Source organism: Dama dama, chromosome 28, assembly GCF_033118175.1.
Source record: "Dama dama isolate Ldn47 chromosome 28, ASM3311817v1, whole genome shotgun sequence".
Classification (NCBI taxonomy): Eukaryota; Metazoa; Chordata; class Mammalia; order Artiodactyla; family Cervidae; genus Dama; species Dama dama.
This window is the reverse complement of record NC_083708.1, coordinates 14,681,894-14,753,982: the sequence shown is the minus strand read 5'-3', so window position 1 is coordinate 14,753,982 and position 72,089 is coordinate 14,681,894. Positions and strand designations below refer to the sequence as shown.

The following is a 72,089-nucleotide window of genomic DNA, read 5'->3' as shown; positions in this document are numbered from 1 at the left end:
AAACAGGGGCTCTGCAACAGGCTGAAGGATGGGATGGAGAGGAAGGTGGGAGGGAGGCTTGGGAGGGAGGGGACATGGGTGTACCTATGGCTGATATGTTGTTGATGTATGATAGCAAACCACAAAATTCTGTAAAGCAATTATCCTTCAATTAAAAAAATTTTTAAAAAATGTTCTCATTGTAAAGAAAGAATAACTTTTTGCCGTTAAGACTGAGACAAGCATTCCTTTCTCCAAAAGAAGTAGGGTAAGATACAGACAGAGTTTCACCCAGAAAGGAAGAGTGAACAGTTTCTCCCAGTGATTGTGGAAAGGGGCAAAAGTATATCAGATAAGTGACAAGATTTCTGACTCCAGTCCCAAATCTTAGGGAACAAATTGTGCTGTTTAGTTTAAGAGAAAAACCTAAAGCAGAAGAATGTCTATTGTTGTTTAGTTGCTAAATCATGTCTGACTCTTCTGTGACCCCCATGGACTATAGCCGGCTAGGCTCCTTTGTCCATGGGATTTCCTAGGTAAGAATACTGGAATGGGTTGCCATTTACTTCTCCTGGGAATCTTCCTGACCCAGGGATTGAACCCATGTCTCCTGCATTGGTAGGCGGATTCTTCACCATTGAGCCACGAGAGCACTATTAAGTTACTCCTATTTTGGGACCTTAGAAAGAATCTGCCTGAGTGTTTAGTCTCAAAAAAACATGTCAGAGGGATGGTATGGTTCCCATTAGAGTAGCAATAGCAGTAAAAAGGTCTAGATAAACAAGTCTGACTGGGAGTTCTCAAGCTGACCTTGCATTCCAGTGTCATGGAGGGGACCCAGTATTCTGACATGCTCTCTCGAGGAAGCAGAATATACTTAAAAGTTTGGTGAACTTGGCAGAAGGGCTTATCATAGGAGATTGGTTGTTTCCCCAGGACTGGAGAAAGGCAGATTTATAAAGGAAGGATATAATAGAATAGAAACCACAGGCAGATGTTATGGGAGACCGAACTGCAGGTGAAAGCTACAGTAAGCCTAGCCATCAAGATGTGCAAACGAGAGAATACAGCTGCCTGGAGGCCAGCAGTGAACCAATGCCAGGCTGTCAGGGGACAGCACCATGGAGGGAGGGATTCCACTGGATGGACGAGATAAGAATTGCTACCTTTCCTCCACAATGATGGCATGTGATCCTCCTATCCTTTTGCTTTAACCCAGATCCATCTTGAAGGGGAGTGTGGAGAGGGTGGGAAATTTGAATGGCTGAGACTTTATTCAAAAGAGACAGAGTCACAGGAAAGTGTCTCTTGTTAGTAGAAGATGTTGAGATGTCACTAGTCTGCAAGGTTAAGATCTCATTCTCTTCCTGGGATGAGGACTTATGAGGAAGGATAGCTGCTCATTTGTAAACCAGTGAAGTTCCATCATTCTGGTTGACAACTTTTTTGGGAATCTTTAAAAAATCAATTATTTTCCTACATTGCAACACCACTGAAGCAGGATGCTCATTAGAAGTAACACCACCCTGTCACACACTCTCTTCTGATGACTTTCAAGGGTCATGAACCCACTAAATTAATTATTCTAATAAAACCCACAATGGCCAATTCTAGGGTGGTAGTAATAATCTGTGGGTGGTAGTGCTTCCATCAGGCTCAGCCTTTGAGCTTTCCCTTCAGTCTTTAAGGAACATTGATACTGATTCTCTAAATATACATTTTAAAAGTAAAATGCCTTTATTTGACCAAGTACATTTCCTTGTCTTCGGTTGACTAATTAACTTATCCAACAAGTATTTGCAGCACATATTCCAGACATGGTAGATAAAGCTGAAGAGTCAGACATGGTCTCTGTCCTCATGGAATTCATGTTTAGTTTACTTGGTTTAAAGTCGCTGGACAGGCACAACCCAACTCTTGCATGCAGATTTTCTTCTTTATTCTTCATAAATATTTCCGTTGTTAAACAACACATCCTGTATGTCTGTACAATATTTTTGTCATTTTTCTCCACTTCAATTTTAATTTTTTCTGTTTTTATTTCTCTTGTAATTTTATGTATTATAAAATAACACTTTCAATATTATCACTCTGTATTTGCACTTCCAGGATCTTATAAAGTCCTTAATGTTTGGAAAACAGTTAAAAGTTAATCACATATAGGAAACAGATCTACTAATAAAACCCACAATGGCCAATTCTGTAACAGCTTGCTACAGACACTACCTGTTGGTGATAAGCTTTTGCTCCAAGATATAACTTTTTTCCTAACTACAAAAATCTCCAAGTTGAAAATTTTTAATAAAAAATTCTACTTTTCAGAAAGTGAAAGTGAAAGTCGCTCAGTCATCTCCGACTCTTTGTGACCCCATGGATTGGGAATTCTCCAGGCCAGAATACTGGAGCAGGTAGCCTTTTCCTTCTTCAGGGAATATTCCCAACCCAGGAATCAAACCCAGATTTCCTGCATTGCAAGTGGATTCTTTACCAGCTGAGCCACAAAGGAAGCCACTTTTTTAGAAAAGGGGTGATTTAATTATTTAACTGAAATGAAAAGAGATGATAGAGTAGCCACTAGAAAGAAAAATTTAAATAGAAATTCCTGCCTTTTAGAAACTTATTGCCTGGATGAAGAGACAATTATCTAAAAATAATCAACATTGCTACTCATCAGGCAAATGCAAATCAAAGCTGGAATGAGATAGAACCTCATACCTGTTGGAATTGTTGTTTAGTCGTTATGTCCAACTCTTCTGTGATCCCCACAGTCTGTAGCCCACCAGGCTCCACTGTCCATGGGGTTTCCCAGGCAAGAATACTGGAGTGGGTTGCCATTTTTTTCTCCAGGGGATCTTCCTGACCCAGGGATTGAACTCATGTCTCCTGCATTGATAAGTTCTTTACCACTGAGCCATCAGGGACATTCCACCTGTTGGAATGTCATCAAAAAGCCAAGCAGTATCAAGTATTGGGGAAGCTGTGGAAAAAAGGAAACCCTTGGCACAAATTGGTTGTTTTTCATTGTTGTTGTTCTTTTGTTGTTCAGTCACTAAGTTGTGTCCAGTTCTTTGAGACCCCATGGACTGCAGCACTTCAGGTTCCTTTGTCCTTCACTATCTCTTGAAGTTTGCTCAAATTCATGTCCATTGAGTCAGTGATGCCATCCAACCATCTCATCCTATGCTGTCCCTTTTCCTTTTGCCTCCAATTTTTCCCAGCATCAGGGTCTTTTCCAATAAGTCAGCTCTTTACATTAGGTGGCCAAAGTATTAGAGTTTCAGCTTTAGCATCAGTCCTACCTATGAATATTCAGAGTTGATTTCCTTTAAGATTGACTGGTCTGATTTCCTTGCAGTCCAAGGGACTCTCAAGCACTATTGGTAGGAATGTAAATTGGTGCAGCCACTATGGAAAAACAGTATGGTGATTCTTCAAAAAATTAGAAATAGAACTACCCTATAATCCCATAATTCTACTTCTGCATATATATCCAAATGGCAATAAAAGCAGGATATTAAAGAAATATTTTCACCTCTATGTTTATTGCAACCTTATTAACAATAAATAACTGATGGGTAAATGGATAAAGATGTGATATTTCATCCATGACAAAGAAGAAAATTCTTCCCTTTGCAATAATATAAATAAGGATATTATGCTAAGTGAAATAAGCCAAACAGAGAAAGACAAATAATGCATGGTACACTTACATGTGGAAACAAAAATAAAAGTCAAACTCATAGAAACAATAGAAGAGTGGTTGTCAAGGCTTGGGGAGTCAGGAAATAGAGAAAAGTTGGTAAAAAGGGTCCTCTAACTTTCAGCTATAAGATGAATAAGGTCTGAGCATCTCATATAAAATATGGTGAGTATATTTGATAATACCATATTGTATAATCAAAATTTGCTAAGGGAGTAAAGCTTAAATGTTCACAAACACAAAAAGATAAGTATGTGATGTGATGGACATGCTAATTAGCTAGATGAGGGGAGTCCTTCCACAATGTGTATGTATAGCAAGTTACCACAAGGTACACTTTAAGTATATTACAATCTCATATGTCAGTTATACACCTATAAAGTTGAAAAGAGATTTAATTGATAAATTATGTAAGTGTTTGGATTGGCAAAAAAAAAAACAACGAATGAGCTTTTTGGTCAATCCAATATTTTGAAATATCTTGATTCACAGGAAGAATCTTTTGGTGGAACTTCTATTTTAATTTGACAAATACTTACTATATATTGGAATTGAAGTGGAATGAGAGTGACTATATATACTTTTTTGCAGGGTCTCTGTTTGGAAAAGTATTTAAGAGATAATAAATCAACTTATTTCAAGCACTTTCCTTAAAAGGAAAATTATCTGAATAGACAGTTGTGACTGAAATTACTTGTGCTGAAAAATTGATCTGTTCCTAAACATAAAAGAAAAGAAAAATAAAATAAGGATAGGCTTTCTTAACAGATATTTTTCTGAGTACATCAAAACCTTTAGAAAGCATTTTTCTTAATAAAAAGTATGTTTCATGGAGAAAATTCCACTGAAAGTGTTACTATTTTAAGTCTACTTGTAAAATGCAATTTTGAAGATTTCAGGAAATGTTATGAAAAAATGTAAATGTAATTTACATGTAAAAATAATGTAAAATGTAAAAATGAAAAAATGTAAAAATAATATCATTATAAAAATAAAATTCCTCAAAAGATACTATAAAATAATTTTAGACATTGAAATATATAACAAATTATTACTTCATATTTAATGCTCAGTTAACCATGAATATTTTCAATTTTGCTTTATTTTTATTTTTAAAAGAATTATAAGTTTGAAAATTTTGAATACAACTATTTAGTAGATTTACCTATATAATAGGACTTCCTTGGTAGCTCAGCTGGTAAAGAATCTGCCTGCAATGCAGGAGACCCTGGTTCGATTCCTGGGTCAGGAAGATCTGCTGGAGAAGCAGATAGGTTACCCACTCCAATATTCTTGGGCTTCCCTGTGGCTCAGCTGGTAAAGAAAGTGCCTGCAATGTGGGAGACCTGGGTTTGATCCCTGGGTTGGTAAGATCCCCTTGAGAAGGGAAAGGCTATTCACTCCAGTATTCTGGCCTGGAGAATTCCATGGACTGTATAATCCATAGGGTCACAAAGAGTCGGACACGACAACCGGACTTTCACTTCACCTATATAATAAAACCAACTGTCAGCTAATAAATATTTCAAGAAGTCCTATAATTTTAATGACTTTTAGGGTTTTTTCTCATGCTCAGATATATCCTGGTTGACAATAGATTTATAGACATCTTAGTAGCTGCATAACCTTAAGAAAATCATTTGTATCAATCTTTAGTTTTCTTATGTATAAACGGGGATGATGTTACTTATGTCAAAGTTATATATCAGAGATAAAGAAAATAATATATGTCAGGTGCTAATTCCAGTCAAGCAATATTATTAATATTATAACTGCTGTTAAAATAAGACTACAATCAAATAGACAATCCCCAAATATTTAAGGAATACTTTCTACTTGCCTAACACTTTGCTTAGTATTACAACTTTCCACTCCATGGACTGTAGCCCACCAGGTTTCTCTGTCCACGGAATTCTCCAGGCAAGAACACTAAAGTGGATAGCCATTTCCTCCTCCAGGGGATCTTCCCAACCCAGGTATACAACCCGGCTCTCCCACATTGCAGGAATATTCTTTGCTGTCCTGAGCCACCAGGGAAGTCCAACTAACACTTCTACCTGCCTAACACTTTCCTTAGTATTATGACTGGCACGAATAAGTCTTTTAAAATCTACTGAAGAGAACAACCATGAAAACCCAAATGAATATTTTCAATTTTGCTTTACTTTTACTTTTAAAAGAATTATAATTTTGAAAATTTTGAATACAACTATTTAGTAGATTTACCTATGTAATAGGGCTTCCCTGGTAGCTCAGCTGGTAAAGAACAGCCATGAAAATTATGGGAAAACTGATTATATGTGACTGGTTATAGTTTTAAATGCTTATCTGCATGCTTGCAAAAGTAGAAAAGGCATCAGAGATTGGAGAGAACACAATGAGCTGGTGTTATCATTTGGACTTTACAACATGTCTAATATTATGTGAGGAGCTGGAAATAGAAGAGGACAGAGATTCTCAAGAAACTCAGAATCTCCTAAATCAAGGGTAGGTGTCACAAGCCAGGTGAGAGGCACTGTTTGCGGCAAAAGAACAGGGCATTATGCGAAGGTGAAAGAAGGAAGAGGAAGCATTTTAGGTGCAGTGAGCTTTGTTTATGTGGGACATTGACTTGGCTGGAAGGAGAGGGTACTGGAGAGTGGTGGGTGGTAGGGCTGGGTAGGCAAAGAGAGAAATTCCATTGTAAAAACACTTGGGATTGCTTTCTGAGCATGGCATCGGTGTGTTGCCTGGTAAAAGAATATTTCTCCTGAGCCCTGTTAGGTTGCTAAGTTTTCAATTATTAGCTTTATAATTCTTACATTCCTCCTGTATTATGCTGAGAACAAACAACATGGGCTTCAATCTTTTTAACACTTGTTTTTGTATCAACCAGTTCTCAACCATGTGGAAGGATGGAATTAAGAGCCATTCTGGTGTGAAGTAATCGTGTGGGTTGGTTTTTCCAGAAGTTGACACAGAAAGACATTCTGTACCACCCATAGCAATTTAGACACCTCTCCTGATTTAATAGGATAGAACCGAGGCTTGTAGCAGTTGCCTAAGGTCACACAGAGTACGTGGAGGGCTGATGACAGCTTTTCCACTGGATCAGCATCCCCGGAGTGGGCTACTGGGGACACTCATTCCAGAAGGTGTTAATTGAGGCCTCAGAACAAGTTCTAGGGAGGGAAAGAGTCTTGGAATACTGCATGTTAAATCCTTCTCTTGGGGATCCAAATTTCACAGGAGCATGTTAAAAAACTGAAAGGAATTCCAAAAGTAAAAACAAAACTAAACTGCTTCCCTCCCCACCAAAAAACCTTCTTTAACAATGTCAATAATTAAAGTGACGCATTTGCAGAGGAAGGCTTTCTTTGGATATGTCGCTAATGTGGAATTGTTTTCCCTTAATACCAGTTTGGGATGACCTCACACTCCTCATCCTCAGTTCTCAAATTAGAGTAGCCCATGAGTTTTCTGGGCATGTTGAGGTCAGGAGGACCAAGGTCCTTAGCAACAAGAGAAGTCGAAGTCTTCACAACAGGACTTTACCCTCACAGGTAATTGAAGGGAAAACTGGAGACTCCATTTTACTGTCACCAGACCAGTGAAGCATATACAAGGCTAAGTGTATTTGATTTCTCATTTATTGAAAGCAGTATGGCCAGCAGGGAAGAGTTTGTATTTGGTATCAGCCAACCTTGTTCTTATCTAGCTATGCCATTTAGTGGTTCTGTGATCTCAGAGAAGTTATTTAAGCTTTTTGAGCCTCCATTTCCTTCCCTGGAGAATGCAGATAATAATTCCCCATCATCAAAATATTTGTATGAATGAGATACTATAATATAGAATATGTAACGTGCCACATACAATGCATAATATATGTGCTTAAGATTCTTAGCGGATGTACTGCTTCTTTGCATATGTAAGATCGATGAACACAACCAAAAGGGTCACCATACGGCAAAATAATTTATTCTCTGGTATTTAGCAAAATGGATGGAAAATATTTTTAAACAATATTTAAAGCTTCAAAAAATTTCAACTCTATCTAAAATTTTAAAAAACTTTTTTTTTTTACTTATTTATTTTCAGCTGGACTGAATCTTTGCTGCTGTGCATGGGCTTTGTCTAGTTGCCAGTTAGGGCTACTTGCAAGTTGAGGTGCACAAGACCCTCCTTCCAGCAGCCTCTCCTATTTCAGAGCACAGGTTCCAGTGTGTGTGGTCTTCGGTAGTTGCAGCTCCTGGACCCTAGAGGATTGGTTCAGGAGTTGTGGTGCACAGGCTTTGTTGTCCTGTGGCATGCAGAATCTTCCCAGATCAGGGATTGAACCAGTGTCCCCTGCATTTGCAGACAGACTCCCAACCACTGGACCACCAGGGAAGTCCTTCAACTCTATCTGAAATTGAGTCTTTCAGGCTCAGGATATGTTGTTATGTTATTTTTGTTTTTCAATCAGCTCAACTCCTTGAGACTTCAATATATATACAGGACAACACAATTTAATATTTGAACCATTGAGGTAGTAATAATTGAAGAATTGATTTTTTTTTCTTTTCTTTTTTTTTGGAAAACCCAAGAAATTGGTTGGTCTTGATTTTCTTTGAAAGGAAGAAATCTTTGCCAGAGAGACCAGGCTTTTTGGTATGCCTATACACCCATTGTATGAGAGGTGAACTTTCATATTTCTTGTAACATTTTGAATACATTTTTTAACTTACGTATGAATTTCAAGAAATCTTTGACCTATTTGTATTTGTCAAGGATGATTGGAATATTCACAACTACCTCAAAGGCTTTTTCTTAGAAATTTAAAATTTCGTTCTTATACATTGATATTAGAAATATAAGTTGGAATAATCTATGGAGAGCAATTAAACATCTAAGAAACTTTAAAAGCATTGGCCCAAAATTGTCAATAGAAATAAATCCAGTAGGCCAGGCCAATTGGAACAGGGAATGGCAACCCAATCCAGGTATTCTTGCCTGGGGAATCCCATGGACAGAGGAGCCTGGCTGACTACGGTTCATTGGGTCACAAAAGAGTTGGACATGACTTAGCAACTAAACAAGTCCAGGCCAAAAGAAGAGAAAGAAGGGAAGGGAAATATATTCACTAGATATTGGCATATATATGCGATACTATATTTACTTATTAATGAGTAGGTAATCACTGCAGCATTGTATATAATATCCATATGTCCACATCCAAAAGATTACATACTATGCAGGTGTTAAAGAGGGAGGGGGCTGCTCTGGGACATTTGCTAAGATGAATTAAGTGTAAAAAAACTGTTTCTAAAAGGATACACAAGAAATTGCTAAGAGTTAGGAAGTGCAGGGGGATCTGGTTAATTGGGGGACAGGAATGGGAAAGGAAACTGTGGTGTACCATTTGAACCATGTGAATGCTAAAATTCGGATAAATTTCTTTATTTTTATGAAATTCATTAAAAAAAGATTCTTAGCAGAATTCTTGACACATAGTATGTGCTCATAAATGTAGCTATATATGTATCATATTATTGTTCCCTCATACTAAATGTATGTGGCAGTCATGTGCTAGGTGTCTTTACACACATAGACATATATATAGCATATACACATGTATATAAATGTGCTTTGTCTTTTGTATATTCGCAATAATATTTGCCATTTCCTATGTGTCAAGTACTCTGCTAAGACTTTTTGTGAATTATCTATTTTAGTTTTGACAATAGTCATGAGAAGTTAATATTTCCATTTTGTGGAAGATAGAATTGAAGTGCAGAAATGTTAACTTATCCAAAGTTACACAACTAATACTGGTGCAGAGCTAGACTTTGAACCAGCCAAATATTATGCTCTTGTACCTCTTTAATGAGAACGGCTAAATTTCAAATTTTATTTTAAAAAAATTATTTATTTATTTTAATTGGAGGATAATTACAATATTGTGATGGTTTTGCCATACATCAACATGAATCGGCCACAGGTATACATGTGCTCCCCCCATCCTGAACTCTCCTCCCACCTGCCTCCCCACCCTATTCCTTTGGGTTGTCCCAGAGCACTGGCTTTGGGTGCCCTTTTCCATGCATCAAACTTGGCACTGGTCATGTATTTTTTTTATACATGTTTCAATGCTATTCTCTCAAATCATCCTACCCTTACCTTCTCCCACTGAGTTCAAAAGTCTGTTCTTTAGATCTATGTCTCCTTGGCATCCTGCATGGAGGGTCATCAATACAGTCCTTCTAAATTCCATACATATGCATTCAGTTCAGTTGCTCAGTCATGTCTGACTCTTGGAGACCCCATGAACTGCAGCATGCCAGACTTCTCTGTCCATCACCAACTCCCGGAGATCTCTCAACACATGCATTAATATACAGTATTTGTCTTTCTCTTTCTCACTTATTTCACTCTATATAATGGGCTCCAGGTTCACCTACCTAATTAGAACTGACTCTAAAGCGTTCATTTTTATAGCTGAGTAATATTCCATTTTGTAAATGTACCACAACTTCCTTATCCATTCATCTGGTGATGGACATCTAGATTGCTTCCATGTCTTCGTTACTATAAATAGTGCTGCAATGAACATTGGGGTACATGCATTTCTTTCAATTCTGGTTTCCTCAGGATGTATGCCCAGCAGTGGGATGCTGGGTTGTATGGCAGTTCTATTCCCAGTTTTTAAAGGAATCTCCACATTGTTCTCCACAATGGCTGTACCAAATTGCATTCCCACCAACAGTGTAAGAGGGTTCCGTTTTCTCCACACCTCGCCAGCATTTGTTGTTTGTAGACTTTGATGATGGTCATTCTGAGTGACATGAGATGATACCTTATTATGGTTTTGATTTGCATTTCTCTAATAATGAATGATGTTGAGCATCTTTTCATGTGTTTATTAGCCATCTGTATGTCTTCTTTGGGGAAATGTCTGTTTAGGTCTTTTTCCCACTTTTTGATTAGGTTGTTGTTTTTCTGGTATTGAGCTGCGTGAGCTGCTTGTATATTTTGGAGATTCATTCTTTGTCAGTTGTTTAGTTTGCTATTACTTTCTCCCATTCTGAGGGCTTTCTATTTTTGTGTTAGACATATAAGCAGAGTATAATACATTTTGAATTGTTTCAAAATTTATAAACAATATTAAAATTGGTCTAAAAGTTAAATAAATACATCATCAGTTCAGTTCAGTTCAGTCACTCAGTCGTGTCCGACTCTTTATGACCCATGAATCGCAGCATGCCAGGCCTCCCTGTCCATCACCACAAAACCATCCAAACATAATTTTCCTGTGTTCTACTCCCTTTTAGCCTTCATGCAAAAAATATTTTGCCACAACTATAATCATCATTGTGTTCTTATCAATGATGATTAAATATAACATCTTTAATGTTTCATTTTCATAATTAACATCTTCAATAGCTGCATAGTGTTTTATCAAGACAACAGTTCAGTCAGTCATTACTCTACTTGTCAGACATTTTGATCTTTCCCCACCCTCTGTATGATTTAGTGTTACTTTTAATGCAACAAGACAAACAACTTCCCTGAATCATCCACATTATTTGTCGGTTTTGAACTCAGTATTTCTTTAATGAATTGCATCTGGGATTCTAGGTATAGAGTACAGCTGTCCTTTGGAAAGGCTACTTAGTATTTTCTGGTGTTTTAAAGCCTGAGGGAGGTTGCACACATGCAATTTTTTCTCAGGGACACGGTACAGCCTGTTCAAGCAAACATCTCCATGGGACATTATCTCAGACATCCTTTACATTTGGAAATGGATGAGGGAGAGATGCAGTAATGCCAAAGTCCCACAGAAGAGAAACCCATCTCCAAGGGTCAGGCCCAGCTTGAAGTGAGTCACACCGTGTCAGCCGCTCTACTACAATGGACTTCCATGGCAGGTGAGGTGTTTTCTGTTGTCTTCCTCTTCTGATTATCTTTTTAGTTATTTATACTCATTGCTATTAGTAAAAGGCTATCCCTCTTTTTATTTCACTCAAAAGATACCTATTATGCCTCTGAAATTTCTGGATCTGAAGAACATTTTCCTTCTAATTGAATCCACCTGCACTAAAATCCCAAGTTTTATTCTCCTTACTCCTTTCATTACTATAGGTTTTGACAGAATATGGGATATTCATAATCATTTCATTCACTGGACTTTTCCCCCTGAGGTTAGGGGATCCATATAGAAATGGATTTGCTACAGTAAATTTAGCCATCTAACTTTAAGCTACCGAACAATGCCACCTTATCTACTTTTGGATCATACTCAGGCATAAATGTTTATTGAGGGTTTAAAAATTATTTCTTCCAGACTGAGGCATACACTGAATTCAGTATTACAATTTATTCCGACAGTGCAGAGCCTGATTTTAAAATGGTTCATTTTTCCAGAGTACCCTGAAAGGTTAGGCTTTGTGATCTTTCCTGGACAGCCAAGTAAAGCTTGCCTACATATGCAATCCTAGGGGAAATGATCATTGAACAAACTTCATATTTTTAAATGGAAACAAAAAAGAAAACACAGCAATAGCTCTCCAAAGACTCCTTTAAGAAAGGCAAAATTATGGAACTTGAATAGTTTCTGAATTATTTGGCCTTACAATCTATTTATATTAGGAACCCACTATTTTCCTTGAGTGCTCAAAGTTTCATTCTAAGACCTATAATCATGCTAAAGCTATAAGTTAACTGCTGAAGGATGGAATTTTACAGGATGTGCTGTGGACAGGGTGTGAGCAGAGGAAAGAATATGTTTTCACACTTTAAGTTGCTACAGGAAAAATGGTATTTGAGTATAAAATTGGCATGAGAAGGAAGGAAAGTCTTGGTTGTTAGGGGAAAAAAAATGTCTGTTCTGTTGAACCACAATGTTTCAGTTCTTCAAAATCATGTACAATTTTTTTTGTGTGCTTCACATGTTTAATCAGACTTGGAAGAAACCTTGGGAAGGAAGAGATCCCGTGATCCTTAGATTGAGGCTGGATTTCCACAGGCATGTTCATTTTCCATAGTGCCAGTGCTGCAATATTCATTCTAGTGGAGGGAAGTAAAGCTGGAGCTTATGCTCAACATTTCAACCACTGGGCATTTCCACTGAAATAGTCTGGCACCCTCTAAAGCTTATTTAATGCTATGCATATATTTTTGCTGCCTCCTAAGACTATCCCCTTTCCTTCTCTATATTAATCTCATCATTTTCTCATCCCTCAAACATGATAACTTTAAATTTTACTTCCTCTCCCTCACATCCAGTGAGTCTCCAAGCTCTGCTGATTTTACCTGTATTCTATCTTTCTCATATATGTTTCCCCTCCACCCCGGCCACCTCTACAGCCCCTATGACACATGCCTTAGAAGCAGCTGGAATGGTTTTGGGAGTTAGATATCTTGGGATCAAATCCTAATGTGTCATTTATCAACCTGGGCTAAAAAAATAGAGCTGCTACAGCCATCTTATAAGGAGTGGGGTAACTATGAAAAATAATGCACATAAGCACAATCTTTAACTTAAACCAGGCTCCATAAATGAAAGTTAGGATCATGAACCTCTTTCCTTCTTGCTACTCCTCTCCCTTTCATGCTAACGACCATCAAATCAGTCTAATGAAAACATTTCCCATACTCTCCTCACCTCTTGGACTCCCCAGTACTTACAGGCACCCCAAAGCCTGGCTCTAAGATATCTGGCTAGCATTCTCTCTCTCTGCATCCATGGACACAGCACTTCATAAGCCGAATTTTTATAGTCATAAGAATCCGGTTTGCATTGCCCCATCTTTCATGTTCTTTTGCTGTGGCTCACACTGCCCTGTTCACTGAAGGTTCCTTTCTCTTCGTCCTTTCTACCAATCCAAATTTTGTAAACTCCCGAGGATAAGGTCAAATCCAACTGTTTTTGCAAAGTCACCTCTAACCATGGTGTGCGTGCATGCTAAGTTGTGTCAGTCGTGTCCAACTCTTTGCAACCCTGTAGACTGTAGCCCACCAGGCTTCTCCATCCGTGGAATTCTCCAGGCAAGAATATTAGAGTGGGTCGCCATGCTGTAGGGAAAGAGCAAATTAGCCAAGATAGCGTGGTCAGGCTCTCTCACCCCGCGGCCTCTCGCTCTTGCCCCACGTTTTGTAAATAATGATTATGTAACAGCTGAGATCACTTATAGCACTGTGAACGTGCATCACAGGTTCTTATTTGGTCACGGGCTACTCTGTGCAGTAAGTCTGTATGAGCTTGACATAAAAAGCGGTGTCATTACTGCTGCGTCACGGCTGCGTTTGTTGGGTCAGCCACGAGAGGACAGAATATAGCATGTCCGCTGCTATGGCTGCTGCGTCAGCCAGGAGACAATATGTTATAGCTGCCTTACCAGCCAGGGGAGAGGTTGTGTTGTGTTAGGTCATGCTATGTCTGCTGCTGTGTCTGCAGGTCCTATGGCTCCTCGAGCCTTCTTCCAGCTTCTTAGCTTGCGCCTTGTCTACCATGGGTTGAGTGAACAGTGTGGACAGTGAGATACAGTGAAATAATTGGTGTAGTCAGCAGGATACCCAGCAGGTAGGGGAGTCTGAGGCTTCCCTGGATGGAGGGAGCCAGTGACCACCATATAGCATGAGGTATCATGTGGCCTCGATCCCCTCAGCGTGGGCTCCAGTGGACGACTGGGAAGTGGTGGCCAGTTAACCAGAAAGCATTGAAAAGGTGTCACAGGCAGTGAGTTCCCATTTGCTGAACAAGGCAGCAGACTGCTGCTGGTACTGTGGGGTGGGTTTTCCTGATTGCCCTGAAGACAAAAATGGACCGTGTTCCACGTGATGCCACACTGGTGTGCCATGTACAGAGACACTTGGAAGAACCAGAGCAAAGTATACTGGCATTACAGCAAGAACCCCATGGCCCTGAAGAACCTAGTATCTGTGACAGTGAGGTGGTAAGTGACGGTGATGATGAACATTATGAGACTGTGGGTCCCGCTTGTCAGCGAGGCCGGTTGTGCAGCAGAAAGTGACGCATGAGCAGTCTATAGCTTAGGTGGGCATCCTCAAGGGGCTCCCGCTGTGACTGAGTTCACAACGCATTGACCATATCGATGCGTATCGACATGTCGACCACACAGGTGGAGTTGGTCGACTTGGGTAAGCAGTTTCAGCAAAAACAGTTTCAGCTTGGCAGCTTGGCTTTTGTGACTTTGAGACACAGGGGTGGGCCCACGCCTGTGGGGGGTTTGCGGGTCCTTACTGAGAGAAGCAGAGGAATGGTATGTGAGACACCATTTTGAAAATGTGAAGACCCCTAAGGGGGCTCATGCTGACAAGGGTCCCATCCGGGATGCACGGATGCAAATGTGGGCTGATTTGTGCGGAGGTATACTGTAAAGGCTGCGTCCTGCGATGTAGATTGTGCTGTAAAGGCTGTGTCCTGTGATGCAGACAGTGTACTGTAAAGCCTGTGTCCTCAGATTCAGAAAAGTGTGATCGTGTGGGTGGGCTATGAATGCCACAAAAATCCCCTCCATGAAGGGATGGGTCTAGCGGCTGTGGGTGGTTTTGTTAGTCCTTAGTGAGAAACCATGCAGGGGTGGAGTTGCCCCTGAGGAGGCTTTCCTACAATTTCACAAGGACAGACGGTGGACTGGACTTGGCCATGAAAGATAAAGGCACTCCACATGCAGTGGCTTCCCTGATGGCTCAGTTGGTAAAGAATCCACCTGCAATGTAGGAAACCCCGATTCTATTCCTGGGTTGGGAAGATCCGCTGGAGAAGGGACAGGCTACCCTCTCCAGTATTCTTGGGTTTCCCCTGTGGCTCAGCTGGTGAAGAATCCACCTGCAATGTGGGTGGGCCTGGGTTCAATCCCTGGGTTGGGAAGATCTCCTGAAGAAGGGAAAGGCTATCCACTCCAGTATTCTGACCTGGAGAATTTCATGGACCGTATAGTCCGTGGGGTTGCAAAGAGGCGGACACGTCGGAGCGACTTTCACTTTCACATGCAGCGGGGGGCTATTCTAGTCTCATGAGGGCAAAGACTGCAGCGTGAGTTCAGGTGCCACGCGGTGTTGGGTTTTGCTACGTGTCGGTGATGTGGCTGTTTGCTGTTGTTAAGGGATGTGGGTTCCCCCAGCACTGTGCAATGGGGGATGCCTCCAAGGGCAGCACTTACATAATCTGTGGGGTGGAATGTAGGGAAAGAGCAAATTAGCCAAGATGGCATGGTCAGGCTCTCTTGCCCCACGGCCTCTCGCTCTTGCCCCGCGTTTTGTAAACAATGATGATGTAACAACTGCGCTCACTTTAGCACTGCGCATGCGCGTCAGGAGGGCTTCGCTTGGTCCTGGGTACTTCGTGCTGAATGCTTGCATGAGCTTGACCTTAAAAGCAGCAGTCTTCCTATTGTGTCCTGGCTGCGTCAGTTGGGTCGGTCACGGGAGGAGAGCACGCAGCGTTGTCTACCACTACAGCTGCTGCATCAGCCAGGAGAGAATACTATTATGGCCGCCGTGAGGTTGTGGCCAGGAGTGAGGTTGTGTTGTGTAACGTTGTGCTATGGATGCTGCGTCAGCCAGGAGAGAGGATAAATGTGTCTGCAGTTCGCATGGTTCCTTAAGCCTTCTTCCAGTCTCTCAGCTCACGCCTTGCCTACCCTGGGTTCAACTAACTGCGGACAGTGTGAACAGCGGGACACATGCCCTCCTCTAGGGTATCTTCCCCACCCAGGGATCGAACCTGCGCCTCTTATGTCTCCTGCATCGGCAGAGGGGTTCTTTACCACTAGCGCCACCTGGGAGCCCTCCAACCATGGCAGATGGTTGTAATTTTGCCATCTTCTGAACCCCTGTGGTTTAAAATGGGAGTTAATCACCTTGTGTCTTATAGTTTTCAAGTGTTATTCTGAGCTTCATTGAGATGTTCTGCTGCTACTTCACCTGTCACATGTTAATTTCTTAGGTCCTTGGGGGGCAGAGAGCATGTATTTTACATTGTAGTGTATTTCATAGCCTCTGGTACTTAGTAAATTTGACTAAATGGTGGATGAGTTAAGAGGATACAGTGATTTCTATCTGACATTAAGATATCTTGTGTTAATATCTGGGACATAAGTTTTTAGGGGCATAAAGTTGTGTGGAATGCTTTCTTTGTACCAAGTGCTGAACGGAGTAAAGGAGATAGGCTGATGACATATTTTCTCAGGGAGCTCACTCTAAGAGAGATGAACATATAAATAAATACACACACGGGGTGGGGGGGGATGTGCTTCCATCAGCAGTAGGCACACCTGTGGCCTGAGTAAGGTGGTGTTCTCTTCTGCTCAAGGAGGCAGGGATGGGGATGGGAGAAGGTATCCAAGGTATGGGGATGTGAAGAGTAAGTACTTTGCTCAAGGAATGGATTGCATACTGTGTGCAGGCATCAAAACTGCCCTGTGATGTACATAACAACTCATTGTTGTTATTAAGTTGCTCAGTCATGTCCGACACTTTGCGACCCTATGGACTGCAGCACACCATGTTTCCCTGTCCTTCACCATCTCCCAGAGTTTGATCAAACTCATGTCCATTGAGTTGGTGATGCCATCCAACCGTCTGTCATCCTCTTCTCCTCCTGCCTTCGATCTTTCCCAGCATCAGTCTTTTCCAGTGAGTCAGCTTTTCGCATCAGGTGGCCAAAGTATTCCAGCTTCAACTTTAGCATCAGTCCTTCCAATGAATATTCAGGGTGGATTTCCTTTACGATTGACTGGTTTGATCTCCTTGCAATAAAAAGGACTCTCAAAAGTCTTTTCCAACATCACAGTTCAAAAGCATCTGTTCTTCGGCGCTCAGCCTTCTTTATGTTCAACTCTCACATCCATACATGACTACTGGAAAAACCATAGCTTTGACTAGACAAACCTTTGTTGACAAAGTAATGTCTCTGCTTTTTAATATGCTGTCTAATTTGGTCATAGCTTTTCTTCCAAGGAGCAAGTGTCTTTTAATTTCATGGCTGCAGTCACCATCTGCACTGATTTTGGAACCGCCCAAAATAAAGTCTGCCACTGTTTTCATTGTTTCCCCATCTATCTGCCATGAAGTGATGGGACCCAATGCCATGATTAGTTTTCTGAATGTTGGGTTTCAAGCCAGCTTTTTCACTCTCCTCTTTCACTTTCATCAAGAGACTCTTTATTTCCTCTTCCCTTTCCGACATAAGGGTGGTGTCATCTGCATATCTGAGGTTATTGATATTTTTCCCAGCAATCTTGATTCTGGCTTGCACGTCATCCAGCCCAGCATTTCAGACGATGTATTCTGCATATAGGTTAAATAGGCAGAATGACAATATATAGCCTTGATGCACTCCTTTCCCAATTTGGAACCAGTCTGTTGTTCTGTGTCTGGTTCTGTTTCGTCTTGACCTGCATGCAGGTTTCTCAGGAGGCAGGTCAGGTTGTCTGGTATTTCCATCTTTTTATGAATTCTCAACAGTTTGTCATGATACACACAGTCAAAGGCTTTAGCATAGTCAGTGAAGCAGAAGTAGATGTTTTTCTGGAATTCTCTTGCTTTTTCTATGATCCAACAGATGTTGGCAATTTGATCTCTGGTTCCTCTGCCTTTTCTAAATCAGGAAGTTCTTGGTTCACATACTGTTGAAGCCTCAAAGGATTTTGAACATTACCTTGTGAGCATGTGAAATGAGTACCATTGAGCAGTAGATTGAACATTCTCTGGCATTGCCCTTCTTTGGTATTGGAATGAAAACTGACCTTTTCCGGTCCTTTCATAGAAAAGATTATTAGTATAAAGCATAAAAGTTAATTAACAATGTACTAGTAGAAATAAAGATTAATTTTAATAAATAACAAAAATTTACTTTCTGAAAGTTCATTTACATAAAATTCTTTCTATTTTCCTTCACCCTTTCCTTCCTCCTCACTCTCTCTCTTGATTTCTTCCTTCTTCCCTATTCAGGTCAGAAACCTGAAATAATCTTAAAAGCAGTTAGGATTTATTGACCACTTGCTGTGTGTCAGGCTCTGTGCTGCTCCTATCCTGGTTGACCTCATCTGACCCTCATACTACCCAGTGACTGCAGCAGCATTTCTTTTCTCTCTCTCTCTCTTTTTTTGCTGCTAGTTTACTTTTTAATCAATTTTTATTGGAGTACAGTTACTTTACAATGTTGTGTTAGTGTCTGCTATACAGCAAAGTGAATCAGCTATCCACATACATATATCCCCTCTTTTTTGGATTTCCTTCCCATTTAGGTAACCATACAGAGTTCCCTGGTGACTCAGAGAATAAAGAATCTGCCTGTAATCCAGGAGACCCTGGTTCCATCCTTGGATTGGGAAGATCCCCTGGAGAAGGGAATGGCTACCCACTCCAGTATTCTTCTCTGGAGAATTCCATAGACAGAGGAGCCTGGAGGGCTACAGTCCATGGTGTTGCAAAGAGTCAGTCACCACTGATTGATATATAGAGAGCATTGAGTAGAGTTCTCTGTGCTATTCAGAAAGTTCAGGCTCACCCATCCCTGGGATTCTCCAGGCAAGAGTACTGGAGTGGGGTGCCATTTCCTTCTCCGTAATATTGAGCAGAATTCCCTGAATTATATAGTAGGTCCTGATTGGTTATCCATTTTAAATATAGCAGTGTGTACCTGTCAATCACAAGCTCCCTAACTATCCTTTCATCCTCTCCTTCCCCACTGGCAACTGCAAGTTTCTTCTCCTAAATTGGTGAGTCTGTGTCTGCCTTGTAAGCTCACTTGTATTATTTCTTTTTAGATTCTGCATGTAAGGAATGTCACATGATATTTCTTCTCTGTCTGATTTAATTCACTCAGCATGACAATCTCCAAGTCCATCCATTTTGCTGCAAACGGTATTATTTCATTCTTTGTAATGGCTCGGTAATATTCCACTACCACATCTTCTTTATCCATTCCTCTGTTGATGGGCAATTAAGTTGCATCCATGCCCTGGTTTTTGTAGATAGTGCTACAATGAACACTGGGGCACATGTGTTTTTTATTTTTATTTTTTTTATTTTTTTTGAGTTTTTTTTTTTTATTAGTTCGAGGCTAATTACTTCACAACATTTCAGTGGGTTTTGTCATACACTGACATGAATCAGCCATAGAGTTACACGTATTCCCCATCCTGATCCCCCCTCCCACCTCCCTCTCCACCCGATTCCTCTGGGTCTTCCCAGTGCACCAGGCCCGAGCACTTGTCTCATGCATCCCACCTGGGCTGGTGATCTGTTTCACCATAGATAATATACATGCTGTTCTTTCGAAACATCCCACCCTTACCTTCTCCCACAGAGTTCAAAAGTCTGTTCTGTACTTCTGTGTCTCTTTTTCTGTTTTGCATATAGGGTTATCGTTACCTTCTTTCTAAATTCATATATATGTGTTAGTATGCTGTAATGTTCTTTATCTTTCTGGTTTACTTCACTCTGTATAATGGGCTCCAGTTTCATCCATCTCATTAGAATTAGAATTAGAATGTTTTTTAAACTATTATTATTACTGGGTAGATGCCCAGGAGTGGGATTGCTGGGTGATATGGTAGTTCTATTTATATTTTTTAAGGAACTTCTATAGTGTTCTTCATAGTGGCTGTGTCAATTTACATTTCCACCAAAAGTGTAGGAGGGTTCCCTTTTGTCCACATCCTCTCCAGCACTTATTTGTAGATTTTTTGATGACGGCAATTCTGACTGATGTGAGGTGGTACCTCATTGTGATGGAATCATTGATTCAGTGGACATGAACTTGGGCAAACTCTGGAAGATGGTGAGGAACAGGGAAGCCTGGTGTGCTGCAGTCCATGGGGTCACAAAGACTTGGATATGATTTGGCGATTGAACAACAATTAGGGATGTTGAGTGCCTTTTGTTATGTTAGTTGGCAGATGTAAGTCTTCTTTGGAGAAATGTCTATTTAGATCTTCTGCCCATTTTTTGATTTTTTTCTTTTTAAATTGAGCTGTATGAGTTGTTTGTATATTTTGGAGATTAATTCTTGTTTGCAAATATTTTCTTCTATTCTGAGGGTTGTCTTTTCACATTGTTTATAGTGTCCTTCATTGTGCAAAAGCTTTTAAATTTAATTAAATCCCATTTGTTTACTTTTGTTATGATTTTGGTTACTTTAGAAGGTGGTTCAAAAAAGATCTTGTTGTGATTTATGTCAAAGTGTGTTCTGCCTATATTTTCCTCTAAGAGTTTTATGGTGTCTGGCCTTACATTGAGGTCTTTATTCCATTTTGAGTTTATTTTTTTGTACGGTGTTAGAGAGTGTTTTAATTCCATTCTTTCAGGTATAGCTATTCAGTTTTCTCAGCACCACTTATTGAAGAGACTGTCTTTTCTCCCTCACTGTATGTATTGTCTTGTATTTGCACATTGATATATATGGTCCCATTACATTTTCTTAATTTTTTTTTAAGGGCTTTTTTTTTTTTTTTTTTCTTTTATGCTTCCCACTTAGAAAACTTCCTTTGGTATTTGTTGTAAAGCTGGTTTGGTGGTGCTAAGTTCTCTTAACTTTTGCTTGTCTGTAAAGTTTTTGATTTCTTTGTAAAATCTGAATGAAAGCCTTGCTGGGTAAACTATTCTTGGTTGTAAGTTTTTCCCTTTCATCACTTTAAATATATCTTGCCACTCCCTTCTGGACTGCAGAGTTTCTGCTGAAAAATCAGCTGATAACCTTATGCGGACTCCTTTTATATTAATTGTTGCTTTTCCCTTGCTGCTTTTAATATTTTGTCTTTGCATTTAATTTTTGTTGGTTTGACTAATATGTGCCTTTGTGTTTCTCCTTGGGTTTATCCTGTATGGGACTCTCTGCACTTCCTGGACTTGACAGACTATTTCTTTTCGCATGTTAAGGAAATTTTCAACTTCAAATATTTTCCTCAAATATAAACTCTTCAAATATTTTCTCAGACCCTTTCTTTCTCTGTTCTTCTTCTAGGACTTCTATGATTCAAATGTTGGTGCATTTAATATTATCTCAGAGGTTTCTGAGTCCTCATTTCTTTTCATTCTTTTTTCTTTATTCTGCTCTGCTTTAGTTATTTCCACCTTTCTATCTTCTAACTCACTTATCCATCCTTCTAGTGTATTTTTCATTTCAGTTGTGTTGTTCATCACTGATTGTTTTTTCTTTAGCTCTTCTAGGTCCTGGTTAAACATTTATTTTACCTTCTCAATCCATGCCTGCACTCTGTTTTTGAGATCTTGGATCCTCTTTACTATCATTACCCTGAAGTCCTTTTTGGGTCGATTGCCTATTTGTTCTTCATTTATTTCATCTTGTGGATATTTACCTTGTTCCTTCTTCTGCAACATGTTTCTCTGTTGTCTTATTTTGTCTAACTTTCTGTGCTTGTGGTCTCATTTCTGCAGGCTGCATGGCTGAAGAGGAACTACAGGTTCCTTTTGCTTCTGCTGTCTGTCCTCTGGTGGATAAGATCGGTCCAGGGACCTGTGTAGGTTTCCTCATATGGGAGACTGGTTCCTGTCCTCTGGTGGGTGGAACTGAGTCTTGTTCCGTGGATGGGCAAGAGCACCTCATGTGGTGTGTTTTGCAGTGTTTGTGAGCTTAGTATAACTTTAAGCAGCCTGTCTGCTGATGGGTGGGGCTGTGTTCCTGTCTAGCAAGTTGTTTGGTGTGAGGTGTCCAGTACTGGAGCCTGTAGGTAGTTGGGTGTAGCTGGGTCTTGGTTTCAAGATGGAAAGCTCTGGGAGAACTCACACCAATTAATATTCCCTGGGGCCAGGAATTCTCTTGTGGTCCACTGTCTTGGACTTATCACTCTTACTACAGAAGCCCAGGCCTGACTCCTGGCTGGGGAACCCAGAGCCCACAAGCCATGCATCACAGACAAAAGGGAAAAAACAGAAGAAAAAGAAACAGACAAACAAAACTTAAGACAAGTGACGGAAGCTAAACCAACCAAACAAGAGAGAGAACAACCAAACAAAAGAACTTCCCAAACAAAAAGAAACCATGAAAAGAAACAAAAACAAACAGAAAGTCAACTTAAAAAAAATAAACATAAACCAAACACCCAAAAACAATCATATAAAAATTAAGAAAAAAACACAAAACAACAAAATAGTAAATTAAAAATAGAAAAATAAAAAATATATTAAAAATTTAAAGAAAATCTAAGTAAAAAATCATCAAAGAAACACAGCAGCAACCACAGGACAAAATGAAAGAAAAAAAAAAAAAAAAAACCCAAAGCAAATAATAGTAATAATATTTTCCTGAGGGCTCTGTTAGTGTCCTTGCCCCCACTGTGAACCACAGCCAAACTTCGCCTCTGCAGGAGGCCCCCCAATACCTCTAGGTAGGTCTCTGGACCTGCTGTTGGCACTATGGAGCCAGCTTAGTCTGTGAGACAGACTCACGTGTGACAACATCCGTGTATATTTTTTCCCAAAGTCCAAAGCTGCTTAAAGCTAGACTGTGGGAGCACTTATCGTCCATTCAGATATTCCACAAATGCAGGGTTTACTGAGGAGAATACTTAGATTTCGTCCTCAGCTTATATAGCTAGATAGATTTCCTTAGTTGCACACCCCCCTTTGTGGGGGCTGTGCTTTGGTTTTGGCCAAAGTGGGGCTCAGCTTTGGTTGAGGCCCCACCCCAGCATGTGGGCCTACCTCAGGTATACCTTCTCTGCCCAGCTGAGAGCTGGTGAATGCAGCAGCTGATTGGGGCACTTATTTGCTCAGGCTGGGAGGGATAAGGCGGCCATAGCTGGGGCCTGTGGTGGCAGAGACCGGCAGAAAGTTGCAAAAGACTGGGATGTGCTCACTCTGGTGGGACTCCATCCCAATGCCAGCAGGGGGTTTCCAACGGTGGCCCCACCCCTTGGGTGCCATTCTACAATGGCGCCTCATTTCCAAGGCAATCCATGCTGCTTTTAGAAGCATTCCCAGCTGTGAAGTCCCTCACTCCTGTCCCCTCAGGTTGTCTCTGAACAGCCAACAGTGGCAGTCTTCCTGGATCTGCTTTCCAAACCTCATGCTTTTGCACTCAATTCTGATTAGCATTGGCAGCTTCCTGGGGTGCCAAGGGCTGATTCTGGAGGAAGTTTTGGCATGGACAGTGCACGTGGACCTTCCAGGTCCTTCATAGTGGGGGGCTTTGGCTTGAAGGACTGGTGAGCCTTTCAGATGGGTGCCCCTCCCAATGCCCATGGCATCAGGGGCTAGTGGGTCAGGGAGGGGTCTGCAGTAGTGGCTCTGCCTCTTGCATGCCACTCAACAATGACACCTTGCTTCTAGAATGTCCTGAGCTTCTTCTGAAAACTTGCCTGATTGTGGAGCTCCTTACACTTGTCCCTTCAGGCTGTCCCTTCCCTGGGTTCACTCTCTAAACCCCACTTTACAGCACCCAGCCCCCTCCATACCAGGAGACACATAACTCAGGCAGGGGTGCAGAGGGCTATAGCACAGACCATGCGTGCACAGTTCTTACATTTTCCTGCCTTTCACAGATCAGTTGCTGCGTTCCCCTCTGGTCCTCTGAAGGTCCCTTTCTGCCCTTGCTGATTTTCCCACAACAAATGGACTTTTCTGAGTACGAGAACCTCTCACCTTCAGCTCCCTTCCAGAGATGCTTGTCCCTTCCTGTTTTCTCTTTTCTTTTTTTTCTTTCTTTCATCCTACCTGATTGTGTGGGGATTTTTCTTGGCCCTTTTGGTGCCTGAGGTTTTCCGCTAATTTTCAGTTAAGTGCTCTGTGACAGTTGTTCCATTTGTAGGTATATTCTTGATATACTTGTGAGAAGAGGCAAATTCTTCATCCTCCAATTCCACCATCTGGACGCCTCCCTCCAGCAGCAACATTCTGATGAAGACCCTAGGGCTCAGGGGAGAAGATGACTTGCTCAAGGTCAGCCAGCTGGTGGATGGCAGAGCCCAGCTCTAATCCCCTTTGTCTCTGAAGTTCTGGCAATTAGTCACAAACAAGGCTGCCTTCCTCCCTTTTCCCAGCTCCAGTCTGGAACACTTGATGCATCACACATCTGGAATTTTAAATTCCTTAATATTTTGTATAGGTCCACTCCTATTACCAAAGCCCCATTCAGATGCAAACAGTACTTCCCTGGGTAACTTCTTTGGCCTCGCAATGGGCCTCACTTTCTTCTAGGACTCCTGTCTCATGGATGAATTTCAAGGTGACCAGCAGAGAAGGCTTTCAGGGCTTCCAAACATCTATTAGACACTTAAGCAAAACTGAAGCTGACCGTCCAGAACACACATTTTGAGTCACTGCCCTATAGGGTCCTGGCTGAATTCAGAGAGGAAATGAAATCATGAAAGGTAGGAATCTGGGAGAGAGGAGACTGGGGAGCAGAGGGTAATACTTAGGAAACCCAATGAATTATTCTCCATTTCCTTGAAGGCTTGGCATTAGATAAATAAAACTTGAGAATGAACAAGGTAATTTTTAAATTTAAAGCTAATATAAAGAAAACTGACTTGTAGATGTTCATATGTGCATTCATGTCTGAGCCTACTCCTTGAAAATCACAGTAGAAGACTATGTCCTAATTTTTTCACGTTGTGATGTGATTTTCTGAAGCTGTTTTTGAAGTTTCCAGTTTCCCATACTGTCAGACATATGTGTTAGTAACAGTTCAATGACATGGTATTAGCTTAGGTAAATAAAGAGTAATTGGTTTGAGTCTTCCCTTCACATAAAGCCTGGTTAATAGCATGGGGACTAAGTAATATTATATCTTCTCACCTCCTTTGGTTTGTTTAGACTGCAGTTGGGAAAAACGATCACTTTCAGGAACCAAACCCTCTAGTGTCTGATGCTCAGCTGCGAGGTTGTCTGGGCCTCCCGTTGGGTGTGGTTACTTGACGTTTTCAGGGATGTGTTTTCGCTCTAGGGCTGGGCCTCTCAAACAACTCTAATTAGGAAATTAAATGAGTATCGACAGTTTGAAGAATTTTGTCTTCACCCTTTTCTCTTTTCTCAGTCTATGTCTTGACCAGGCCATTGTATACTATAAAAATCCTAAATTAAAAAGCAGATTTGAGATGAATGATGCATTACTTTTGCTTTGTCAATTGTTCTTTTTGTCTAAAATATAACAAGTTAAAATCAACATAGAATTATGAAAGCTACTCTATGTATTTAATCCTCGGTGAACTATTATGCAAGCTTGTTCAAATTGTTCCTAAATAAATCATTTTTGTATATCTAGTTAAACTGTGAACTGAACTTTTACTCTCACTTTTGATAGACAGTTATCATAAATGTCTACGCTTTTCTCTGACTTTATTTTTTATAAGCCTGAATCAGACCATGCTTTTTAAATTATGTGTTTGTCATGCTTGGCGGCTCATTCACTGTTTGGCCATTCCTAAGCTTCTGTAATTCTTTTGAGGGCTCCAAAAGGTCACTGTGTGCCCTGACCTCCTGCTAGGTGGATGGCTTTTTTCTCTCTCCAGATGTTTTCCACTTCAAACTTTTATAGCCATAGCCTGTATACAAGTCATATATGAATAGTGTCAAGTATCATTGTCCAGCAGTGAAATCAGGACCCTTCCAAATTGGAGGGAAATGTTAACAGAGAGCAACTGTTGTCCTACAGTGCTTCTCCTGGCAAGCCAGCTCTGAGCAGGCTGTTTTCCCTTCAGCCATCTGTGCTTCCATAAACAATCTGCAGTGGTTTCTTCTGCTCATTCAAATTCTAGCAGCTGGATTCCCGTCTAAGTTCCTTTGATGTTGTGACACCAGTAGCGGCGCTCTCATGAATCTTGGTGTTTCTTTCTACTTTGGGGGATTATATCACCAAAGATGTTAAGTAAGTAGTTCACTGGACTCTTCACACATGGGGATTCTGCAACGCATATGCCAACGGAGGGCACTCTGGCCTGATTGATGCTAAAATGAAGTCGAGTAAGCCCCCGGTGCAACCTCCAGTGTCCTTGTTTCTTATCTCTTTAAAAACAAGTAAATCCTTCTATCTCTTTAACATTTTTCATCAGCTAAGAAGTCTCTCTGTTTTTCCCCTATCTGCATTACCCATCAGTGCTGTCTATTTCTGGCATTGTGCACTTTGGCAACTTGGATTCAGTTCAAAGAAAGTGCTTCCAAAAATAAACATCTAGCTTTATTAGGTATTAGTAGACTTAACCCTTCCTAGTAAAAACTTTCAATGCACAAGTAGTTGGTTTTATATACATATATATGCATATGTTATTTAAAGTGTGTACATTTATTTATGCACAAAATCATCTTGAAGATAGTCACATTCTTGTTTCTGTTTAAATTCATCTAATGCACAAATATTTTGCTTTTTAAGAAGATCAGCAGCATTAAAAATTATGGAAATTTTCAGAATATATTGCACTTGCTCTTTTACAAGTGAAAAGAGTTAAAAACCAAATCTAGAATCATGATTTTTTTTACTACTATTACTTTGCAAAAAGAATTGTCATAGTCTATAAAACAGCTTTTCTTTAAAGAAAAGGCAATTGTTAGAAAGTAAGTTAGCATATAGGCAAAAAGGAAATTTTAAATGTCTTTCAGAGAGATTTGTGAGAAGTTGAATTGGTGACTTGACAATCAAAAACTGAGCAGAAGACTATGAGTAAACACAATTTTTTTATTAAAAAAGTAGACATATAAATGATATAAAAATGCAGATAAACATTACACAAGTTGAACATTTACTAATTTTTCACTGTGATATCAAAAACTTTAACAAAACATTCAAGTGATTGATCAATATTTTACCTATTTGTTGATAAGTTTTATTGATTTTGTAGGATAAAGACATTAAAAATGAGCTTGACTATCAGTTTTAAGCTCTCTAATATTCAGATGAATTTGGTTTCATGCAGAACTGTATTACTAAACTCAGGAATAATATTTTTTTCTGAATTTATTCAGAATAAAATAGAAAACTCTTTCCCTTAAGGAAATAAACTTTTCTTCAATTCCAGTGAAATATCAATGAATTAATGATGTTGAGCACCCTTAATTTCATCCCAGGAAACTGTTTCCATAATTAAAAGCTTCAATGGTCAGTCTATCTTGTTCTTCATTGTGGCCTGAGTACCAATGTGGTAGGCACTCGAAGAATAGATTGAAAAAATGTATGAATATTGATTGATAATTGAAACTCATTACACTCAAGTGGTCTTGTAGGAGATACTAGGATAAGCATCAGATATTCTGGCTCTGCCACTTGGCCAATTGTGTGGCCTTGAGTGAGGTATCCAAAGTCCTGCTGATTCTCTCAGTCATAAAATAATGGAATTGCAGCATTGTTGCAGTGTAGTCTCTAGACGGAGCAATATCCTCTCATTTATGCAACAAATATGTATTGAACACTTTGCTAACCACCATGCAAAACTGTATTTATACCATGTTTCTGTAATTTACAGTGCTAAGCTAGTGGAAAAGAAGTGAAAAGAGTATTACTGGGAGATAGTGAAGAGGGTTGAAACTAAACAAAGGAAATGAAAAAAGACTTTTTGTGGTAGAAGAAAACTGGGTGATGGAAATATAGCACAGAGAGCAGCAGGAGGAGAAGAGGAGACAAAAGAGGAGGCTACTGTGGGGCCTGGAGGGAGGCTGATGGAGGTTGGGACTAGGTATTAGGGTGGGGCAACAGAGCTCATGAAAAGTGGGTGAGATTGAAATCTATTTTGCTTGTAGAATTAAAAGTAATTGGCATGAATATTTTTAAAATGAAGACTGAGTGATCAGGCACTCTGAAGAGTAATTCTCGGAATCCCTGCTCAAGTGACTGAGTGGTGGAAGTGGCATTGGCTAGGGTGGAGAGCACAAGTGGATGAGGAGACACGTGCAAACCAAGTGTGACTCGTGAGCATCAGGTTGGGGGTATCAAGCAGGCAGGTGGATGCATAGAGCTTAGAGGTGAGTGCTGGATGATAATATAAACTAGAATCACTAGAATATACAGATGGTATTTAAATTGTGGGACTATGGTATGTATTATATTTACAATGGAATATTTCTCAGCCATAAGAAAGAATGAAATGATGGCATTTGCAACAACATGGATGGACCTAGAGATCATCACACTAAATAAACCAGAGACAAATATTATACGATATCACTTATATGTGGAATCTATAAAAGATAAAAATGAACTTATTTTCAAAACAGAAAGAGACTCACAGACACAGAATACAAACTTATGATTACTAAAGTGGAAAAGGGAGATGAGGAAAGGATAAATGAGGAGGTTGGGATTAACATACACACACTAACTACTGTATATAAGTTAGCTAATCCACAAGGACATTTGGTATAGCACAGAGAACTGTCTTCAATAGCTTGTAATAATCTATAAGAAAAAAGAACCTTAAAAGGAATATATATTTATGTATGTATAATTGGATTGTTGTTCTGTGCACCTGAAACTACCATGACATTGTAAATAAACTATACTTCAATAAAAAAAATGTGGGCCTGGGAGTAATGACAGCAACTATATCAGACCTTGAACAATGCCAATGTTGTTTGTTCCAAGAGCTCTATAGTACTCACTGACCCATTAGAATGACTCTTTTGATTGAAGTCAAATACCCACTCGTCACTGATGGCCCAAAGTTTTAGTGGCAAAATCATGCAGATAGTCTCTTTTTTTAATCCTTGTTTTTCAAGTAATACAAAAATATTTTTATATAAAAGAGTAGCTCTTGATTAGAGTCTTATCTATATAATATATGTATTGAGATTTGAATTGGCTCTGTGAAACTCAGGTGGAAATAAGGCACATTTGAATATGTTTTGTTACTCAATTATAACGTGGCTCCCAGCCTCTGTGATTTATTGGTGGGAAATTTAACTGTAGATCTGCATTTATTGGAGGAGTCTGTTCTTCCAGAGGCCTTGGCAAAAGCTCTAGGGGCTTAACTGATCAGAAATTTTGGGCAAGGACCATCTGAACTCCTCATCTTCCCCTGGTTGACTGCTCACGGCAGCCACAGCTCCAGGGGCCAGTGAGAAGCTGTCTTTGCTTTAAAGGAAGCCATGTAGGATTTACTTTTGAGCTGAAGTTTTGGCTGATCTTCCAACTGGACTCTCTAACTCAGAATCTCAAAAATTTCATGTTTTAATCACCCTTCTATTTCTTCTATGTAGGTGCCCAGGAGAGGAGGACCCAAGGTATGGACGTTGTGACCTCCAGGGCGCCCAGCAGAGACTCATGCTTCCAAGTCACAGCCCAATCTTTTGCTACTGCGTGTCCATCACCAAGGGTAATTTCAGGTTTTTTCTTCTCCCTAACTGGATCAGTGACTACTTTTTTGTGGGACTGGAACATTCTCTCTTCCTAACTGGTTTGTAGCTTTCAAGATCTATTGGGCTTGCTTTTGCTTTCACATGATACCCATGCCTTCGACTTCAGATTGGTGGGTACAGCCTGTCACAGCCTGCCTACCTCACCCACAAGAAAAGCTAACCAATGGGCAGCTGCACTTCTCCACCCTCCTGTTTGGTTGTGCATTGTTGTTCTTAGCCTCACTGTGGGCTGGGACCTCCTCCTGCAAACCCTGGACCTTTGCTTCTTGCCTGACGGGTCACACTGCAGGCAAGCTGATGGGCCTGCCCATCTGCAGGTATGAGCTCTCTTTTCTTGCCAGTGTGTTTTGGAAGGGGCCTCAGGAAAGGGGCTCACCCCAGACTTCTCAAAAACTGACAAAGCAACTGTGGGAAATTTCAGCTACTCTGATAATGTCTTGTCCGCTTTAGCTGTTTACTGGCTAAGTCAGTCCCCCATGAAATCATCCATTTGACACTTGTTTCCCAAATAGTGGATCTTCCTCTACTTTTGAAAAAGTTGAGAATGTGCCACAGTTTAGTCAAATTGATCTCAGAACAAAGCAAGTGTCTGATGATTATCCCGTTGTACTTGTTTTAAACAGACTATTCACATTTCCTGAGTCTAAAGAGACTGGATAGAACTCTTCCAATCCATCCACATTGTAGTCTGTATTTACTCACACACCTTTACAACTGGTCTCCTGGTGTTCCTCCAAAAAACTGACATACTCTGATCTCTGATGTTCAACACATCAGGACATCTGCTTTGATTAGTTGAGACATTTGTTCACATTCGTGAAAGCCCTAATGGGTGGGAATACCATTTCTGGAAACTAAACTCAGATTTGATAATTTACTTTTTGCATCAGAGGGAATACAGCGTCCCCCACTGTCTGTTTAGTACATTAGCTGTTGTTTTCATTGGTATGTTTAAGTGAGGGACCATAGGATTGCTTCTGTACCCCAGGACTTTGGCACCAGGTCATCATGTGCACTCCTTATTAGTAAAGAGATTTCCTGTTTGGAAATTCAGAGTCTGAGACAGACTTCAAAAATCAATTTCTATGCTCCTCTATTTTTGGTATTTCTCTAGTAATGACAGAGAAATCCATCTCTTGGGAAAACTCTTAAGATTTTACTCATTTTCTGTTCCTTTCTAAACTTTTTGAGTATCACTCTATACTATTTTAGAAGATTTAAAGCAATTTTTGTACATGTTCTCAAACTCAGTTCTGTCACATCCATGAGTATTTCCCATGTCCATCGTTTTCAGAGTCCACATTTATCTTTGCTCAGCAGGGCTCCAACGGGGTCACAGCTGTAACTGATTTCTTAAACAGTCTGAACTCAGTCGGGAGTGAATATGAAACCATCCTATTTTCCTCTAGTCACTGACTGGGACCATGCTCAGATGAATTTCTCTTTATTGTATCTTCGACAACATCTTGGCCACATTAAAACTGGGGTCACTTTGGATGATTTAAAGGAAGTCTATTTTAAAACTCTAGTCTCCTTTCTGATTGAAACCTTAACTCCTCTTCTCTGCCAGTAGCTCTTAAATAGGAGTGGGCAGGTTCTGCGCTTTCATTTCCCTTTCGTTTGATGAGAGGATGCTGAAAGTTGAATATCTCAGGGATAACTCTTTTCCTTTTCTGAGAACAGGCAGATTCTGGTAGTGGTCGTTAGGGTTGTTCATTGGGGTTTCTGTTTTCCTACTCACCACATGGAGGAGTTGCACTTCCTGACTCCTTCATGTACTTTTATACAGACAGATGGAGGAAGAAGGGGATGTGGGGGGAAATCTAATATTCTCAAAGCTTCCACCTGGAATGGATGTCTCATTTCTAGTTTGTTTTTATCAGCCAATGACCACTGAAGTCTACCTTCTGATCACCAAATAGTTGGATACTTCTTACTCAAAATTTCCATCTAGATAATGCATTCAACCCCAAGTCTAGAAGCTCTGAGTGATGCTCCAGTCTCTTTACCAGGTCTGGATATGGGCTCTCCTAGCCTGCAGATCTATATATGTGATAGACAAATTATCTTTCTCCCATACATGCATTACAAAGTGATGGAAGAGGCAGAGGACAACCGTAGTCAATATTCCCATGTAGAAAGAAGGAAGAACGGGACACAAAGAAGCTTCAGGTCCATCAGTTTAGTTCAGTTCAGTTCAGTCACTCAGTCATGTCTGACTGACTCTCTGTGATCCCATGGACTGTAGCATGCCAGGCCTCCCTATCCATCACCAAGTTCTGGAGTTTATTCAACTCATGTCCTTTGAGTCAGTGATGCCATCCAACCATCTCATCTGCTGTCATCCCCTTCTCCTCCTGCCTTCAATCTTTCCCAGCATCAGGGTCTTTTCAGATGAGTCAGCTCTTTGCATCAGGTGGCCAAAGTATTGGAGTTTCAGTTTCAACATCAGTCCTTCCAGTGAATATTCAGGACTGATTTCCTTTAGGGTGTACTGATTGGATCTCTTTGCAGTCCATGGGACTCTCAAGAGTCTTCCCCAACACCACAGTTCAAAAGCATCAATTCTTCGGGGTTCAGCTTTCTTTATAGTCCAACTCTCACATCCATACATGACTACTGGAAAAACCATAGCCTGGACTAGATGGAACTTTGTTGGCAAAGTAATGTCTCTGCTTTTTAATATGCTGTCTAGGTTGGTCATTACTTTTCTCCCAAGGAGTAAGCATCTTTTAATTTCATGGCTGCATTCACCATCTCCAGTGATTTTGGAGCCCAAAAAAATAAAGTCTGCCACTGTTTCCACTGTTTCCCCATCTATTTGCCATGAAGTGATGGGACCAGATGCCATGATCTTAGTTTTCTGAATGTTGAACTTTAAGCCAACTTTTTCACTCTTCTCTTTCACTTTCATCAAGAGGCTCTTTAGTTGTTCTTCACTTTCTGCCATAAGGGTGGTGTCATCTGCATATCTGATATTATTGATATTTCTCCCAGGAATCTTGATTCCAGCTTGTGCTTCATTTGGCCCAGCATTTCTCATGATGTGCTCTGCATATAAGTTAAATAAGCAGGGTGACAATACACAGGTCCATAGCGATTCTGAAATCCGGTTAGGCCTATGCTGACAGTGAGGAACATTCCTTGATTTGTATCTCAACTCTACTCACTGGAAGAGCCTCCTTCCTGTTCCCCATGGCTTTTGAATCTTTTGCTCTAGAATATTATTTCCTTTCCATTATTCATCAAGGTAATCAAAATATATACTTGGAAGTTTTTCTGTCATTGACTACTGAGTAGTTTTATCAATCTGCTTCATAACCATGAGGACCTAAGAACATTTTGAAACTGATCAGGACCCCATGGGGCTCCTGGGTACAAATCATTTCCTTGTCTTTCAGTTCTTATTTGTAGGAAATAGGCTTCATTCAGCCTCCCTGTCCTTCTCTGAGTCCCAAAGGGCAGGTTCAAACAGTTGCTAATTAGGGAAGAGAGGGGATGCAGAGTTAGGAGAGGAACAGTTAAGAAACAATAGTGTGCCTTGGGGCAGGGTCCTGGTTGCTCTTGAAGGCATACATATAACAATACCTTTGAGCTCTTCTGTAGGAATTAAGGCCCCCACCCAGGTGAAGGATGGTAACTTCAGGCTGAGCACAAGATCCCTGAAAGACTGCCCTGTTACTTTACCACCAGTCAGTCAGAAGAAATAGCATACCCCGGAGCTCTCACCCCAAATTCTACCCGTTAAAAACTTCTCTCCCAAAACCATCCGGGAGTTTGGGATTTCTGGGCATGAGCCACCTGTTCTCCTTGCTTAACCCTGCAATAAATCTTTCTCTGCTCCAAACTCTGATGTTTTAGTTTACTTGACCTCACTAGGCATTGGGCACATGAACTTGTGTTTGTTAACAATTTTGACGCTTAAACAACCACTGCCCTTTTTAGTTCAGCTATGTGGTTTCTTTGGTAGTATAACTCTGCTGAAAACATAGCAAGCACCGTATCTATTAGGTTCCATTCAGTGTGTATTTGCCAATACAACTGATAATTGTATTGTTCATTTTGTTCAATTGTTCAATTTTGTTCAATTTTTCATATTGTTCATGAACAACATAGTTCATTTTTAGACCTATTAATTCATTTTGCTAAGTTCTCTTGTGTCCACTTGAGCCTACCTCAAAGCCCGGTAGCCTACCAGGCTTTAATCTTTTTTCACTAAACCCTGTTCCCTATTGGAAGAAATAAGCATTAAATCTTTACTTGTACTGTCTCTTCTGTCTCCTTGATCTATTCAGAGATTTCAATGAGTTTGAAAGCCACATCCTTGATTTTTATCCTTGATGAGTTCTAATTGGACTTTATCATTCTAAGGCATTCTTAAAATTTTCTTTTGCAAATTGAGAAAGGAGAATTAGTAGCCTCTTTCAGCCTTTTTATTCATGGATTTTAGCTATTCCATTTTACTTGTTTTTACTTCTGCCTGAAGATTCTTTTCTGAACTCATCTATTTCTCATACTACTTTATCAAATGAAGCTAACAGCAACCAGCACACAATGTATCATTATTTTCTTATTTCTTTCACTAAAATTACAGATTATTTCTATATATTATCTTCTCTCCAAGTTATTTCAGACAAAATTTTTACCAAAGACATCATTGATATATAGCATTGACCATCATCCTTTCAGCTTTCAATAATAGCTTCCTAGCTGCCCATTTCCAGTTATAAGCAATGCTATGTATTTGTGGTTTTATGTTATGTATCATGACTGTATCTTACGCTAATTTCTATATCAGTACTAATTTCTATATCAGTAAGAATATGCTAGGTAATGCTAGCTAAAATATGCTATAGTAAAAAAAAAAATCCCTAAAACTTCAGTGACTTAACCCAACAGATTTTTTCCTGCTCTAGTTGTTGCAGGAGAGAGAGAGAGAGAGGTGTGAGACAATGGTCACATCCCAGTTCACATCCGAGCCCTTGGGATGGCTGCCAAGTGAGGGTTCTTGACTGTGTACAGGAAAGAATGCAAGAATGAGACACTGAAAAGAGAAAGAAGGCTTTTTCAGAGAAGAAACACATTCCATAGACAGAATGTGGGCCATTTTGGAAGGCAAGAGAGGCCTCAGGGTATGGGGTGGTCAGTTTTTATAGGGTTGGGTAATTTCATAGGCTAATGAGTGGTAGGAGTATTTCAGCTATTTTAGGGAAGAGTTAGGGATTTCCAGGAGTTGAGGCACCACCCACCTTTTGACGTTTATGGCCCTGGAACTGTCATGGCACCTGTGAGGGTGTCATTAGCTTGCTGATGGGTTACAATGGGAGTCAACTCATCTGCCATTTGCACCTCTTTGGTTCTAATCAGTTTATGTTGTGTCATCAGGTAGGTTGTGCCCCGCCCTCTTGCTGTCTCACAGCTACATGTCCAACACAAGATAATAGAAGATCTTTGTTCCCTGTAGACATTCAGGGACTTGGCATGGTGGAGGCTCCAGTTGATGCAGGCTACATGTAACTAGCCATAAAGAATCTGCCTACCATGCAGGAGACACAGGAGACCCAGGTTTAATCCCTGGGTTGGTTAGATCCCTTGGAGGAAGAAATGGCAACTCACTCCAGTATTCTTGCCTGGAAAATCTCATGGACAGTGGAGCCTGGTGGGCTACAATCCATGGGGTTGCAAAGAGTCAGACATGACTGAGTATACACATGCAGGATTGCTCCCTGAAGATGTTCAGGGACTCAGAATGATGGAGGCTCCAGTTTATAAATGCTCCATGTAACTAGTCATCATTGACTACAGCTAGTTACTTGGATACACCTAAATTCAAATTGGATGGGAAAGTGTAAGACTACCAGATGCTTGGAAAGAAAACTGGAATGTTTGTGAACAGCCCTAATGAATATTATAATCATTGTAGCAAAATAGTAATTGGTTTTAGCTTTTGATATTTTAACTTGTCCATCTGTGGTACAGATGTGGAATGCACAAGAATTCTTAGCAATCCTGATCTTCCCTCAAGCCTGTTTCTTTCATATTCTTCCCAATTTACTTAATAGCAATTCCATTTGCTCTGATTTTTTGCTCAAAAAATCTTATCTTTCATGTTTCTCTTTCTTTCACACTCAACATCCAATGTAATAGTCAATCCAGTTGGTTTTACCTTCAAAATACAACCATAGTATTACCACTTGTCTTCACCTTCACCTCTACCATTTAATTTTAAGCTACCATTGTTTTTCACCTCCTAATTGTTACCCTAGTCCTACACCTTCAACCTGTAATTATTCTCAACATATTTCTCATCACATTTTTAAAATGCAAAAACATATATAATTCCCTTACTCAAAACCCTCTAAAAACTGTATCTCTACTGCCTAAAATAGAACAATGCCTGGCACCTAGTATATGCTCAGGAAAGTTTGTTAAAGAAATGAATAAAACAATATTGATTTATGAAAAGACAAATAGATCCATGGAACCAAACTGAGTATTCACATTGGAATTTTGTATATGGCAAAGGTGGCATTTCATGTCAGTAAATAACAAATGTTCGTGAAGATGTGGGGAAAGGGAACCCTAGTACACTGTTGGTAGGATTGTTAATTGGTGCAACCACTGTGGAAAACAGTATGGAGGTTCCTCAAAAGATTAAAAATAGCACTACTATAAGATCCAACAATCCCACTTCTGGGTGTATATTCAAAGGAAATGAGAACAGAATATTGAAGAGATCACTTTCATATTCATTTGTAGCATTATTCACAATAACCAAGATATGGAAACAAACTCAGTGTCTGTTAACAGATGAATGGATTAAAAAAATATGTGGATTATAACTCAACCACAATAAAGGAGCAAATCCTGTCTTTTATGACAACATGGATGGCACTTGAGGTCATTACACTAAGTGAAATAAGCCAGACAAAGAAAGATAGTATTATTTATGTATGGACTCTAAATAAAAATTCAAACTCTTAGAAGCAGAGAGCTGAAGGTGGTTTCCAGGGGCTGGGTGGTGGGGCAAAGAGGGAGAGGTTGGTAAGGGTGAAAACTTTCAACTATAAGATGAATAGCTTCTGAGGATCTAATGTGAAACATGGTGAATGTAAGTGATAACACTGTATTATGTTTAAAAATCTGAACTTCTCAAGATAAAAATAATGATGCCTGAATTAATGTTTTTTTCTGGAGTGTTATTTGAGTTTTTCATTCCTGCATTTATTTGGCAGATATTTTTTGGTAACTAGAGCCAGGCTTTGGTTAGGTACTAGGTACAGACCAGTGAACAAAACAGAGAAAATCTCTACCATGAGGGAACTGAAGCACTCATTGAGCATCCATTGAGACACTGTGTCAAGGCGGTAAAGGTGAATATAGTTCCTGCCTTTAAATACTTATTAAGCAGATATGAATGTATAATCATAGAACAGAAATATTATATACCACCCTACCCCTAGAAAGATCAGTGGTTTTCAGGAAAAAAAGGGAGTGTATATGGCATATATATTATACTATTAAAAAGTAACAACAGAGACATGTTGTTGTTGTTGTTTAGTCACTCAGTCATTTCTGACTCTTGCAACCCCATGGCCTGTAGCCTGCCAGGTTTCTCTGTCCCTGGGATCTCCTAGGCAAGAATATTGGAGTGTTGTCCTTTCCTTCTCCAGGGTCTCTTCATGACCCAAGGATCAGACTCATGTCCCCTGTGTCTCCTGCATTGCAGGAGCCAGCTAAGATGACAGAAAACACTCGATATCAAATTCATTCATAAGACAGATAACTGGTTAATTTCTTTGCTACATGTACAGCTTAAAAAAGAAAAAGTCAGAAAAAAACGCAAAATGCACAAGAATGTGACCAGAGAGAAAAAGAAATAGAAATGGCTCAAACATATAAAAAGAAAAACCATGATCTCTGTGTTAATACTAAAAAAAAGTAAATGAGAACTTTAATGAGGTATAATTTTAAAAGCACAATATTAGCAGAAATAATTTTTAAACATCTGGTGTCTGACAAATAAGATAAAGTTTAAATTCTAGAAGAATAGATAAACACTAGATTTTAAAAATCTAACATAAACTATAAAAGCAAATAAAACTTCATCATGAATTTATTAAGTATTTTTGGTTAACACTTTATTTTCCCAAGAAATACTGATGTCTTTTAAAATATTCTGAGATTTGCATTTCATCCTTACATAAATGATGCTGTCTATTCTAATGCCTGAAGCTGATCCTTGGATTGGGAGTTTTGTCCATGCAGAGTCGTCCCTGGATTCTTGATGTTATGTGGAAGAGTCACGGAAAAGATTCTCTTATATTCTTTATTGGAGAGTTCATTTACTAAGAGGAAAATCTTCTTAGTTTGTTCTTCACAGATATAACAGTGATCAGGATCATACCATTGTGGAAACCATGGACACAAAAATAAGAGAGAGCCCCCTCATCCAAGGCTAGGAGCCCTCCCAGGGAGGGTGGCTTCTCCTCAGGTCACAAGGCTGTTGTCCTCAATTCTGGTTCCTCGCAGCCTCTCTGGCAGCGCCTCCTTCTGGCAGGATTCTAGACAATGATTTCAGCTGAGCTCTAGTGCATTTCCTCAAAAGGAAAGGCAATAGATTAATGCAACACTTCCTCTTGGGTGTCTGGAGGGAGGAAGAAGGACATTTAAAGCAACTGAAAAGGATGCTTAGCTTTCTGGCTTCTCCTGTATTCTCCCCCTACTTCCTGTTTCCTTCTGCTGCTTTTAATCTGTCCAGGGTATCCCACAGAGGCCTCCCGGACCTCCCAGTCTGGCCTGTTTTTCCCAGGCATTGGATTTGGAAGGACTCTTTGTTAGGCAGGACTGGGTTTCAGGGAGGCCAGTTGTAGGATCTGTAGAGAGAACAGTCTGTGGGGCCAGTGAAGCTGTCTCAGAAATCTTGCCTTGAGGCCCAGAGTGTAAACCCAAACTACTGGTAGGAAGCTGTAAATTCTTCAAATCCAGTGAAAGGATTGGAACAAACTTTCTCCAGCTCACACGGAGGCTAACAGAAAAAAACATTTATCTCATCCAAACTTGGAAAGTTGGTCCAGAAGCAGACTGGTTGAAGGGGACAGAATTGATGGGAAAGCACTAACTACCGAGAAGTCTCTGTCCTTCCAAGGACTTCTCTGCAGGGGGGAGCCATGCGTCTACACAGAAATGCTTTCATGGTCTGGCTTCACTTCCCTGGCTTGGATGCGAGGCTGGATTCAAGGGTTTCCTTCGGGGAGATCTGCTGGCCCCTTCAGTCACCCTGGACCCCACTTTACCAGAGTTACATTTTTCTGTGTCTGATAATGATGATCTGTAAACAGTCTCAGCCTCTCTGTTGCAACCCAGATGTGAGTTATACACTCTGATGCAAAGAGAATTAAAAAAGAATTGGTCCAGTATGTTCTTTGCAACATTTAGAATTCCTCTGAGAGGAATTTTCCAACTTAAAGGTCTTTTTTCCCCTCTCACAAGCATTTTATAAGTCTTGCAGGATGATTAATCATTTTTCTAAATAAAACATTTACTACTCAATGTCTAAATAAGGTATTTGAAATGCAAAGAGGTTTTCCTTTGGCTCTTCTTAAAATAAAACGTTTCTGAAAAGTTTCTTGGATGAAAGTATATTGAGGTTTAAATGTGTCAAAAGTTTGAGAAGCTAGGGATGGAACCTATTTACCTGGTGACCTGGTTGCATGACTGCCTTATGTTTGTTTCTGCTAAATGATTTGTAAGCTATTGAGCCTGGGAGGACTTAGCACTGTTCCAATGCATTCCCAATGTTCTCATTGCTAATGTAATTATGGAGTTTCACAGAATATCAAGTGTATATAAAAATGAATCATTCTGTTTCTGAAGGCTTACTAGGCTTCTTAAAAGAAGAGAGAAAAAAACATTGTGTCTATTAAGGAGTCCCCTTTCCTTACCTCCCTTCTGATTTACCTCCCTCCATTCCTCCAGATTCCCAGGGTAGCTTATTTCCTCAGTTATTATCTTTATTTCTTTATTTTCTCTCATTTCTAAGTTTTTGTCAATATCAAACTTCCGGACTCCCTGTCGTCACAACCACAGGACATGTTTAATTGTTTCTCTTTGTGGAAGAATTCTGAGGACTGTAAGGTACAGTGGTAATGCTAAGTAACTTTTGTTACAGAAATAAAAAGAAAAAATAATCAGAAAGGAGAAAAGAAGACATAGATAATGCTAAATTTAATCACTTAGTGATAATCAGAGGAAAGTATAAGGTGAATCTTGTTCAGAGGTTGGAAAATTGTAATTCCAGTGATCCCTGATTCAAATATTAATATAATTTTGATGCATGGGTGAAAACTTCAGGATTCTAGCAGGCAGAAAAGGCACATGGACCTTTAAAGATTGTTATCTTTTATGTGTGATGTGGGAAGTTGAAATTGTGGCTAACTTAACCCAGTGGTTCTCAGGTGGGTTGTTTTGCCCACCAGGAGAAGTCTACACTGTCTGGAGACTTTTCTGGTTGTCATTAATGGTGGTAAGGGTGCAACTCATATTTAGTGGGTAGAGGACAGGGATACTGATGAACATTCTATGGCACACAGGGGAGCTCCCACAACAAGAATTATCTGGCTGGTTTTGAGAAACCATACCTTAATCGAATTCATCATTATTTAAAAGTTCAAAAAAACCAATAAACATAAAAACTAACCATCATATCATCTTTAGCCATTCTTCCTTTCGGGGGGAAACTCTGGTCTGTGATGGGGCTTTCTTGGCAGCTCAGATGGTAAAGAATCTGCCTGCAATGCAAGATATCTGGCTTCCATCCATGGGTCAGGAAGATCCCCTGGATAAGGGAATGGCTACCCACTCCAGTATTCTTGCCTGGAGAATTCCATGGACAGAGGAGCCTGGTGGGTTACAATCCATGGGGTTGCAAAGAGTCAAATACAACTAAGCAACTAACACACTGGTCTGTGTTCTAGCACCACTGAACTATTGAGAGTCTTGCTATGTGAAACTTTAAACTCTGTGCTACAGTGCCTTCTTCTTCATTTAATTCATATTTTAGTACATTCAAGACCTTTTCTATGTGCCACTCCTTCTATGTGAAGCTTTCTGTGACATTGTCTCCTCATGACTCTGTCTCCTAGGAAAGACAAATTGTGTCCTAAATAACCAATGTAGTTCACCTCTAATGTTTTTTCCATGTCTGATTGCTTGTTCCCATGAAAGCACCTTCCTCCCACTGTGAGCACTTGATGGCTAAAGCTGGATTCTACACAGATTTAAAAACTCTGGCAGAGAGTCTATCCCTCAACAGCTGCTAAGAGATGTGGTTGAACAGATGCTTTCATGGATGGAAGTCTCAGGGAAGGCACATCCCTGGGTTATCTTCTCACTTACCTGGGCTTTGTTTATCTTTTGAATACTTTTGTGACATGTGAGCTTTGTTCAGCAACTCATTATATCACTTTCTAGCCCCAAACTCTTGCCTGAGCTGCATTATTGGTGTATACATGCACAGTTGCTGCCAATTGCCCCCCGAAGTCTCTCAAGGTACCTCAAACTTGCCTTCATCAAAACCCTTCCTAATCTGTTATTCCCCTCATATTATTGCTATTATTCCTCTCATATTATTTCCCTTCCTAACTTGCTTCTTTTCCCAAATACCTTGTATCAAGACTGATAGAGAACTTCCAAACAACTTCCAAATTTCTTTCTTATTTCCATGACCACTACTTTAGTTTATAGCTATAATTCAGCATCCACACTGCTTCCAGAATTTATGTTTTTAATGAAAAATCTCTTCTTTCTCCTGGTTAAATCATTCACTGACTCAAAGGCTCCTCATCACCTGTAGGTAAAATCCACATTGTGTAGACTGAGAAGATGAGTCCCTTCATGATGTTATCCCAGGACATTATCTCCCCAGCCTGTATCATCTCACGGTTTCTTATGTGTTCCCAGCACAACAAACAGTTTGTGTCTCCCTGAAGTACGGTGCTTTATCACATGCTTTCATCTGTGTTAACCTTGTCTAAAACCTCCTCCTCTCATCTCCAACCCTTTTTGTCATCCACCCACTGTCCTCTACCAAGCCTCTCTCTCCTGAAAGTATTCACTTTTATCTTCAGGCTAAACTGGTGTCCCTTCACTGGGGTCCAAGCTCATTCTGGCTGTATTTCCAGTAGGGTCCTTTCCTCATACTGTTGTCAGTGTCTGTTTTCCCTATTAAACTGTGAGTCCATCAAGAAAGGAGAATGCATCCTACACATTTCTTATTACAGAGACTGACAGAGAAGAGTCAGAAAACACAGAGCCCCTTTTGTAGGAAGTACTCAATAAGCACACATTCAATTTGTGCTTATTCAGTTAAACTGAATATTTTCAGTCAAACTGAATCTTGGATGAATATCCTATCAGGAATACATCTGGAAATGGAATGGTTGTAACATATGCATCTTATTTCTCGTATATCAATATTACTTAAAGGGACAAAGGCTCAAATTGTCTCCCAAGAGTGCGTGGCTCCACTTTCTTTGTCTGTCTTATTGGATGTTGTTAGTCTCTATTCCTGTGGATGTTATTTAACTATTCAAACTCACGGAGATACCATCCAGTTACTTTGCTCAATGGAATTCAGTTTGGCCTCTCGTAAGCTATCCTAACTCTTTCCAGCCGCTGGGTTATCGTTTAGTCAGAGTGCTGTGGTGGCGTGTGGTTGAGGAGTGAATGAGGAAGTGATGGCGGCCTCTGACGACACTGCCGGAAACACGGCAATGGCAGGAGAAACATCCCGGCGACCACATGTGGGAAAGGATAAGTGGGTGTTAGGTGAAGGCCAACGATGAGATAATTCACGTCTAGTTTCCAGGTTTCAGCTACTACAAGAATTTTGAACATTTAAAAATAGACATAATCGGTTCCCCCGTCACATTCCCAGACACGGAAGCCTCCTCCATCACATTCTCAGACTCTGTGGGTCCTTCAAGACATATAAAATAGAGGAGGGGCATTTAAGTCTGGACAAAATTGAGGCATGAACTAACATTCCACATTCCAAAAGGAAAAAAAGAAACCTCAAAACAAAGATCACATCACTATATTCTTGCCGACATAGCTGAGGTTAGTATTAAATGTGTCACATCAGTTTTATTTTATTTTCTCCGTCTGAGAAATGAAGTAGCAGGAAAAGGAGGAAATGAGGTTTATGAGGAAATGAGGAAGGTGAATACATGGCTTGTAGTTTATGTTTTATAGAAAAATATAGTGTGCAAAAGTCTTTCTGGAAAAAATGCTGAAACTGGATTGGGTTATTATAAAATTTCAATGCAGGCACATTGCTTTATCAAAACCAAAGTCAAGTAGTGTTCACCACTCAAAAAGCATTCATCAGGGGTGTTTAGTGTGATGATGGTTCAAATTATCTCAATTAGATTTCAAGAAAAGGAACAATAAATGTAATTTTGCTTGTTATTCATACTCTACTGAATTATATGTCACATTCAAACTGCACAAACCCTTTAGGTTCATTTTGGGAAAAGAACATTTTTTAATGTGTTATTTTGTTTATAGCATTTAAACTTCAAACATCAAATCATTTCTTCAACTGCTTTTTTTCTTAATTTTATTTTGGTACGAAACAGAAAGTATCACCTGAGAAATCACTTTTTTTTTTTTTTCAGGAAAACTGCATATTTTTAATAATTATTTGATAAAAATATTTTATTGAAGAAAAATTGTGAAAAGAATTTCCTCTTCTTGGTTCGTGAAAATGTATGGAAGTTAGGAGCAGAGCTTCTGCTATGTTTTATCATGAAAAGTTCTTGATTTACTTTAAGAGGGTTTATTGAGAAAAAGAAGCTGGAGAAAATTTCTATAACAATGATAGAAACTTGTATGGGCAAATCATCTAGCTGCTTTATCCTCTGGTTGTCTCACATATAAAATGAATTTGGATTGAATATGTAAAAGTGTTCCTTTTGAAATTCAGTGATTCTCCTATCTTCTTAATTAGCTAAAGGAAAGTTGATTTAGAAAAACATACAACACTATAAAGTGAGTACTATAATATCCTGCTTTTGAAAAATAAAAATTCTTAAAGATCAAGTAATATTTAATTCACTCTTATTTTGTTTTTGTAGTCAAGGTAATGTTTTTTTAAATGAAGGAGGAACAGTTTTACAGATCAAACTGTTTAAAGAGGTAACAAAGTACACATTTTGGGCAGATGTTGAAAATTTGGGTATTAAAATCAACATCTAGTTTAAAATAAGGCTAAAGATCACCGTCACGGAAGGAGCCTCTGGGCAACAGAGGAAATCTGAAATTTTATCCAATAATGATTTATCATTAAATTTTCATTGTTCATGGTAAATATTTAAAGGTGTTAACTCAGGAGCAGTTGTCTCTCAGCACTGCTGACAACAAATGGCTCTGTGTGTGGTGTGTGTGTGTCCTCAGTCATGTCCGACTCTTTGCAGCCCCATGGACTGTAGCCCTCTGTCCATGGGATTCTCCAGGTAACAATACTGGAGTGAGTTGCCATTTCCTCTTCCAGAGGATCTTCCTGATCCAGGGATCAAACCTGGGTCTACTGTGTCTCTGCATTGGCAGAAGGATTCTTTACCACTGTGCCACCTGGGAAGCTTCCGATAAATCAATATTAGTGCTGCCAAATAAACATTGGGCTGCCCTGGTGGCTCAGAGGGTAAAGCATCTGCCTGCAATGTGGGAGACTAGGGTTTGATCCCTGGGTCGGGAAGATGCCCTGGAGAAGGAAATGGCAACCCACTCCAGTACTCTTAGCTGGAAAATCCCACGGACAGAGAAGCCTGGTAGGCTACAGTCCATGGGGTCGCAAAGAGTCAGACACGACTGAGCAACTTCACTTTCACTTTCAAATAAACATTTAACTGGTGGTGGTTGAAAAGCCCCACTTTTCTCTGACAGCATTGCTTTTCCGGTATATTCTTTATTACTTCTGGATAGAAGACAGTTTACATGGGTGGATGGATGGATGTTGTCAACGTGATTTTGGAATATTTTCCTCCCAAATCTTGAAATCTTGAGATGTTAAATTAATATTTATTTAATTTATTAATTTAATTTAAATTTATTATTAACATTACTTAGAATGACTGTTGCATTGGGAAAAAATATTAATATTCTTGATTACATTTGCTTTCCTAGATCTGCTGGGGATTTTATATAGGAAGAATTCATATTCCATGCTATGTGTCTAAAAGTTATAAAATTCTGAAATTTTAAACACACACAGCCCCAAAACTTTCAGATAATTTTTTTCTTCATCTCAGATATTTTTGTCCTTTTTCTGCTGTTACAATTAAAGATAACAATCACAGCAAGTCTGACACTTAACTAGCTTCTTTTGGGATATTCATAAATAGATTAGATTTATATTATATTATGTCAATTCCTGGAGGAGGGCATGACAACCCACTCCAGCATTCTTGCTTGGAGAATCCCCATGGACAGGGTAGCCTGATGGGTTACAGGCAATGGGGTTGCAAAGAGTTGGACACGACTGAGTGACTAAGCATACCACAGCATAGCATAATGTCAATTAAATTTCTCTTAAAACTTTCACCACCAAAAATATCTCAGGTTAGCCTACATGTTGCATAAATATTCAAGTTGAGCCATAGATTAATAAACTGCAGTCTTTGAAGAAGAAAAGGAAGGCATGCAGAGTGGGGCCTGGACATTAAACACACAGGCACACACACACAAACTCTCCAGGTGACTCCTAGTGCCCACTCAGCATTGAAAAACCAGTGTGAAACCCTTCTACTTTACAGATGAAATAACTGAATCAGAAAAAATATTGGTAAAATGTCATTGGGTTCCAGAGGAATGCATAAAACTAAAAATAAACTTAAAAATTCACCTAACAGGAATGATTTATTATCGTCATATATTTAGTAATAACACTTTTATTTGCAAATGACCGAAAGCCAACCCTAAACAGCATATGAATAAAGGCAAATGGGTTGGCTTATAGAATTCAGGAAAATGTTGACTACAAAACCCCAGGAAGGGCAAGCTGGCTATGAGGCACATTCCACGCCAAGTACTCAGACGCCACCATTCCTGTCTGTTGTTGAACTTTATTCTATTCCGTTGCAGAGCACACTTCTCCACATGGCAGAACATGTGGTTGCCAATGGTTTCCAAATTTTACACCTCATCATTTAAGATACCAGGAAGAGAATGACCTCAAGATATTTCCCTAGGGCTGAATTAAAATATCCTAGAAAAGGATTCAACTCAAGTTGGGCACAGAACATAAATCAGATTTGTCCAAGGGACAAGGTCACACCGTACTGAAAGAAGCATTTCCATCTAAACCATATTGATGGCAGAAGAGGCGGTTTGTAGACAAGAAATCCTTGGCAAACCAGCTTAGGTGCGTGCTAAATTAACTTAGCCATTTAATTGAGAGAAATGTATTTAAATATATTTAAACTTCTTTCTTTGGAAAATCTTTACCTGAAGTACAGGATAATTTTCTTGAGGAATCATTCTCTAGAGTAGAATCTTTCACCTTCTAGGAGTGGTGGCCCAAGAATTCCAGAGGGTTTCCCTGGTGGCTCAGATAGTAAAGAATGTGCCTGCAATGTGGGCTTCCTAGGTGGCACTAGTGGTAAAGAACCCATCTGCCAATGCAGGAGACTTAAGAGATGTGGGTTCAATCCCTGGGTTGGGAAGATCCCCTGGAGGAGGGCATGGCAATCCACTCCAATAATCTTTCCTGGAGAAGCCCCATGGACAGAGGAACCTGGTGGGTTACAGTCCATGGGATCACAAAGAGTTGGACATGGCTTAGTGACTAACGCTTTCACATTTTTTAGCCTACTCTCCTTGCATTTCATCCTGTGCCTCATTTTTGTGCTCCATGAGGTCTGTATCCCCAGTTTAAAACCTCCTGGTTCAATTTCTTCAGGGAATAAGCCTTTCTTATTTGTCAAAGCAGTGGAGGAAGGGAAAGTACTTTTGTAAAAGTTGAGATGGAACTGGGCAGTTGTTACACAGCAGGCAGAGGCTCCTGTCTTTAGAAGGGCCTGCTTGCAAGGTTGGGCCTTGGTTGGCATGTGGTACCTTGGCTTTCAAAATATTCCCTTGTCCCTAAGTGGTAAGGTTAGTTTGCTGTGTCTCCTCTGTTTGGACAACACTGTGATTTATGGTGAATTCCTGTTTTTCATAATTGCTAGGCACAACTTGCTTACATGACCAGCCCTCAGTAAGAACCCTAAACTGTTGATCTCAAACTGGCTTCCCCGGGCAGAAACATACATGATGCTGCATTTTCCCCAATGGCAGGAATGTGTACTCTGTGTGATAGAGGACTGAATATAGGAAACCTGTGCATTTATTCTTCCACACTCCACCTATGATTTTCCTACTGGTCCTTCTTGTATCACTGTAATAAATTTTCATTGTGAGTACAATTATATCCTGAGTCCTGAGATTCCTTATAGCGAGTCATCAAAAGTGTGGGTGGTCTTCAGATGCCTGAAACAAGGACTTTACTTTCGACTTCATGATTTGCCCCAGTTCTGAACCTCTCTTCAATATCACGTTCCATGGCAGAACATTGTAATTCATTAGCTTTCCTTCTTCCCAAACTTTGTTGGAATCTTTTTTCACTGCTGTCCCATTTCAAGTTCTTTTGTCCATATGGACTTTCATCACCACCTTTCATTACTGTAATATGATTTAGGTACAGTTTTATGTAAGGGAGGGTAGAGACATGAGGCTGACATGTCATATTTGTGTGGAAGCCCTCTATTATAACCATGAGGGTTTTTTCCTGGTCAATTTATCCTAGTCATTTTTCAAAGAATACCATATTTTGGATCCCAAATCTCTATCTTTATACCTCTCTATAATGATTTTTATCTCTTTGTCCACTTCTTCATTTTGTGTAATTTTTCTGAAGTTACTATTCCATACCATTATTAGAGTCTTCTGCATATAAGTGGTTCTAATTAAGTTATAAAATCTCATTAGTGTAATTTTTCTCCATAGTTTTTCTTTGTTTTGCCTAATGCAGGGAAGGAAAGCTCAAGAAAGAGGGGCTACTGTTGTTTAGTCCAACTCCTTGTTACCCCATGGACTGGTGTCTGCCAGGCTTCTCTGTCCATGGGATTTCCCAGGGAAGTATACTGGAGTCGGTTGCCATTTTCTTCTCCAGAGGATCTTCCCAACCCAGGAATTGAACCTGTGTCTCTTGTTTGACAGGTGGCTTCTTTACAACTGAGTCACCTGGAAAGACCCAAGAAAGAGGGGAGATATATATATATATACACACACACACATATATATATGTATATGTATATATGTGTATATATATAATTATGACTGATTCATGTTGATATGACCACCAAAACAATGTAAAGCAATATCCTCCAACTGAAAAAATAATATAATCAACTAAAAAAATCACCCTAGTGCTTTATTAACTCATGTTTCAGCATATTTCATAGAGTCAGTGCATTCTCAACATTCCTTGATGGTAAAGACACATATTATTTAATTCTTTGTTATAGATTGCAATTTCCAAATATCGTTTCCCATTTCTGACATTCTTTGTATCTTTTGTAATATGTACCTGAAGTCTTTTTAACAAAGTTTTAGGTAACAATATTTTTCTATGTGTACATTTTGGAATAAATGGTTATTTCTCCACTTATTTGCTCCAGAATTATGTAGTTGTAATTTCTTTGACTTCGTTATTTGTTTATTTGTGCACTGTATGAACATTTCCTTTAAGCTTGAGAGTGAGACATTAATAGATCATGTTTTCTTTGTCAGTCAACAGTGTCAATAGGACACCAAAGGCAGCTACGATCTGAGTTTTTGTTTTATTCTGTTTCGTTTGTTTGCGTGATTTTTCTTCAGTTGCTTGAGACTTTTGTGTTGGCAACTTATAACACGACTTTTGCTTCTGAACCAGAACTTTGGTGGGAATACCACTTAGGAAATAGTTTAATTGAAGAAAATATTTAATTGACATTATTGGTTCCTAGATCAGTACACTTTCCCCCCAAAGTTATCTTTGTTCTGAAACTGCAAAGTTGGCTTTGGGAATATTCTTTTCCATCTCACACAATTCACTCACCTCCACACCTAACACCTGTGAGTTCATAAGTGAGGTTAGTGGAAAAATGCTGGTAATGCAGAGGCTCCCCTCCACCTCCACCCACTGATGATCTGTGGCAGTGGGGAAACGTGCTCCAACTTGGGGATTTCTTGTCTGGATAATCTCCAGGGCTTGTGCCTACATGTTGGAGAATAATACTGGGGCATTTCTTGCTTTATTTCCAACTACATTATGCCATATTTTCAAAATTTATGTTTAGACCAGATTATACCTTTCTCACTTTATTTGATGCATTTATGAGTTGTGAAATGTTCTTGTTTGAGTATAGGTGAAATATTCCCCTCTATTTTTGTCTTTTCATTTCACATTATTCTGAAAATGTTTTCAATGTACAACAATGTTATCATCTATTCCAGAAGGTTTTTAAATGACAGACCTCTCAGACTAATATTATATGAAATTTCCAACCTTAGTGAAAAATTTGGATAGTTTTAACTGAAAATAAAGTGACCCCAAGGATGGGGCTGCCCCATCATCACATACAGTTATTTTTAAAAGGTACACACTGCATTGAAAAGTTAGAAAAAAGTTTCCCTCTCTGAGTTAATAAGAATCCAAGTCAAAGAGCAATATTTGGTGAGTGAAACAATGAGGAATTTGGTTTTCACTCAAGCTGGGCATACACTACACAGCATAACAAGTCCCACTTCATGAAAGTATGCTGGATATCTAATATAATCTGTAGCATTTGATTTCTATGCAAAAGAAATCATTTAGAGCCCACAGCTGACATCATACTCAATTTTTAAAAGTTAATACTTTTCCTCTAAGATTAGTAACAAGATAAGGATGCCTATTCTTGCCACTTTTACTCAACATAGTACTGAAAATCTTACTCAGAGAAGTTAGCCAAAAAAAAAGAAATGAGGAGTGCTCAAATAAGAAAAGTAAAACCATCACTATTTGCAGATGACACATGATGTATAGAAAACCCTAAAGAATACACCAAAAACTGTTAGAATTGACAGGGCTGCAGGATACAAAATCAAAATATTCAGTATATGCATTACTATATATGATATGTAAACTGAAAACTATATGACATTGATGAAAGAAATTAAAGATGATATAAATACATGGAATGATATACCATAATCATGGATTAGAAGAATTAACACTATTAAAGTATACATAGTGCCCAAAACAATCTTCAGATTCGATACAATCATAAAAATTTCAATATAATTTAGATTTTCAGGGTTTCTATTGAGACTTAGAATATTACATCTATTTTTAGAAAACAGTATTGTGGAATCCACAGAGAATTCATTAATGTGTTTTGTTGAAAGTATGGGTATCCTCTCTCTGAACACACTCATCTGCTTCATTTCTAGGTATCACAATCCTGTCTTATCACTCTACTTAGATTAAATACCCAGAGACTGCCTCCTACAAAGTGAACAGATGACTTTGAGGATGAGCAGGCAGTGGTTTGGAAATACATTATAATGAAAAATAAAAACACTCTCCTCATCATGAATAAAACGTGCTGATGAACTATTAAAACACAGGTTCAGAAGATAGAATAGTATTAAGACCAATTAGTGGGAAGAGTTATTGGGTGATGGGGTTTTCTTGTGAAATTAAGGAATTTTTCAGGTAAGCAAGCATGCTGGATTAATATTCTTTGTTACACAAAACTCTTACAGACAAGATAGAAAGTGGCAATTGGTCTAGAAACTCTATGAGTTAGAATATTACTTTGATTGATCCTATCAGCTTATATAATAAAAATATACCCTAGACACCAAATAGTTTCTTAGAAGTGGGAAAATAAAAATGTCATAGTTATTATCCAATTGGCAATTTAATATCTCTAAGAGCTATTTGTCAATTATTGAGATGGGATATACAACTCACTTAATAATGAAATAACACTGATGTGAATATATGATGATCTGATATGGGAGATCTTGATAGGCAGAGGAATTAAAGAATTTGTTCAAGTGCTGAGACAGATTGGAATCTGAAACCCTTTTCTGCAGTACTGCAATGCTTGCACCTGGACACATCTCTCCTTGAACAACAAAATACAAAGAAATTGCATGGGTTAAAAATAGCTGCATACATGTGCAGTTGGTGCAAATTCTGGACAAAAGATACAAAGAGATCAAAAAACCCAATATTGCCACTTTTGAATAGCCTGGAGCAAAGCAGAGCACTGTGCATGCACGCTTCACACGATACCACCTAAAGGGTGGGCAAACCACTTAAGCTTCCCCTCTGACCCACATAAGGAACAAGCTTGCCCCCCAACCTCAGGGAGCGAGAGGAAGAGAACCTGTTGTTTTTTCTTGCTCTCTCTTGCTGCAGCAGGGAACCCAGTAAAGACTTGCCTGAATTTCTGGTCTGGCGTCTAATCAATTTCTATTGATTGGGAAAGCCAAGAACCTTGGCTGGTATCAGTGTTACATAACTTATAGTACATGACTAGAATGGTTACTCTCAAATGCTCATCAAATTTTAGTGGTATGGCAGCTCAAAGCAAACTTAATTACTGAGATTTACGGTTGTTACAGGTCAAATTGTATTTCCTGCATTATACCCTAGTACCACAGGATGTGACCTTATTTAGAGATAGGGTCTTTACCAAGTTAAATGAAGTGATTATGGGCCACAATCCAATATGACTGGTTTCCTTGTAAAGGGCAATTTGGAGATGGACTAACATACAGGGGAAAGCTGTATGAACATGAAGATGGCCAAGGAGAAAAGCCTGGAATCGGTCTTTCCCTCATAGTCCTCGGAAGAAACCAATCTTGCCCACACTTTCATCTTGTACTTCCAGCCTTCAGACTCTTGGGCAGTACATGTCTCTTTAATCCACCTAGTTTGTGGAATTTTGCTATAGCAGCTCTGGGAACTTAATACCCTAACATTGATTTAGGATGTTTGGCCATGCACCAGAATAAAACCAAAAACTAAAATAAGCTGTGGAAAAAATATGGCTTTCTTTTTATTAGTCTTCATATTTAGCTGCCATTTTCTGCTGAATATGACTACACAATTGTAAATAAATATATCCTTTCTAAATTGTTAACCAGACACAAATTCTTACATTTGAAATAATTGAAAGATATCCATAGGGAATATGTAAGAAAATTTTATTTTCATAACTATACTCTCTAAATAGAAATAGCTTGATTTTTACTCTAAAGTTTTATTGTGATTGTGTATAAAATATTTTTCAAACTAATTTGCTTTTGAATTTCTTTTTTTTTAAATCAATAATTGAAATTTTATTTTATTTTTTTTCATGAACCGTGATCAAGAGGTTTTAGATACTCTCTCTTTATTTTTTTTCCATTTATTTTTATTAGTTGGAGGCTAATTACTTTACAATTTCCACTTTTTTTCTCATCAGAAAATATCCTTTATCCAAAAATTTTGATTTGTGGAATATTTATACTGTCATAAGGTAGAATGCTGAAATGTGATCACTGCTCTTAGTCTGATTTATTTGGAATTTACCAAACACTGAAGGTTTAATAAAGTTATGGTAGACTTTTTTATTCAGTGAAGTTACTGACATTTCTAGCAATAAAATATTTGAATTTGAATTCACATCTTTTTTATAGATACCAAAATATATCCCTTGATAGAATAAAAATATACAATAAAGTTAATCTTTATATATTTATATATATGTATCACAAAATACTTACTGAAAGTTGAAGGAAAAGTTTCTTGCTAAAATAATTGTTTTTACTGAAGTATAATCTGAAATCCTGAATCAAGGTTAAGTATTTTAAAACAACTTTTTTTTTCTCTCATTTATTGGCTCAGTAAATCTATTGTGGTTTGATAGCTTATGCCTCTGCATTCAGAGTAGGAACCATAAACTGAATTCATATTGTAAGCAAAATGCTGTGACTTTTGTAACAGTAATAATCATGACTCCTCATAAATATGAGAGATATTCTACACATGTTTCTTTACATAGAAGTGCCAGCCCTGCTCCCATTCAGATGTCCATCCTCTGGCCTCCGTAACCTTGACTACTACTACTATCTCATTACCCTTTTGAAATTCAAATCTTCCCCTAACATGAGAGCAAGTTACAAGATTTATTTTTCTAATCCTTATATAAATTATTTTTTATAGTTAGAATTTTATTTAGCCAAAAAAAGGACACATAGGCAAATAAGTATGTATCCTTTGATTTACTCCTTCCACACCACTTGTGGGTTTTTAGTGTGCACATAAACTCTTCCATTTGTCATTTAAGTGAAAACTGAGTGATTTTACCATATGACGTTTTTAGGTTTACGCGGTTTGATGATATGGCTATTAGTGGTAATAGTAACTAAAACCAAGTATGCAAAACCTGGCATACTACTTTAAACTGTCTGGATTCTACCTTGCCTCCCAACTTCCTCCAATTTCTATACATCTTATGATTGTTAGTCTACGGGGAGACATGTTTTCTTAGGTAGCAGTAATCTTCACTCACTAGGTAGCATAAGGAAATTTTCAATAGAGAAAAATATTGGACAAGCGAGATTGGTGGCTGTCATAAGAACTCATCGGCCACAAAAGGAGAGTCAGCAACTTAGGATAAGACCTGGCCAAGACCAAAGATGACACAATCTCAGCTGGCTTCAAATATAACTTCTCCTCTAAAACTGTCCATAAGGCGTGTGCTTTGATGCTAATTTGCTTCAGTCCTGTCCAACTCTTTGTGGCCTTAGGGACTATAGCCCACCAGGCTCTTCTGTCCATGGGTTTCTCCAGGCAAGAGTACTGGAGTGGGTTGCCATGCCCTCCTCCAGGAGATCTTCTCGACCTAGGTATCTAACCTGCATCTCTTATGTCTCCTGCATTAGGAGACAAGTTCTTTACCACTAGCACCACCTGGGAAGCCCATCCATGATGCACTCTAATGGATAATCTAAAATGCCTAATTGAAGATTCTTAAGAATCTTACTTTGATTAGCAATGTAATCAAAGATTACATTAGAATCTGGGCCCTACCATTCATCCATTTAAAATGAGATTACTAACTTTACATTTATCATAAAAATCATTCAAATAAATGATTTTATTCAAGATCACACACAATTCAATTTGAAAATTCTATACTAGTTGTTTACCCAAACATTTTAAATCTAGAGATTTAGCTGTGGCGGAGATGACTAATGCTCATCAAACATGTGCTTCCCCTTTCTTGTGAAATTGTCTCTGGGAAGCAGCTGTTCACCAGCAACCAGATTTTCCAGGGCCCCCTCCCTCACCAGTGGAATGTGGACAGAAAGGTGTGTCTCTCCTAGACCAACCTTTTCCATATTCTCTTTCTCTCTTCACTGTATTGCCCATGCTAATTGATCCTGTCAATAATGAGTTTCTAAAGTGCTCTTAACAAAAGTACAGCCTTGACATTTTGGCAAAGGCTCTGAATATAGGGACTGCTATGAATTTCTGAAGTCAACTGTGACTTTTAGAATGCCATTGTTTTTGATGTAGTCTATCTCTTCCTCTTGGAACCTTCAAGCAAAGACCATGCTAATCCTGAATATTTTGTCTTCCTCAGTTGTCTAGCGGACACTGGACGTGCATATCTGTGTGGTCAGGCTCTCTGGAGTCTTCTGACCCACAGGGGCTGGCATGGATCACCCTTTCTTGGCTGCTATCCTCACTTCTTCACAATGGAGGTGGCCAGATGTGGTTTTCTATTTTTATCATGACCAAGAATGCTTTTAGGTTCATTATAAGATTGACAAACTGCTTGTAAATTTAAAAAAATTACAAAGTTACAATAATTTAGGTTAAAAATAAGAAAAGAGATTTCTTCCCACACAGAACATCTACCCTTTGTCCCCACTACTCACTCTTCCACACCCAGCCATGTCTCACATTTGTAGCTATTTACACGGCCATTGTATTTCTAGCTTATGCTGTACAACAGATTTTATACTTCTTATAAAATCCCCCTTCTTATTAAGTGTAAAAATAATTTTCTGACACAGGTATATATATATATATATATATATATATATATGATATAATAAAATCCACACCTCAAATGTGCATCAATTGTGACAATTCAAAAAATCCAATGTTTGTTTTTTGTATGAAAAGTGATGTGTCTCCAATCATTTTATGTCATATCCTGGGGAAAGTGTATTTGAAAGAGATGTAGGAGTAAGTGTAGGTTGGGATAAGGACTCTAGGTTTCTTCAATATAGAAGATGGTCCAAGAAGTTGGCTTAAAGGAGGAAAATGAGGAAACAGTAAGTTATCAGGGCCAACTTCTTAAGAATTCTGCTGTAGGTACTTTCTCTTCAGCATGAACAGTGAATCTAGGTGAAGGGAGAACTGGTTTAAGTATCATGGTTCTTAAAAGTAAAAAAAGATCATGGATTGGATTTTAAAAGCCAGTGGAAACAAAATAATAAATAAGGTCTAACATTTGTGTTACCTGCCCCTCACAGTAGCCTTTTGGAAAAGATGTAGTCATATTGTTATATTTTAGATGTTAAGAGGTTTTCACTTGCAGAGCTTATGATGTGTGAAAGTTCTGAGAACTGAGACCTGGGTTAAGGCTGTTTTTATTGTAGTCCCTGCCTCATATATAATGATGCTACTCAGATTAGGCAGGTCTGTTGCATAGTGTGAAGAGATGGTGCTCTTTGTAGGGCAGACAAATATCCAGGAATAGGGTTAGTTGGCTTCATATTGGCTTATTTTGTCTGCTTTGGAGTTGTAAAATCTGTCAAATGGTATGCCAGATTTTTACTAGGATGTGAAATCAAGATATGTGCAAACACAGATATCACTGGAATAAGATTGTTTGAAAATTTAAGTTGAATACTTGCTGTAACATTATCACCAGGGAGAGATTCAGAATATTTAGGCACCTTTTCTGGCACAGACTCTAACCAATGAAAAGAGAGCAGTGACCAGTTAGAATGCGAGTTGATCAAAAACAGCTAGTTTGTGTGTGTCTCAGTGGACAAGTCTAACCCTGAAGTACCCACATGCCTGGATTCCCGGGGGCAAAGATAATGTAGGCTCCTTTCTGCTCTGGCCCAGCACCAAGCACAAGGCATCAAATATGCTGTCATTGCAGACTTTTAAATGAGTGAATCCACAGGCAATGAATTTTTAATTTGTCTGAAATCATGCAAGAACTTCCTTCCATGACGGACCCTCTTATGTATTTATGATAAAAGAGGGAAAAGCGACTAATAGTGACTGAAAGAAAAATCTGTGTAAAGTAATTCACAGACCATGCTTCCATTCAGTCTCTTATTTTTCAAAGTTAATGTTCAAAATTTCACAAAATACTATATTCGTCCAAATATTATCAAGTATTAAAAATCACATACTGATGTTCAGACTCTTGCAAAACTGTAAATAAACTGGATCTCTCTTGGTCATTTTAAATGAGTCTGTTAGTGGAGATTGATCCCTTCTTTGCTCAGGAAATCAGCAACACCCACCACTGAACCCTGTTCCTGCCACACACCCTTCAGATGCCTCAGCCACCCTCTTCACTGCCTTTCTCTGCTTATGAACGATTCCGTATGAGGCACATGTTTCTTATTTTTATTTTATAAGTGTTTTCCATAATTTTAAAAGAGACATTTCTCCCATAATGTTTCTAGACTGAATTCTGTTTAAAAGTATCTTGAAACAGTGATAAATCTGGGCCCTTGCATGTGACAAAACTTCCACCGTTACTAATAAGTACAGAGAACAGCAAAATAGCTATTTTTATCCTTTTCATCAGTGTGACAATCTACCACAAATAGGAAAATACAGTTATAAATTGATTTAGACTTTAAAGGAAATTATGATTCCACAAAATTTGTCAATATTTTCTCTGAAAAATTGTGTAAATTCAGTTTTAAGCTTTTCTATAATTTATGGAAAGCTATTTCCATAATTTCCAGTAATATACTAAATTCCTAAGGGAGGTAGGCTTACTGTTAACATTGCATTCAATTTCTGTACACTCGGAGTTGCAAGTTTAATCTGTGGGTAGAGATTGCTGAGATTATATAGTCTCCAGAAGCAAATAATCTTCTGATCTATTTTTAGTGAATTTTTGTAAAATAGATTGCAACAGATAAGGATACCTCCTTTTAGAAGAGAGATTTACTAACTGTAATGTAACATCCTGATTTATAGAGCTGGTTCTCCTGCCTTGCAATAGCATATTTACAGACATGCTTTTAGTTTCAAGTGAAATTGAGGGAAAACGAAAACTTTGTGTCTTTAATTCCTGCTTTCAACCTTCCCAGACTTATCCTCTGAGCAGTAAACATACACTTTAATGTATGAATAACATGTAACCATTGGATATTTACTTAGATGATCTTTGTTTGCTATGGCTCATCCCTTTTCATATGTTGAAGTTCTAACCCCTAATTTGACCATATTTGGAGATAAGCCTTTTAAGGAGGTATGAGCCATCTCTTGGTATTTTAAGGAGGTATTTAAGGATAAATGAGGTCAAAAGAGGGGGCCTTGTCCACAAGAGTTGTGTCCTCATAAGAAGAGAAAAGGGACATCAAAGGTTAGTTTCTCCATAAGCACACAGAGGAAAGACCTTGTGACTGACTCTATTGCCTAGTAAAGCAGAGAGACCTGGCACTGAAAAATTGGCTGTGGCCACCAATTTCATATGTGTACTGTGATTCTCTGCTGGATCTCCAAATAACTTTGGAGCCTGTTTACACATGGCTTGAAGATCTCAAGGAACATTGATGTGCAGCAGATCCAGACCACAGGTATTTGGTCATCACTAAAAACAGATTTACCAATGGGAATTTCCCAGTCTCTGTTTTTCGGAGCAGCTGTTTGCTTCTATGTGCTCAGTAACATTCAGTTTTGTTTACTAATTTGTCCTTTTGGATAGTTCCCTGTGCTAGCCACCATGAAGAATTATAAAGAAACTCAGACTTCTAGACTCCATATTGAAGACATACATATTTTTCTGAAAATCTGCCACAAACCCCATTTGAATGAATGTAGAATAACAGAAAAGGTATAAACTTGTAGTCAGAATAGTAGCAAATGGAAAAGAAAAGGTCTCAGTTAAATTTTAGGTATTAGGGATCTGGATGAAGAACTGAGGTAAGAGATTGCTATTGCTTTCTTTTAAATAAGCTTTTACGACTATCTGAGTTTTTGTCAGTAAAAATAGGGATATTATTTTGAAAAGATAATTTATGCTTAGTTGCTCAGTCATGTCTGACTCTTTGCAACTCTTCCGATTGGAACCTCTCAGGCTCCTCCATCCATGGGATTTCTTAGGCAAGAATACTGGAATGGATTGCCATTTCCTACTCCAGGGGATCTTCCTGACCCAGGAATCGAAGCTGTGTCTCCTGTGACTCCTGCATTGCAGACAGATTCTTTACCCAGTTTTTTAAAATAAATAAATTATAAACACAAATGTTGCCTTTCATGAAAGTCAGTTAAATAGAAAATATTTGATTTTCTTAGTTGGGCAATTTTTTTTCCATTTATTTTTATTCGTTGGTGGCTAGTTACTTTACAATATTGTAGTGGTTTTTGCTATACTTTGACATGAATCAGCCATGGATTTACATGCTTTCCCCATCCCGATACCCCCTCCCACCTCCCTCTCCACCCGATCCCTCTAGTTGGGCATTTTTTAAGTTATGAATCTGCTGACACAAACATTGTCTTGCCTTCTGAGAAACCATCAGAGCCCAGATCTCGTCACCTTGCCCATGCTTTATCTAAAACAACTTCATGCCCCTTTGTCTCCGAGACCCCTCTGGCCTTTGTTGCAAACTGTCATGGAGAACTTAGTGTTGGGTATTCCTGGATCCTCTGGGGAAGAAGTGGGTGAGCATCCAGGGACCTGCCGTGGTGGTGGCTGCCACAGAACCAAAGGCTCTCACCCACACTGTGCGGGGTGTGACTGCTCCCTGCAGTCCTGCTAATATATCTGGGAACTGGCAACTCAAAGAAGCAATGGCCACAGGTTAAAATCTACAGTCACAAATTCATATTTTTTGAAATGTAACTTTGGCTTTCCCAAAGAGTGTTTATTTTTATTCAGGGGAAAACAGTGTGGCCACCTCTAGGTAATCTTGATTCAAAATAGTTGCTTTCAGGATACTTGGTTCAGGTATAAAAAACACTTCCCCCCTCCCCAGGTGATTTTCCCTTATTTAGGGGCTTTCAATGGAAAGTAAGCTCCATGTACCACCCCTGTGTGGGAACCTTGGTTATATTTCCATACAAACAAGCCAGTCTTCTTAGCTCCTACAGATGATGTTGTTCTGCTGAGTCTTGACTATGTCTTTCATCCCATCCCTGGACTATCTCACTCCCCAGTGTAGGGTTGCCAGATTTAGTAAATAAAAAGTACAAAATGCCCTCGTAGTTACAAGGTGGCAGCCCGGAGCTTGGCACTGTTACTAAAGTTGTCTTTAGCCAAGTGGAAGGGTCTCCTGCTGACACTGAGGCCCGTGGGGAAATGGTGTTTTAAACTCTAAGCCTAAGAATCATGAAATTTTTGGCATAAGCCAAGCCCCAGAAATTAACTGGGAGCAACCAAATGCTCTTCCAGGAGACTGGCAGCTACCTCAGACCCGAGCTCCTCTAGGGCGACCTTGGATCTGCCAAAGAATCACAGAAAAGAAATAAGCAGATAGGAATTGGGATCAAGATGGCAAACCAGAAGTTGTGGGCACATTCTCTGTGGTCACTGAGGAAGTCTTGAGGAATAGAGTCATTAAGAAAAAGCAAAATGTAGAAATGTTAAATTTCAATCTGACAATGGAAAGGTTTTTTAAAGGCTTTAAAGATTTGGTTGGACTTTCCGGAGGAGCTGAGAGTTTCTTGGATTTGGTAATGGCACTGAGATTCAACCTTCACAAGGACTATCAAATGGTAAGAGTGATAACTGGTAACTCTTCTCTCATTAGTCCAAAGGCTGGGACGTGGACCCAGACAGCCTTTGATTCTACTACTTCAAATGGTAAGATAGAGAGTTCAAATTCCAAAACTAATATCCCTTTACCCTGTATTTATTGAGATAAAGCATACCAAGGAAATGCAACTAACAAGAAGTTAGCTGTGTTAAACTTTCTCTTCATGATTGGATTGTGAATTGTTGTTGTTCAGTCACTCAGTTGTGTCCAACTCTTTGTACCCCATGAACTACAGCATGCCAGGCATACCTGTCCTTCACTGTCTCCCAGAGTTTGCTCAAACTCATGACCATTGAGCCAATGATGCTGTCCAACCATTTCATCCTATGTTGTCCTCTTCTCCTCCTGCCCTCAATCTTTCCCAGCATCAGGGCACATGTCACAAACCCATCTGATCTGACACCTATCTTTAATGACTGTCAGATTTATTTAGCAAACATTGAACATGGGAACAATGGCAGTGATAATTATCAAAATGAAACTAATAAAATGTTGGTTGAAACACAGTCTCTTTCCCTGTTTGTTTCAACCAAATTACAATAAGAATCATCATTTTTGTTTCATGACAGCAAAACTGAAGCTTCATCTGAAAAGAAGGTGAAATCTGTGCCTGAAAAGAAAATGGGCCCATCACTAGAAGCAACCCATTACCAGATGACTTTGCAAGAAAATGGATACCTTTGTTTTGGGCTTGTTAAGCTTTCTCTCTCTCTCTGACTGGATTTTTATTTTCCTTTGGCAACTCCAGTGTTTTTTTTTGCAAAAGTATTACACAAAGTAAATCAGTTTCTTCACCACTTTTCACTAAAACAGTGGTGAACCAAGCAGAAAGTAGCAGAAATGAAAGTAAATGTAGAGATAAAGGAAAGGTTGATGAACCACTCAAAATAGTTATTACTCAAAAGAAGATGCTTTTTACTCCAGAAAGTATAAACTATTTTACAAGAAAATGAATTTAAATAGAAGGGTATAGAGACCCTGCATTAAAACCTATAACAATCAGAAGCATAGCATTTAGTTTAGGAAGACATTAATTTAGGAAATATACCACTGAATGCTTTGATTCCACCTATAACTGCTCTAAAAAATGAAATTTACTTAAAAGGTGGAGAGGGTCTGTGATAACATATAATGTCACATTAATATTTAATATTCAAAATATATTGCATCTCTGTGTTACTTCATAATCTCTCCAGGTGTATCTGGGAGTCCCCTAAGATATTAAGAAGAGGTGGCAAGAATACACAGAAGAACTATACAAAAAAGATCTTCATGATCCAGATAATTATGATGGTGTGATCACTCACCTAGAGCCAGACATCCTGGAATGTGAAGTCAAGTGGGCCTTAGAAAGCATCACTATGAACAAAGCTAGTGGAGGTGATGGAATTCCAGTTGAGCTATTTCAAATCCTGAAAGATGATGCTGTGAAAGTGTTGCACTCAGTATGCCAGCAAATTTGGAAAACTCAGCAGTGGCTACAGGACTGGAAAAGGTCAGTTTTCATTCCAATCCCAAAGAAAGGCAATGCCAAAGAATGCTCAAACTACTTGCACAATTGCACTCATCTCACACGCTGGTAAAGTAATGCTCAAAATTCTCCAAGCAAGGCTTCAGCAATACGTGAACCGTGAACTTCCGGATGTTCAAGCTGCTTTTAGAAAAGGCAGAGGAACCAGAGATCAAATTGCCAACATCTACTGGATCATCAAAAAAGCAAGGGAGTTCCAGAAGAACATCTATTTCTGCTTGATTGACTACGCCAAAGTCTTTGACTGTGTGGATCACAATAAACTACGGAAAATTCTGAAAGAGATGGGAATACCAGACTGTCTGACCTGCCTCCTGAGAAATCTGTATGCAGGTCAGGAAGCAACAGTTAGAACTGGACATGGAACAACAGACTGGTTCCAAATGGGAAAAGGAGTACATCAAGGCTGTACAGTGTCACCCTGCTTTTTTAACTTATATGCAGAGTACGTCATGAGAAACGCTGGGCTGGAAGATGCACAAGCTGGAATCAAGATTGCCAGAAGAAATATCACTAACCTCAGATATGCAGATGACACCACCTTTATGGCAGAAAGTGAAGAGGAACTAAAGAGCCTCTTGATGAAGGTGAAAGAGGACAGTGAAAAAGTTGGCTTAAAGCTTAACATTCAGAAAACTAAGAGCATGGCATCTGGCCCCATCACTTCATGGCAAATAGATGGGGAAACAGTGGAAACAGTGTCAGACTTCATTTTTTTGGGCTCTAAAATCACTGCAGATGGTGATTGCAGCCATGAAATTAAAAGACACTTACTCCTTGGAAGGAAAGTTATGACCAACCTAGAGAACATATTAAAAAGCAGAGACATTACTTTGCCAACAAAGGTCCGTCTGGTCAAGGCTATGGTTTTTCCAGTGGTCATGTGTGGATGTGAGAGTTGGACTGTGAAGAAAGCTGAGTGCCCAAGAATTGGTGCTTTTGAACTGTGGTGTTGGAGAAGACTCTTGAGAGTCCCTTGGACTGCAAGGAGATCCAACCAGTCCATCTTAAAGGAGATCAGTCCTGAATATTTATTGAAAGGTCTGATGCTGAAGCTGAAACTCACATTTTGGCAACCTGATGTGAAGAACTGACTCCTTGGAAAAGACCCTGATGATGAGAAAGGTTGAAGGCAGGAAGAGAAGGGGACGACCTAGGATGAGATGGTTGTCAGCATCACCGACTGGATGGACGTGAGTTTGAGAAAGCTCCAGGAGTTGATGATGGACAGGGAAGCCTGTCGTGCTGCCATCCATGGGGTCGCAAAGAGTTGGACAAGACCGAGTGACTGAACTGACTGATGATTTCCTTAGATCTTTATCAATAAATATTTATTTCAGTTAAGATTGTTGGCTTTGGAGCTAGACTGCCTGTTTTTCCATCTCAAATATGCAATTTACTAGCTGTGTTACCATGGGCAGGTTAAGCCTTGCTTTCATTCATTGTAACAATAGCACTCCTCCTCTAGGTATGTTAGTGTGGAGACCACTTAGAGTGCACTTAGTACAATGCCAGGCATTTAATACACATAAATTTAATAAATACTACCATAAACATTTAGCTTAAACAACTCCCATAGACAAAGTTTACTAATAGAAGTAAGTTTGGCCTTTAGTGTAGATCCTATAAGCATTTAAAATTCAAAAGCAAAGATTTTATGGTATATAAGTTGATTTTAGAAAATGCTTTTAATAATAAGACTGTCAGTTTAAAGTCACTTCCAACCTGAGACTTCAGTGGTTATTGTGCTCGAACAATTAGAGAACTGCTTTTGTAAACTCTAATCTGAACTGTGGCTTTGAAATTCTAATGATCAGATTTAGTTCTGATGACTCCAGTGATTAAAATAATTGTGCTTTAGAGAAGCAGTGTAGGCTTGGAACAAAATATTAGCAATTGTATTAGTGATTATAGGTGTGCCTGCCATCTGTGGTTAAGTGTTTCAATTAAATCTATAATCTGAAACTGTATTGTTTTACTCAGCTTGATGCTTGGAAGGCTGAGGCTGAGGAGTCCTTTTCTGTTCTGACTGCACCAATGACATTTGGTGGGGATGCATGTACCTGGTTTACTCCCAGATTCATTAGATCACGGGAAAGTTTGCCAAGTTCCAACTATGCATGTGTAGCTTGAGGTCAAATCTGTTTTTCCTTAATGTTCAATTTCCTTATAAAGACAAACTCTGGCCTCCAGAAATCCCCATGCAGTTCTCTTTGTGAAAAAATAAAATTAAAATAAAAAAAATCTAGTGCACTCTGCAGTTCACCTAGGGTTCATTTCCATTGTTCTTTTTATTTATTTTTTTTGAGTTGTTCACACTGAAGATATGCGTTTATATCCTTTCAATTGAGTAGAGACTATTTTAAATAGATTAATAAATGGTGACTTTATAAATTGATACCAGGATTTAAGGATATGAACATGAATGCTAATTTATTTTCATTTTTGAATAAGTAAAATTTGTTACTGAAAACATAAAACAAGTGGAAATGGGATATAGTATTTCTCTATACTCCAAGTGAAATGAAAACGTTATAGATGTAATGAGGAATGAATTATTCTCTAGCTAATCCAAAGGTGGTTTATTTTGATGATTAATGTCAATTCTGCTGAAATTTAATGCATCAAAAATTTCCAAATATTTTCCTACTTTATTGGAAATACAATGGATTATTATTTTCTTTAATGGACAGAATGAGAGTTCCTAGGGGATAACATTGTTATTAAATCTCAGGAACAACATGATAGGCTAAATTTTGATTAGAACAAAATATTAGCAGTTCGTTTATAGTCATGTATGCAGCTGATAGTGTGGTTAAATATTGTAATTCTATAGTCTGAAAATTTATTACTTTACTTAACTTGATATTTTATATAAAAACCAAGGCGATCTCAATGTGCAAAATTTTCTCTTCCTTCACAATAAGCCAAGTCTTTGATCGTACCTAGATAGTCAACATGCTTATAACCAATTTTCATTTTCAATTTATCTGCCTTTTAATATCAACATCAAATTAATCACTGTAGGTGATATTCCTTTGTTCCATAAAAATCATTCTCTATGGCTTTGAGGTAATGTGCACACTTGTTAAATTGAAATAACCAGCCCTTTACAACATGACTGTGGAAAATTCTGAAAGAGATGGGAATACCAGACCACCTGACCTGCCTCTTGAGAAACCCGTATGCAGGTCAGGAAGCAACAGTTAGAACTGGACATGGAACAACAGACTGGTTCTAAATAGGAAAAGGAGTACATCAAGGCTGTATATTGTCACCCTGCTTATTTAACTTCTATGCAGAGTACATCATGAGAAATGCTGGGCTGGAAGAAGCAAAAGCTGGAATCAAGATTGCTGGGAGAAATGTTAATAACCTCAGATATGCAGATGACATCACCCTTATGGCAGAGAGTGAAGAGGAACTAAAAAGCCTCTTGATGAAAGTGAAAGAGGAGAGTGAAGAAGTTGACTTAAAGCTTAACATTCAGAAAACTAAGATCATGGCATCTGGTCCCATCACCTCATGGGAAATAGATGGGGAGACAGTGGAAACAGTGTCAGACTTTATTTTTTGGGGCTCCAAAATCACTGTGGATGGTGATTGCAGCCATGAAATTAAAAGACACTTACTCCTTGGAAGGAAAGTTATGACCAACCTAGATAGCATATTAAAAAGCAGAGACATTACTTTGCCAACAAAGGTCCATCTGGTCAAGGCTATGGTTTTTCCAGTGGTCATGTATGGATGTGAGAGTTGGACTGTGAAGAAAGCTGAGCGCCAAAAAATTGATGCTTTTGAACTGTGGTGTTGGAGAAGACTCTTGAGAGTCCCTTCAACTGCAAGGAGATCCAACCAGTCCATCCTAAAGGACATCAGTCCTGGGTGTTCATTGGAAGGACTGATGCTGAAGCTGAAACTCCAGTGCTTTGGCCACCTCATGCAAAGAGTTGACTCATTGGAAAAGATCCTGATGCTGGGAGGGATTGGGGGCAGGAGGAGAAGGGGACGACAGAGGAGGAGATGGCTGGATGGCATCACCGACTTGATGGGCATGAGTTTGAGTAAACTCTGGGAGCTGGTGATGGACAGGGAGGCCTGGCGTGCTGCGATTCATGGGGTCGCAAAAAGTCGGACACAACTGAGCAACTGAACTGAACTGAACTTACAACATGATTCAATCTGGCTTTCTAGCTTATTCTAAAATTTTCCTTTATGGATCCTCACTTTTTTTTTTTCAGTCAAATTATCCTAGCTGGCCTCATAAATTTTTTATGTTTACTTTTCTCTAAGCTAGCAAGGTGTTTGGACCTCATGAATCAGAATCCCAGTTAATGTGTGTTTGAATGGAGCAGGTACTTATTAAAAATGCAGATTTCTTGGCCATGGTTCAGATCTACTGAATCAGAATATCTGGGTAAAATCCTCATTTTGACAAGCATCTAGATGATTCTCATTCACATGCAGCATTTGTCTTCATCTTTCTAGCCATCTTTCTATAGCATCATTTTTCTAGTACGTCTACCTATTAGGATTCTTATACACCGTTATGAGTTCTTCACAACTCTGTTCAAATCTCATTTCCTTCAAAAAGCCTTTTCCAATTCCCCAAGAATGATGCTTTTTTATTTTCTTTACCTTCTTGTTGCTTGTTAAGAGTCCTCATATAAGACTTACATACTATGTCTTTTGTTTGGGAATAACACTGGAAAATTCATAGAAGTAGAAGATTTGAACTGTATTTTCTTGATCCATATATCAGAAACATATTTTACACCAGGTTAATACCATAGCTTCTTCATTAAGTTATTTGTTTATTCATAAATATGCATTGATAGGCTTCCCAGGTGACACTAATGATAAAGAATCCATCTGCCAATGCAGGAGATGGAAGACACACGGGTTCCATCCCTGGGTCAGGAGGATCCCCTGGAGGAAGCACGGCAACCCACTCCAGTATTCTTGCCTGGAGAATCCCACGGACAGAGGACCCTGATGCTGGGAGGGACTGGGGGCAGGTTTCTTCACTGCATTGTTACTATTTTTCCCTGTGTTCTTTATAAGTCAGTGACTAAGCATTTCATATTCCATGGGTTGGTTATTAAGTTCCACTGCTGGTGGGAGTGATATCCATGTATTAATATACTATTTGGAATCCCCCTTTTAAAAAAGTATTCTTTTTTTCTTCCTCTATATTAAACTTATTTATTTATATCAGTATATACTTATGTATACATTGTAACTATTGTTATTTATTTTATTGCTCAAATTCTTTGGTCATTAGAATCACATCAGATTGGCTCTTGTGTCCATTTGACATGACCCAAACATTTTCATTTTGAATACTTCATTCCTTTGTGACACTATAAGATACTGCAGACTCATTTTATATTTTCATTATATCAGTTCTAGAATCAGCAATAAATTCAAATTATATATACTATAATAAAATTAATGATTTAAATAACAACTTCAAGTAGAACAAGATCATTTTTAAAAAACAGAAGAAAATTTAGTAAATATAAAAATAGAAAATGGTCAATTAGGAAATAGAAAAATAATGAAACATAAATAAATCTAAATGGAAATTATTTGAAAAATACCGTTTTGTTTGTGGAGACACTTTGTTGAAAGAAATGTCTTCTTTGCAACTACCAAAAAAATAAAGAAACCACTAACTATCCTATCACTGTAAACATAAGAAGACACAAATACACAAAATTAGAAATGACTGATGCTGAAGCTGAAGCTCCAATACTCTGGTCACCTGAAGCGAAGTGCAACTCATTGGAAAAGACTCTGATGCTGGAAAAGATTGAGGGCAAAAGGAGAAGAGGGCAGCAGACAATGAGATGGTTAGATAGCATCACCAACTCAATGAACTTGAATTTGAGCAAACTCCAGAAATTAGTGGAGGACAGAGGAGCCTGGTGACCTGCAGTCCACGGGGTGATAAAGAGTCAAGCATGACTTAGTGACTGAACAACAAGAAAATCAAGAGGAAGTTCAGTTCAGTTCAGTTCAGTCACTCAGTTGTGTCCGACTCTTTGCGACCCCATGAATCGCAGCACGCCAGGCCTCCCTGTCCATCACAAACTCCCAGAGTTTACTCAAACTCATGCCCATCGAGTTGGTGATGCGATTCAGCCATCTCATCCTCTGTCACCCCCTTCTCCTCCTGCCCCCAATCCCTCCCAGCATCAGGGTCTTTTCCAGTGAGTCAACTCTTCGCATGAGGTGGCCAAAACACTGGAGTTTCAGCTTCAGCATCAGTCCTTCCAATGAACACCCAGGACTGATGTCCATTAGGATGGACTGGTTGGATCTCCTTGCAGTTGAAGGGACTCTCAAGAGTCTTCTCCAACACCACAGTTCAAAAGCGTCAATTTTTTGGCGCTCAGCTTTCTTCACAGTCCAACTCTCACATCCATACATGACCACTGGAAAAACCATAGCCTTGACCAGATGGACCTTTGTTGGCAAAGTAATGTCTCTGCTTTTTAATATGCTATCTAGGTTGGTCATAACTTTCCTTCCAAGGAGTAAGCATCTGTTAATTTCATGGCTGCAGTCACCATCTGCAGTGATTTTGGAGCCCAAGAAAATAAAGTCTGACACTGTTTCCACTGTCTCCCCATCTATTTCCCATGAGGTGATGGGACCAGATGCCATGATTTTAATTTCCTGAATGAAGCCAACTTTTTCACTGTCCTCTTTCACCTTCATCAAGAGGCTTTTTAGTTCCTCTTCACTCTCTGCCATAAGGGTGGTGTCATCTGCATTTGCAAGAGGAAAACAGCCATCAAAAAAGAGAAAATGTTTAAAATAAACTAATTTACACAACTTTGCAAATAAATTGGTGTCTAGATGAAAGAGAATTTCCCAGAAAAGTACAACTTATCAAAATTGATCTTGGTAATGACAGAAAATATAAGCAGATCAATAACAGAAAAAATAGAGAAAATCTCACCCACCTGAACATTTAACATATACCAGGTCAAGATGGCTTCATAGGGAAATTCGATCAATTAACTATCAGATATTTTCAATACTTTTGAATGATTTAAAGTCATAGTAAAAAAAAAGGAAAACATCCGAGTCATGTTTAAGAAAAAAACAGAGATAGATCATATCCATCATGCACATTTTGTTGCAACTTACGGTTTTGATTTAACAAGTATTTTTGGGTATTCCATGGGTAAGAATGAGTTCTAAATTATTTTTCTAATGTTTAGTTTTATATTCAGTAGAGATATATAATAATTTGTTCATCTATTTCCATATTTACAGACATGCACATTGCTTTCAATTTTTTGCCCCTGCAAATAATGCTATATTAAATATCCTTATTTATATACTGTTGGAGGTGACAGCTTTGAGATTTTTAGCAATAAGAAGCAGATCAAAGCAATGAGAGATGGAAATTATTTTAGGGAATAAATATGACACAAAACTGAATTCAAATACACATTCATGTCTACTTTCTGGAAAATCAGTTTGTGCATTAATAGCGTACTATTGATGATAATTGATATAAGTGAATATGAGCAACATTTATCTCTTTTTTTTTAGTGCAAAAATCCAAATACATTCAAGATATATTTGCTTCCTGAATGCCATGTTCCATTGCAAAACATTATCTTTTCCAGAGAACATTTGTGACTGCATTTCCAAAAAAGCAAAATAACAGTCATGCATGCTTGTTTCCTTGTTAAATTGTTTTAGTCAATTAAAATCAAAGAAAAGAAATACCCAGAGGCTATATTTTAAAATGAGAATTCTTCAGAAACATAATATTCCTTTTATTTCATAATCATTTTACTACTTGAATAGTATGCCATTTCAAATTGACATTACCTTTTCCCATTATTATTTGGTTAAGTATTTAGCCCACTGCAATTTCATAGTATTAAAAATTGCCTTATTGTGGTGTATTCAATATAATAATGAAAAACATACCTATGCCCTAATTGGAAAAGTGTGTGACACTCAAAAGTTAAATAATCTGTTATACTTAATGCAATTTTTATCTATTTATATCTACAAAATATATTTGTACCTAATATATTAACTTATATCTATGCATGCCTATGTGCATGAATAAATATTTAGGTATATATTCACTTGTTTCATATACTGGTAAGGTTATGGTCAAAATCCTTCATGCTAGGCTTTAGCAGTACGTGAACTGAGAACCTCCAGGTGTACAAGCTGAGTTTAGGAAAGATGGAATCAGAAATCAAATTGCCAACCTATATTGGATCATAGAGAAAACTAGGGAATTCTAGAAAACCAGCTACATGGACTGTGTGGGTCACAACAAACTGAAAATTTCTTTAAGAGATGGGAATACCATACCACCTTACCTGTCTCCTGAGAAACTGGTTTGCAGGTCAGGAAGCAACACTTAGAACCAGACATGGAACAATGGATGGGTTCAAAATTTGGAAAGGAGTACGTCAAGGCTGTATATTGTGACCCTGCTTATTTAACTTATATGCAGAGTGCATCATGAGAAATGCTGGGCTGGATGAAGCACAAGCTGGAATCAAGATTGCTGGGAGAAATAGCAATAACCTCAGATACGCAGATGATACCATTCTAATGGCAGAAAGTGAAGAGGAACTAAAGAGCCTCTTGGTGAAGGTGAAAGAGGAGAGTGAAAAAGCTGGCTTAAAGCTCAATATTCAAAAAACTAAGATTGTAGCATCCAGGCCTATCACTTCATGGCAAATAGGCAAAAAGTGAAAACCGGGACAGATTTTATTCTCTTGGGCTCCAAAATCACTGCAGACAGAGACTGCAGCCATGAAATTAAAAGATGCTTGCTTATTGCAAGAAAAGCTATGACAAACATAGACAGCATATTAAAAAGGAAAGACATCACTTTTCTGACAAAGATCTGTATAGTCAAAACCATGGTTTTTCCAGTAGTCATGTACGAACGTGAGAGTTGGACCACAAAGAAGGCTGAGTGCCAAAAACTGATGCTTTCAATCTGTGGTGCTGGAGAAGACTCTTGGGAGTTCCTTGGATACAAAGGACATCAGATCTGTCAATCCTAAAGGAAATCAACCCAGAAGAACTGATGCTGGAGTTGAAGCTCATGCTTTGGCCATCTGATGTGAAGAGCATGCTCAATGGAGAAGATCTTGATTCTGGGAAAGATTGAAGTCAAAAGGAGAAGAGGGTGGCAGAGGATGAAATAGTTAGATAGTATCACCTACTCAATGGACCTGAGTTTGAGCAAACTCTGGGAGATGGTGAAGGACAGGGAAGCCTGTCCTTCAGGACTGTGCTGCAGTCTGTGGGATGGCAGAGAATTGGGCATGACTGAGCAACTGAACAACAACATATATTTTATATGCAAGTGCATGTTTGTCTACTACAATTCCGATATGTAGAGGAAAAAATGTGTTACATTATTTGGCTTAAAACTGATCTCTGCTTCACAAATCCTCACAAAATATTTATCTGGAAAAAAGAGGAAGTCATGTATTCTGATTTTAAACATAGTCTGAGCTGATATTTTCAGTAGTCACTTTGGCAATATTTTGTCTATTATCTTCCTTCCTCTGCCTCCTCATTGATATAGTTTTGGGTATAAGTGAACAAGGGGACCTTAGTAGTAGAGAAGGAGGTGGTAGTTGTCTCTTGTCTTTGAGTTAGACCCTGGGTGTGTGCTGTCTGGGGTCCACTGGTGTCTGGAATGATCATCTTGCATTTTCTCTAACATTTAGTTGCTTGCAATATCTAAAGCAAACATGACAAAAGATTCAGATCTGATAAAATTGACTGGTGGTCACATGGTTGTTACTTTTTCTTCACGTGTTTCTGTGTTTTTGACCTATCTGATAAAAAATAATGTAAAAACAACTTGCTAGAAGTCTATAGGTAACTATTATTAGTCACTCTGATAAAAAGTTGGCTGAAATAGTTTGGCAAAGAAAGTGCCCCACCATGTGGCATGTGGGATCTTAGTTCTTTACCTGGGGATCAAACCCATGCTCCCTGCATTGGGAGCATGCAGTCTTAACCACTGAACTCCCAGGGGAATTCTGATTCCACAGTGATTTTAAATTTCTCTTGTGATTTATTATTTTACCCAATCTTTATTTAGAAGGGTGTTACTTAATTTCCATATACTTATGATGTTCCAAAATTCCTTTCTATTTCTATTATTAACATGTACATTGTAGTCAGAAAACCTTTGTCTGATTTTAGTTCTTTTGAATTTAGCCTTGCTTTATGGCTGTATATATATAGTCTATATTGACAATATTAATTTTCAATGTACACTTGAAAAGAATGTAAAGCCTGTTCTTGTTCAGTGTTCTATAGATGTCTGTTTAATCTAGTCATTATATAGTATTTTTCCTAAAATCCTAAAAGATGATGCTGTGAAAGTGTTGCACTCAATATGCCAGCAAATTTGGAAAACTCAGTAGTGGTCACAGGACTGGCAAAGTCAGTTTTCATTCCAATCCCAAAGAA

At 38.9% G+C, this 72,089-nt stretch overlaps 1 pseudogene; it reads left to right on the top strand.

Moving 5' to 3' along the window:
- The first annotated feature begins 14,763 nt into the window (after positions 1-14,763).
- LOC133048230 (nuclear pore complex protein Nup50-like) lies at positions 14,764-61,051 on the top strand (annotated as a pseudogene).
- The last annotated feature ends 11,038 nt before the right edge of the window (positions 61,052-72,089 follow it).